At 37.0% G+C, this 72089-nt stretch overlaps 1 pseudogene; it reads left to right on the forward strand.

Moving 5' to 3' along the window:
- Positions 1-29603: 29603 nt before the first annotated feature.
- LOC100716229 (transformer-2 protein homolog beta-like) lies at positions 29604-57708 on the forward strand (annotated as a pseudogene).
- The last annotated feature ends 14381 nt before the right edge of the window (positions 57709-72089 follow it).

The following is a 72089-nucleotide window of genomic DNA, read 5'->3' on the forward strand; positions in this document are numbered from 1 at the left end:
GAAGAAAATATAAGCCATACACCTGAAATGATAGCAACTGAAATAAAGAAGCAACTCTGGGAAGCTATAAAAGAACTCAAATTAGAAATAATCTTCCAGGTAAAAAAAGAAATGATAAAAGTAGTGGAAGAAATGCTGAACACATCTAAAGAAGACACTGTTAAAAAATCAGAGGAACAATGCAAAAAGATAGAATCGCTGGATGAACAATATAAGAAACAAACAGAATACATAAAGCAGATTCAAAGAGATATACAGGAAATCAAAAATTCCATTGAAAGTTGTCAGAACTGCCTCAATGAAACTGAAGATAGAATTTCAGATCTCAAAGACAAGACTGTAGCTAGTGAACAGAAAAGGAAAGATCTTTTAAAAATAACAAGGAATCAGGAAATAACAATTCAACAGCTGCAAGATGATGCAAAGAAAAACGATATAAGATTGATAGGGATAAATGAAAAAGAAGGGGACAACACAAATAATATCAAAAGTCTATTCACAGAAGTAATAGCTGAAAATTCCTCAAATATGAGAATGGAAACTGACATACAGGTTAATGAACATACCTAACTCCAAATAGTCATAACCAAATAAAACTACACCTAGACATATAATAATCACCATCCCAGAAATCCAACATAAGAACAGAATACTAAGAGCTGTTAGAGCGAAAAGACAGCTCACCTATAAAGGAAAACCTATCAGAATTACAGCAGACTTCTAAGCACAAACAATGAAGTCAAGAAGAGCATAGAGTGAAGTATTTCAGATCCAAAAGGAAAACGACTTCCAAGTCCCAGACTGATGCACCATGCAAAACTGTCCTTCAAAATGGATGGAGAAATAGGATACTTCCATGACAAAGAACAGCTGAAGAAATTCACGATCACCAAACCAACCCTGCAAAGAATACTGAAAGATATTCTAGAGAGACGTAGGAAAAAAACCATTAAGCAAGGCAAACAATTAAATGAAACAAAAAGGTAAAGATACAACAGCAGAAATACAACATGTCAACAATAAACCAATATATAACAGTTATAACCATTAATGTAAATGTCTCAATTCACCAATTAAAAAAAACCAGACTGGCAGAATGGATCAAGAAACAACATCCCACACATACTCTCCACAAGAAACCCATCTAACCCAAAAGAAAACTCATAGACTGAAAGCCAAGGATGGAAAACAATACTTCATGCAACAGGAACCCTCCCCCCCCCAAAAAAAGTGGAAGTAGCTATTCTGTTTCCAGACAATGTGAACTTCAAACCAAGAATGATCCAAAGAGATAAAGAAGGTCACTACATACTAAATAGGGGAAAACTTCAAGAGGAAGAGATAACAATCTTAAATATATATGAACCAAATTTGGGAGCACCCAGCTATACAAAAAAATATTCACAGAACTGAAAAATCAAATAAACAATAACACAATTATAACAGGAGACCTTAACACACTTTTGACACAAAGGGACAGATCAACCAGACAGAAAATCAGCAAATAACAGACCGGAATCACAACTGTGAATAAATGGACTTGGTAAATGTATACAGACTGTTGCATCTAACAATATCAGAATGTACATTCTTCTCAGCAGTACATGGGACATTCTCTAAAATAGACCATATACTAGCCCACATAACATATTTAAGTAAATGCAAAAGAGTTGAAATTTTCCCACGCATGTTATGCGATCATTGTGCCATGAAACTAGAAATTAATGATAAAAGAAACTGGGAAAATCCTACAAATACAAGGAAATTGAATAATACATTCTTGAGCAATCAGTGGGTCACAGAGGAAGTTAAAAGAGAAGTGAAACAATATCTACAAGCAAATAAAAATACAAATATAACTTACTGGAATCTGTGGAATTCAATGAAAGCAGTCCTCAAAGGAAAATTTATTGCACTGAGTTCCCACATCAGGAAAACAGAACGAACACAAATATACAACCAGATGCTACACCTCAAACATCTAGAAAAAGAAGAGCAAGTCAAACCCAAAGCCAAAAGAGGGGAGGAAATTATAAAAATCAGAGCAGAAGTTAATACAATAGAGACTAAGAAAACAATCCAAAGAATCAATGAATCGAAGAGTTGGTTCTTTGAAAGAATAAATAAAATTGATATGCCACTAGCCAACCTTTTTTAAAAAGGAAAGAAAAAACTCAAATTCATATAATAAAGAGTGGAAAAGGTGAAATCACTACTGACTGTGGAACTACAAAAAATCATCAACACCTATTTCAAAAACCTCTAAACTCGTAGGTTCAATAACACAGAAGAAAAGGACAGATTCCTAGAAACATATGAAGTACCAAAGCTGGATCAAGAAAATGTAAAACTGCTAAATAACCCAATTTCTATTAATGAAATTGAAAATGTAATTAAGTCCTTACCTACAAAGAAGAGTCCAGGCCCAGACAGATTCATTGTGGAATTCTACAAGAAATACAAAGAAGACTTAATGTCAACCCTCCTCAGACTCTTCAGTGAAAATGAAAGGGAGGCAATTCTTCCTAAGTCATTCCTGGAACCAAATACTATTCTAGTACTAAAACCTGAGAAAGATCCAACTGAAAAAGAGAACTTCAGGCCAATCTCCCAAATGAACATAGATGCAAAAATTCTCAATAAAATATTGGCAAACAAGATGTAGCAAATCAATAAGAAGATTATACATCACGACCAAGTGAGAATCATCCCAGGCATGCAGGGTTGGTTCAACCTATGCAAATCAATAAATGTAATCTATCATATCAATAGAGCCAAAAGTAAGAATCACATGATCATTTCTATAGATGTAGAAAAAGCTTTTGATAAGGTCCAACACTCATTCATGATAAGAACCTTACAGAAAATTAGAATAGATGGTCTTTATCTCAATATGGTAAAGGCCATCTATAACAAACCAACAGCAAGCATCATATTAAATGTCCAAAACCTGAAAGCCTTTACCTTAAAATCAGGTACAAAACAAGGATATCCCTTATCACCACTCATATTCAACATAGTACTGGAAATAATAGCCAGAACAATTAGACAAGAGAGAGAAACAAAAGGAGTAAAGGTAGGAAAAGAGGAAGTTAAATTATCATTATTTGCAGACATGATACTCTACATAGAAAACCCCATAAAACTCCATTGAAAGACTCCTAGATAAATAAAATCAGCAATGTACCTGGATACAAAGTCAATACTCAAAAATCAATAGCATTCCTATATACTAACAACAAAATGCGAGAGAAATAAGAGAAGCCACAACCTTCACACTAGCATCCAAAAACATGAAATACTTAGTAACTAATCTCACAAAAGAAGTAAAAGATCTATAGAGAGAAAATTATAATACCCTGAAAAAAGAAATCAAAGAGGACCTCAGAAAATGGAAAGACATCCTTTGTTCATGGATAGAAAGAATAAATATTGTGAAAATGGCCATTCTCCCAAAACTGTTACACAGATTCAATGCAATCCCAATGGAAATACCGTAAACATACCTCATAGATTTAGAGAAATCACTCCTAAAATTCATCTGGAACCAGAAGAGACCTAGAATAGCAAAGAGAATTCTAAGCAGCAAAGACAAGGCAGGAGACATCACAATCCCTGACTTGAAGTTATACTATAAAACTACTGTAATAAAACTAACATGGTATTGGAGTAAAAACAGACTTGAAGATCAATGGGATTACATTAGAAGATACAACCACAGCTACAAACACATTCAACTACCTTATCTTTGATAAAGAGACCAAACATGTTCACTGGAAGAATGACAGTCTCTTTAATAAATGGTTCTGGGAAAACTGGCTCTCCATATGCCAAAAACTAAAACTAGATCCATGCCTATCACCATGTACTAAACTAAAATCTAAATGGATAAAAGATCTAAATGTTAAAACAGAAACTCTAAATCTGTTGGAAGACAAATTAGGCAAAAATCTTGAAGACATAAGGTTAGGTGGAAAATTCATGAACAGGAATCAAACCGCATGGAAAATGCTTCCCAGAATCAATAACTGGGATCGGATCACGTCTTATTAAAGAGTTTCTCATGTAAAAAATCTCCAGCAGAGTGAAAATAAAACCCACAAACGGGGTAAAAATCCTTAGTGTACTGTCCCTCATACAAAGAACATCTGCCTAGAACATATAAACCTTTTTTTTAATCAGACCCCCAAAATTCAAAGACCCAATCCAGAAATGGGCATCTGAGATGAATACATAATTCTCAGATGAAGAAATACAAAAGGTAAATAAATACATGAAAAAATGTTCATCATCATTAGTCATTAGATAAATGCAAATTAAAATCACCCTGAGGTTCCATCTCACTCCAGAAAGAATGGCCAGGATCAAGAAAACTACCAACAATAAATGCTGTAAAGGCTGTGAGGAAAAAGGAACTCTTCTGCACTGTTAGTGGGAGTGTAGACTGGTGCAACCACTTTGGAGGTTAGTCTGGAGACTCCTCAAAAAGCTGGGATTGGAAGTCTCATTTGACCCAGCTATTCCACTTTTGAGCATATTCCCAGAAAAACTGAAAACATCATACTACGATGATATATGTGTACATGTTTATAGAAGCACAATTTGTAATAGCCAGGTCTTGAAAACAACCTAAGTGTCCATCAACTGAGGAACAGAAAAAAAGTTGTGATATTTTTATACAATTGAGTACTACTCAGCTTTGAAGAATGATCACATTGAGATATTTATAAGTAAATGGATGCAACTTGAGACCATACTCATATGTGAAATAAATCAAACTCACATGTATAAATATTGTATAGTCTCCCTAGTGTAAGAAATGGTAAGAGTATATAAGATTTTATGGTAATCATGATTCCCCATTACATTGCTTTAAAGTCTTATGTTTCATTCATTAGTTGGAATGGTTTTATTCTGTTTTGTTTGATTTTATTATGTGTGATGGTATGAACAGCTGTTTTGAAGAAAGAAAGACATTATGGCAGTCATTGCTGATTTAATATCATCTTGTTTTGAAATACTACCATGCTTCTGTTCTTCTGTTTCCATTGGTTCTATGTTGTGTCTTATTAGATTTTAATATGTGTAGTAGTAGAAAAAGGTTTTTATGGAAAATGAGATAATGTAGTAGTCATTGTTCATTTTCTGTTATTTGGCTCTGAATGCCCTATAATACCTTCATTTTCTTGAATGGTTTTATACTATTTTGTTATGTTTGATATTATTGTATGTGAAGGTATGCTCAACTATTTCACAAAAAGATACAGCATGGTAGCTACTATTAATATCCAGTTGTCTTGTTGTGAAGTGCTGTGTTGCTTACATTGTTCTGTTCTGATCTGCTTTGTTCTGTCCTCTTTTATCTTAATCTCTTTAAAATAAAATTTAAAAAAATAAGATAATGGCAAAAAAGCAGCAAATTACCAATTATATAAAACGACCAAGTAGAATTTATCCCAGGGATTGAAGGGATAGTTCAACACACACAAATTAATAAATGTAATATGCTGTATGAACAAAGCCAAGAACAAAAACCATATGATAATCTCAATATATGCAGAAAAAATGTTTGAGCAAGTCCAACACTCATTCTAGACAAAAACCCTACAGAAAATTACAATAGGTAGTCTTAATCTCAATCTGATAAAATCCATCTATGACAAACCAACAACCAACATCATACTAAATGATCAAACACTGAAAGCTTTCACTCTAAAAATGGAAAAGTACAATCACTACTTCTATTCAAAATAGTTCTGGAAATACTGGCCAAAGTAATTAGAGAAAAGAAATAAAAACCATAAATAAAGATAGGAAAGCATTAAGTTAAATTATCATTATTTGCAAATGATGTGATACTCTATATAGAAGATTCCAAAACTCTGCCAAAAGACTTCTAGATTTAATAACAAAATGCACTAGTGTAGCTGAATACAAAGCAACACTCAAAAATCAATAGCTTTCCTGTACACAAATAACAAATTCACCGAGAGAGAAATTAGGAATACTGTGCCTTTCATAATAAAACTGAAGAAAAATGAAATACTTCAGAATCAGTCTAACAAAGGAAGTAAAATATCCTTACCTTGAAAATTACATTACTCTGAGAAGGAGACTGAGAAGGATATCGCAAAATGGAAAAGTATCCCTTGCTTGCCAATTTAGTGAAAATGGCCATACTCCCAACACTGTTGTACAGATTTAATGTAATCCCAATCAATATACCAATAGCATACCTCACAGAAACAGAAACAGTATTTCTGAAATTCATTTTTATGCAAATGTAACCTGGAATATAAAAACCAATTCTAGACAAAAAAGGCAAGGCAGGGAGCATCACAATCCCTGACTTGAAATTATACTACCAGAGCTACTGTGACTTAAAAAAAAAAAAAAAAGAACTTTGTACTGGCCAAAAAATATAAATAAAAGTAAACAGACTCAAGGATCAATGAAACAGATTAAAAGATGCAGAAATAACTCCATGTGTAGTTAGTCAACTTATCTTTGACAAAGGGACCAAAGACACTCACTGGGAGAAAGACATCCTATTTAATAATTGGCACTGGAAAAACTGGCTTTCCACGTGCTGAAGACTAAAACTAGACCCATGTCTATCACCAGGTCCTGAACTAAAATCACAGTGGATCAAAGATCTAAACACTAAGTCTGCTGGAAGATAGTAGATAGGATTCTTGAAAATAATGGTGTAGGCAAAGACTTTAATTAAGAACAAAAACTGATAGAATGGGAAATACTACAAAGAATCAATGACTGGGATCTCATCTTATTCAAAAAACTTTTGCATAGCAAAAGAAATCACCAACAGAGCAAAAAGACAACCCAAAGAAGGAATGAAAGATCTTAGCCAATTGTTCCTCATGCAAAGGACCAATATCTAGAACAAATAAAAAATTGAAAAATCAGACCTGCCAAATTTAAAGACCTGATCCAAATATGCACACATCTAAAATGAATAGATACTTAGGATTAGTACAAATAGCAAATAAATACATGAAAAACATCACTGATCATTCAAGAGATGCCAATTAAAACAACACTGAGATTCCATCTCACATCAGAAAGAATTGCTATCATCAAGAAATAAACCAATAACAAATACTGGTGGTGCTGTGGAGAAAAGGAAACATTTCTCCACTGTTGGTGGGGACGGGGACTGATGCAACCATTGTGGAAATCAGTGTGAAGAGTCCTCAAAAACTAGGACTAGTGGTCCATTTCACCTGGCTATTCCCCTTTTTGGTATCCTTCCCAAAGAATTAGAAGCGATATATGCTCTCATGTTTATAGCAGCACAGTTTGTAATAGTTAAATTTTGGAAACAGCCCAAAAGTCCATCAAGTGATGAGTGATAAAAAGATGTTTTATTTATACAATACAGTACTACTCAGCCATAAATATGGACAAATTTGAGACATTTATAGCTAAATGAATGGACCCTGAGAATTTAAACTTAAATAAATTGGAAATGTGTAAATATCACATTGTCTCTCTAATGTGAGAAACTGAAGGTGTAAATAAGAACCAAAAATATGATAGATTTTGTGAAATAGGAAGAAATTATTGAAAAGGGAAAGGAAAACAACAAAATGATAAAATGGCAACAAATCTTTGTAAATGACAGAAAAAGGGGCTGAAGGGAATGGAAGAGAATGGGGAAAAATATATCATACACAGGTACAAGTTCTCTAAGATGAATGTGATCATTATACATATCTATCTTGTACCTATAAGCTTAATTTCAAAATGTTTAAAAAAGTAAATAAAAAAAGAAATCCAATTCCAGTTGTTGCTCTTAACTTTTTAATTTTTTTTTATTTTGAAGAAAATAAAAAAAAAAACAGAACAAGGCAAATCAGAACAGAACAATGCAACCTACACAGGACTTCAAACAAGACAACAGAACATCAATAGAGGCCACCACAATGTCTCTTGTTTTCTTTGAAATAGTCAACCATGTATAATAATATGAAATACAACAAAATAGTACAAAACCTATCAAAAGAATGAAGGCATTACAGGACTTCAAAACCATATAACAGGAAATAAACAATGGCTACTATAATATCTCACTTCCTCAAAAAAGTTGTCCATAACATGTGTGTCCATATCATCACACATAATAAAATCAAATAAAACACATCAGGATAGAACCAGAATAGAACCAATCAAAACAGAAGAAAAAAGAATGATAAGACTTCAAACAAGATGATAGGAAATCAGAAATGACTACCATAACGTCTCATTTTCTTCAAATAGCTGTCCATACCATCATACATAATAAAATCAAACAAAACAAAACAAAATAAAACCAATTAAACAAATGAATGAAACCATTGTAAGACTTCAAAACAGTATAATAGGAAACCAACCATGATCACCATAACATATCCCATTATGTTCAAAATAGCTCATACCATCATCCGACAAAGTAAAACCTAACAAAACAAGACAGAACAAAGCCAAACCTAACAAAACTGAAAATAATACAAGAGTTCAAGACAAGACAATACAAAATGAACAGTACTTACGACCTTTCCCTCCCAGGTGTTTCCTCCCCTATCACTCTTAAAATACCTATTTTGCTTTTGGATCCCTTTAACTCCTTTTGCTTCTTATGCTAGGGTTCACATGTATGAGTTTAAACTGTTTTGCCCATGAACAAGACCTCCAGTTGCATCCATTTACCTACAAGAGCCTCGGGATTATACTGTATCTTTCTTATCAATTTTGCTGATGAGGGCCAAGTTACTCTTGCTTTTTTTCTGGTCTCCTGTCACATGGAGCAATTGTTTCCTCTCCTTTGATTCTCAGTCTGTGAATTTCCTTTCCCGTTATATATGTTTCTTGTGTACAGTGTATCAATGGATCTTGTGTCTTGATTCACTCTCTCTGTGTTTCTTTTTATTGTTAATCTGAGGCCATCTACATTAATGGTTACAATCAGCATACACTGGTTTGTCTCTGCCCTGCTATCCTCCTGTTGTTAGCCCTCCACTTTTCCTCTTCATTCAATTGCCTGTCTTGTTTGGTGATCTTCCTCTGCTGCTGTTCCTGGAACCATGGCCATCTTTATCTCTCTCTAGAATATTCTTAGCACTCTCTGTAGGGTTGGTTTGGTAGTCATGAATTCCTTCAGTTGTTCTTTATCATGGAAGTATCTCATTTTTCCATCAATTCTGAAATATAGTTTTTGAGGGTATATCAGTCTGGGTTGGAAGTTGTTTTCTTTCAGGACTTGAAACACTTCACTCCAAGCTCTTCTTGACTTGATGGTTTGTGTTGATAAGTCTGCCATAATTCTGAATGGTTTTTCTTTATAGGTGATCTGTTTTTCTCTAACAGTTTTTAATATTCTGATCTTATGTTGAATTTCTGGGACCTTAATTATTATATATCTGGGTGTAGATTTACTTTGGTTATGACTAATTGGGAGTTCTGTATGTTTCACTTATCTGCATGCCAGATCCATTTCCCATGTTTGGGAAGTTTTCTGCCATTACTTCTGTAAATAGACTTTTAATTTCATTTGGGTTGACCTCTGCTTCTTCACAAAAACTTATCACTCTTAAATAATAAATAATGCTTTTTACATCATCTTGCAGCTATTGAATTATTTCCTGATTCCTTGCTATCTTTAAAGAGACCTTTCTTTTCACAATCATTAGCTGTAATCCTATCTTCAAGATTTGAAAGTCTGTCTTCAGTCTCTTTCAAGCAGTTTTGCTAGCTTCTGATCAACTTTTTAATTGCCTGGGTATCTCTTCGAATGTTTCATGCATTGTAATTTCTTTCTATATTCATTCAAGGTTTCCATCATTTTCCTATGCTCTTCTTTTTTTATCTATGTCTTCTTTAGATATGCTGAGCAATTCTCTCAGTACGATTGTGATTTCTTCTTTTACCTGAGACATTATTTCTGATTTGATTGCTTTTACAGTCTCATGAAGTTTCTTTACTTTAGTTGCTATCCTCATAAAGATTTCAGGTGTGTGACTCCCATTTTCTTCCATAACTGTATCTACCACACTTGTTCTGTGTGGCCTGGAGATCTGAGAGTGTTTTTTGCTCCTTTGTCTTGACATTCTCCTGGGTTCCTCCCAAAAAGCTGGTTGTGGTACCCCAGACACTTCCCACTTTGGATGCCTCTCCCTGGTGCAGAGGAATTGGACAGGCACCTAGGTGCCTCTGACCCCAGATTTACAGGGAGGTAATAGGGCATGAGGCAGGCTTCTCCAGACCTGTGCAGCTATCCTGGGGCCTCCCAAATGATCAGAGGTGTGGCTACTTCTCTCAGCCTGTGTGTCTACACTGGAACTCCTGTGATGGTGGCAGGTGCACAGGGGTGTGTTTGATTCTCCTGGTGGGTGATAGCTGCCCAAAGGAACCAAGAGCCTCTATTGTTGGCCTACAGGTACATGGGGCTTACCTGGCTGCATATCCTGCTCCTGATGGCTGCCCACAGGAAGGAGTATTCCAATAGCAGCACTCAACAGGCAGAGGCAGCACTGTCTAGCTCTCTCTGCCCACATTGGTTGTCCACAGGAAGGAGCTTTCTGGTGGCAGCACCCAGCAGGCGAGGCAAATCTTCAGGTTCTCTCTGCCCCTGCTGGCTGCATAGTGGCTGAAAAATCATCCAAGAGAAAGTCATACTTCATTAAAATTTTTCTTGTAGGAAGCTGAATACATGGAGGATCTTTACTTTGGCTTGACCTTATTCACTTTTGGCAACAACTTGCACACCCACTAGTGGGAGTGGTGACAGAGTGTATCTGCTGCATGCCATGCCTCTTGTGGCGTAGCCCCAATGCCAAACCTTGGAGCACCTCACCTGGGCAAGAGCCATGTTCCATTCACCTCAGATGCTCAGGGTGTGGAGTTCATGGAACTGAAGCTCCCAAACACCCCATGTCAGCTCACCCATGTTCGTGTCCTGACACCAAAAGCCCTGAACCTCGCAGGGGCCAAATTTTCACTTCATAGAACCTTTAGCCTAACCATAATCTTTTCACACTACCCTCATTTAAAGGAACACTAACTGTTCTATTAGCTAAGTAGTTCATTCCATGCAATTTAGTGAGATTTTTGCCCTAGTGACAAAATAGTCATTTCAAAAAGTACACTTAAACTGAAAAACAAAATCTGTCTGTCATTCTTAAATAGCTATAAGTACTTATTTGGATGTATGAGATTATTCTATCCTGCACACCTTTTCAAACTTTGGCATCAGATTGGATATGGCCATTTCATTTTCTTTTTCACTTTTCCTTCAGTGTGGTAATTGCTATTTATCACAGTATCTGTTAAGTGTAGCTTCAAAAACACCTGACAACATTGAAAGAAACATAGTACAATCTATTGAAGAACCTGACCTATCTCAGGCTAGTAATTTATGTGGTGTTCAAGAAATATTGGCTATCTCTGTGCTTCCCTCAAAAATTGTGTATTCTATGAGGCACCCCAAGGTACCTTGGCCCATCTTGGGAACTGCAGAATCATATCCTTTTCAGAGCACTAATGGTGTGTGACCAAGAGCAAAATAGGAATTGCAAAAGAAAATAGAAACTTTTGCAAGGAATAGCCACAGATAACACAACAAAATTTTCCCCAGATATTAAAAAGAAATGAATTATTCTCAGGAAAAAAGCATAGCCTTATTAAATTTATATTAAGATTCTTCAAATAAAATTACAATTTTTGTAAGGACAAGTATGTTTCAATAATAATATATCACTTACCCATCAGGAAAAAAAAACAGAGCATTTAATTAGCATTGTACTTTCACTTTCTTTGATTCAGTTTCTATTTCCCCAACACTAGATTTCAAATTAAACATAAGGAATAATTTTGAACATTCAAGTCTTACCGAAAAAAAGGAAAGATTGATTCAAAGTTTTACTTTATGTTTCTACAATTTCCCAGTAGTCCTATTTCTCAATCAGAATTTGAGTAATCTTTACAACATGTATTCCCCTAAACTCAGATTTAATGACTCAGTGGGTTCAGAGAGAGAAATAACAGCTGCAGCTCATCCCACTGTGCTATTCAGTAATGACAATGTTATACCACATTAGCAATTGTGACATTAATAAAAAGAAGCCCATAGGATTAACCAAAGACAGCTGACTTTAGACAAATGTAGGTCAGGGTTTGTTTGCTCAGAAGTCAGTAATAAATTCCCAGGTAAGTGCTCTCATGTGTCACACATATATGTCAGGAACATAATTTCAGCCTCACTAAGTGATTCACATTTTTTAAGTTTCTGTAAGCGATGTTTGAATTATTGTTAAGCGTTTAATTCCAGTGCCAGGCCTAGAGGCTTCTTAAAGTTATTAACTTACGTGACATTACAGCATGTCTTTCCTTTAGGCAACACTTAAGAATACCTCAGAGGGTTTGATATTCACCTTCTAGATACTGAAATTCTGACTGAAAGAGGCTCAGGGGTCATCCCAAATTTACAGCATAATTATGCAGGAAATAGTGTTGATGCTAAAATAGCCATCTACAATCACAAAGTTGTTATCATCACAGCGATATCAGTGTTATCATCACATCATTGCAAGCCTAATGTAAGTATTACAATCTTAATTCAGTCTTATCATAAGCTTTCTACAAACAAAAAATCCAGAACTATACAATCTTAAAATATATTTAAAATATTAACACTTTGAAAAACAATTTGCAGTTTCAGAAAATGTTAAACGTACCTACAAATATGATCCAGCCATTGTTCTCCCAGGTATTCATCTAAGAAATGAAACAGATCTGCACCAAAACTGAAATCAACAGGAAATGAATAAACAAATGGTGACATATTTATACATTGGAACCATTCTCAGCAATAAGATGGGAGGAACCACAGCTCCCTACAGAATCATGGAGGAGTCTCTAGAACATTTAACCAGTGAAAGTACCAGACCCCAAACAGTACAAATGAGTACATGTAACTCATTTAAGCAACATTCCAAGATAGATGAAACCAATCTATAGTGATACAAAATCAGAGCAGGGAAAAGATTATCTAGAAAGGGCAGAGAGCACTTGTGGAGCTGATGAAATGTTTTATGTCATATGGGGCAGAGTTGTGTACACGTATTTAACAAAACCATCAAATTGTACATTTAAAGTATATTGATATCCACATCTAAATCATACCTCAATAAATAAAACATGTGAGTGTTTTTGTAAGTTGTTCAACTTTATACTTAAACTACATTGCAACAACTACGTGTATTAAATACTTAATCATTACACATCATTAAGTCTTTTTAATATGCACAAAAAAACCCCAATACAACATACCAGAACCTATGGGACACAATGAAAGCAATCCTAAAAGGTAAATTCATTGCTGTGACTTTTTACCTCAGAAAAACACAGCAAACTCAAATTACAAAATCTGATCATTTCAAGAAACTAAAAGAAGGAACAGTCTAAACCCAGTACATGGAGGAAATTTATAAATATCAAAGCAGAAATTAATGAAACTTAAGTTACAGAGACAATATGAAGAATCAATGAATGAAAGAGCTGTTTTTTGAAAGAATAAAGTATGCAGTGCCCAAGAAGACAAAAGTCAGATAGCGCCTTCTGGGAACTGGCCATGCCGGGACTGGGGGAAACCTATCAAGAAGCCAACTAAATAGCCTTTCTGGTAAACCGTGCAAGCCATGTAGGACTCAGGAAGAGAGAAGTCAGACAGCACCTTATGAGAGCCTGCTAGCATGCAGGCTGAAGATCAAGATCTCTCCATCTCTGTTAAGTAACCAGCTAGTTCAGAGGACAGGATGACTTGATAGCAACTGAGGTACAAAAAGCTTGTATTCAGTCTGAGCATCTATAGGGAGAATAACAATATGCTATATAGCAAATATGGGGGATTTCTTTCTATTTTGTTCTTTAAATCCAATATTGTTCTCACTGTTTTGTTTTGTTCTGATTGTTTTTCTTCGTTCAGTGTTCTGTTTTGATTGGTTTGATTTTGCTATGTCCAATGGAATGGACAACTATTTTGAAGACAAGATACACCATGCAGCCATTGTTGTTTTCCTGTTATCCTGCTTCAAAGTTCTGTCCCAATTTCACTGCTTTATTTGACTGGCTTTATTTTGTTTCTTTTTGTTATCTTTAAAATACAAAAATTTAGAAATAAATAAAGTAAATAAACCCTTAGCCAGAAGGAAAGAACAGACCCATATCAATGCATTTAGAAATCAAAAAGGTGAGGTCACAATGGGCACTACCAAAATCCAGAATATCATTAATAACTACTATGAAAACAGGAGAATCTTCAAGAAATAGGTAAATTCCAAGAAACATATGAATTACCAAAACTGAACTAAGATGACATAGAAGCACAAAACAAATCATGAAGTGAAGCAGTCACAAATCAACCTACATTCACAGGTGAGTTGAACAAAGCCTTAAAAGAGGACAAAACAGTAACATTGTTCAAGGTCTTCAATGAAATTTAAAGAGAAGGAGTACTTCCAAACTCCTAGAAGCTAGAATGACTGATTTCAAAAACTGACAAGGAAGAACCCAGATGAAAAGAAACTACAAGCCAATTTACTTGATAAAATTAATGCAAAAATCCTCAGCAAGACCCTGGCAAGCAAAATGTAACGAATCATCCAAAAGGTCACATATCATGACGAAGTGGACTTCATCTCATGGATGCAGGGCTGGTCCAACATTTATAAGTCAGTAAATGTAATGCACCACATTAACAGAAGCAAACACAAAACTCACATTATCATCTCAATAGACACATTTTTTTAAAAAGCCTTTGACAAAATCCAACATCCATTCATAGTAAAAATTGAAAATAGACATAAATTGATCTTATGTCAAGTCAACATCTGATTAAGTGGGAAAAAGCTGAAAATTTTTTGAAATATTAACTAGAGTAAGTAGGCAAGATAAAGAAATAAAAGAGATGCATATAGGAAATGAAGCAGTCCAATTAGCACTGTTTGTGAATGATAATGTTTTATATAGGAGACCCAAAAAATTCTACCAAAAGACACCTAGAATTAATAACCAAATTCAGAAGTGTTTCAGGATACAAAGTAAACACATAAAAATCAGTAGCATTCCTGTATACCAAAAATAAGCTCACTAAGAAATAAATTAGGGAAACAATACCTTTTACAACACCATCAATAAAAATGAAATAATTTGGAATTAATCTAACCAAGGAAGTGAAAGACCTCTACAATGAAAATTAAGTAATTTGTAAAAAGCAAGTCAAAGAGGACATAAGAAAATGGAGACATAGCTCCTGTTCTTGGATTGGTAGAACCAATATTGTTAAAATAGCCAAACTCCAAAACTGATATACAGAATCCCAATCAAAATACCAATAGAATTCCTCACAGAACTAGACAAAACAACTCTAAATGCTTATGGAACCAAGAGACCAAGAACAGCTGAAGCAATCCTGGGTCACAAGAGCAAGGCAAGAGGCATCGTAGTCTCAAAACTACAGTGATAAAAATAGCATGATGTTGGCAAAAAGTAAAAAGGACTCATGAATAAATGGAACAGAATGAAGGATGCAGAAACAACTCCAGGAACACTCAGCTGTCTGATCTTTGACAAGACAGCCAAAAACTTTCTTGGGAGGACAGCCTCTTTAGCAAATGGTGCTGGAAAAAAAAATGGTTACCAAAATGCAGAAGATAGACCTGTATCTCCCACCATATATTTAAGTAAAATTAAAATGTTTCAAGGATCTAAATACAGTATTAAAACAGAAAATTTTAACCTGCTAGAAGACAAGGTAGTAGAACTCCTGAAGTCACAAACATCAGCAAGACTTCCTGAACAAAACCCCAGTTGCTCAAGAAAGGGACCAAGAGATGTTGGGAGGGAGGAGATGGAGGAAGGCTGAGGGATGTAAAAGAATGAAGGTGTGTCACGTACACGTACCAACTACCCAAAAAAGATGTGTTCAGTATGTGCCGCAAACATGTATTACAAAAACGTGCACCTGAAAGTTATTAACCCAATATTTCCCAATTAAGGATAATAAGCAACATATTTAATGAGTGAAGTAAACAGATGATTTCAAATGACTCGTACTTTAATTCCTTCTACATGTAGATGACATATAAATTGAGAGCTTTGTATTTATAAATTGGAAAGATTAGAAAATGTTAATGGGTATAAACGCAACTAAATATTTAAAGCTAATTTATGTTAATGAGGAATAACAGTGATAATATGAGCCAAACCAGTAGATGACTCAAAATTCACTTGAATTTATAATACTCTACAAGTGCAACTGATTCCTTCATTACACATCTTGGCTCTCTTGCCACTAGGATTTTAGGACCGTGCCAAGTCAGCAGACCCCTCACTGCTTTCCTAACTTTACTGTCCTCCCTTGTTAAAGTACTGTGGTAATCTTAAAGCACACTGAACACGGCATTCATCACAATAAGTCAGGGTCAGCCTTGAACATCCAACTGGGTAATCAGACAGGCGCTCAGGTGGCCACAGTTTGCCCTGTCTCAGGACCCTTTGCCCAAGCCTCCCACCAGTACACAGAGCTCTTCAATGAGCAGCTGAAGGCTCTCCCATTCCTACTTTTGGGCCTTGGCTTGTGCTGCCTCTCCATTTCTACCTTATACCAGTCCAATTCATCCCAGCTTTCAAAGTTCAGTTTAGCTCTCATCTCTTTGCAAGGAAATTATTCGTTTTCCTGACTCAGAGTAATTCTTTTGTCATAAAAAATTTCATTACATTACGTGCCCAATTTTCTGACTGTACAGCACTGTTTAACCTATATTGTGAAATGGTCTGAATCTAGCTTCTGAAAGAAACACATAGCTTAAAAACTTAGCTCCCTAGCTGTAAATTACTTTTTCGGATTCTATTTCATCTATTAAAAAAATAAATCTCTCACTTATATGCTTGTTCTTTGTAGGAAAATAATAGACACAAATTACTTAATCTGACACACATTTTAAGATCTTAATAATATTTACTTCCAAACCTGCTGGCTAAAATAAAATAAATTATCTATGTGAATGAACCATATTCTATAAATTGAGATATGTTGTAAACACAAAATTTTGAGGAATATCAAGCTATACCATAAAGTTAGAGATGGATAATTTTATTACTATTTTCAAAATATTACATAAATTAGATTTTAGAATCTACAAAATGGTGAGATTGAATCTTAATTTGAAGTAGGGAGGTTCTAGTACAAAGGGAAATAAAAAGAAGTAGTCCAGGTACCAAACAAAAATAAAAACATATATCCACACCAAGATGTGCACAGAAATAATCATATCAGTTTTATTCATAACAGTCAGAGACTAAAAACAAATGTTCACTGACAGGGAATTGAATAAACAAAACATGTTATATTCCTACAACAGAATACCACTCAACAATAAAGAGGAACGTACTCTCAAGAGAGCAACAACATGGATTAATTTCAAAATCCTCATATTGATTGAAGAAAAATGAATACAAAAAAGCACCCAAAGTGTAATTCCACTTAGATGAAATCTTAGGAAATGCAACTCACCTGTCATGACAGAGGGAAGTCAGTGCTCCCTGGGGACTGGGGTGGAGGGCAGACAGGACTGCAGCTGTGCAAACAAGGCTCATGAGGTGATGCTGATGCTCTGTATCTTGTTACAGTGGTAGCTTCAAGGGTGTATATATAATCCTGTCAAAATCCATCAAATTGCGTACTTTCAATAGGCAAGATTTGTTCTCTAAGCCAGTAAAAACCTAAAAGATGAAATAGAACTGATTAAGACACAGTACATTGTCAGTAAGCAATTGTCACATCCATCTGATCCTTTTTCTTTCTTCACCAGGGACCCTGGGTTGCAATATCCAGGAAATGCAGCAGACACAGTGTCTGGGCCTCAGGGGTATTGTAAGAGATTCTTCATGATGTGCTGCCGGATTCAATAGTGTGTGATGGCAGAAACTGAAGATTCCTGTGTCATTCTAGATTTTGCAGGCAGGTCATGGGTTCTATACTCAGCCTGTTTAACTTTTTTGTCAGTTATGTTCTGAACACCTAAGGCTCAGGCATCGACTTCATACTGACAGACATTAGTATGTTGGATGAGAGATGAGCATTTAAATCATCTTGACAGTTTAAACCAATAGTTTTACAAGGACAACCAAGCACTAAATTGAATCCAAATTTTAGCTTTCCAAATACATGATGCAGATAGCGTGCCATACCAGCTGGACGTCAGAAACACCTGCCTCCATGCTATAATCAACAATAAGTGTCAAGCAACAGTGAAGTGTAACCCTTCAATAAATTAACATGGCTGTGACTTGTGTTAAGAAGGGTATAAGCTTTAATAGACAACAGGAAAAATCTTGTTCATAATAAGCTTATGTTTTGAAATATTGCATTAAGTCCTTAGTGAGGTACTTAGTGAGTGGTAAAGATTAGAATTAAATAAGAGAAGGGAAAAAAGAATATTTTTAATAGGTAAGCTCCTTAAGGAAAGGACCTGTGTGTTAGTTGTCTCAGCATCACTAATACCTAGCTCAATCCTGGAAAGACCACAATTGTTGTTTTCAAAGTAACTGAATTGCATATTGATGAAACTTGAATTCATATCATATTAGTAGTGGAAAACTAACATGGGCTTTTTACCCTGGAGAATGGAAGATAAAGGTGTATCGTAGATTTTCATATAGAGATCTTTTACTTCATTCATTAGATTGAGACGTAGGTATTACATTTGCAGGGGCACTATTGCAAAAGATATTCTTTCCCTAATTTCTCTCTTAGTGAGTTTGTTAGTCATATACAGGAAAGCTATTGATTACTGAGTGTTGCTTTATATTTGGCTACAATAGCGAATTTAGTTATTAAATCTAGAAGTTTTTTGATGGAGTTTTGGGGGTCTTCTATATAGAGTATCATGCCAACTGCAAATATTGGTAATTTAAATTCCTCCTTGCCTAACCTTATTTCTTTTGTTTCTCTCTCTTGTCTAATTCCTCTGGTTAATGTTTCCAGAACTATATTGAATAGAAGTGTTGATAGTGGACATCATCGTCTTGTTCTTGATTTTGGAGTTAAAGCTTTTAGTTTTTGTCCAGTTAGTATGATGTTGGCTATTGGTTTGTCATAGATGGATTTTATCAACTTGAGATAAAGACAATCTATTCCAATTTTCTGTAAGGTTTTATCTAGAATGAGTGTTGGACTTTATCAAAAGCTTTTTCTGCATCTTTTGAGATGATCATATGGTTTTTGTCCTCGGCTTTGTTAATACAGCATATTACATTCATTGATTTACATATGTTGGACCATTTCGGTACCCATGGGATGAATTCTACTTGGTCATGATGTATAACCTTCTTGATAATCTGATGCATTCTGTTTGCCAGTATCTTATTGAGGCTTCTTACATCTGTGTTTGTTATGGAGATTGGCCTGTAGGCCTCTTTTATAGTTAGGTCCTTTTCCAGTTTTAGTATCACATTAATGCTTATTTCCAGGAATGAATTTGGAATATTGCTTCCTTTTCAGTTTCATTAAAGAATTTGAGAAGTAGCAGCAAGGGTCTTCTCTAAATTTCTTGTAGAATTCACTGTTGGTAGGTTTCTAATGACATCTTCACTTTCATTGTCTGATGCTGGGTTATTTATAGTCTTCGTATCTTTTTGATTCAGCTTTGGTAATTCTTTCCTTTCTTTTGCAGTTTCCATCTTATTGGAATACAAGATCTTGAAGTAGGCTAGATGATCTTTCAGATTTCTGCAGGATCTGTTGTGATTTCATCCTTTTTATTCCTAATTGCATGGGTTTTAGTCCTTTCCTTTTTGATAAGGTTGGCTAAGGGTTTGTTGATTTTATCTAATCTTTAAAAGAACCAACTCTTCAATTGATTGATTTTTTATTTTTGTTTTGCTTAGTCTCCATTGCATTAATTTCTGCTCAAATCTTAATAATATCCTTTCAATGAGTTTTGGGTTGACTTGTTCTTCTTTTTCTAGAAGATTGAGGTTCAACATTAAGTTGTTTATTTGAGCTGGCTGTTTTTCTGATGAGCATTCACTGCTATAAATTTCCCTTGTAGGACTACTTTCACTGTGTCCCATAATTCTGGTAGGTGGTATTGGCATTATCATTTAATCCTGTCCCATAGGGTCTGGTATGTTGCTGTAGTAGCATATGTAAATTATGATTTAATTGCAAAGACTGTCTAATTTCTTGTTTAATTTCCTCTGTGACCAAGAGGATGTTTTTTAATTTCCATGTGTTTATAAAGTTCTTGTGATGTCTTTTGCCCTTTATTTATAATTTCTTTGTACTATAGTCTGATAATATGTGCAAGATAAATGCAATTCTCTTGCATTTACTTAGGCATGTTCTATTTTGGAGAACATCTCATGTGTAACTGAGAGGAATGTGTGGAAACAGCCCAAATTCCCATCAACCAATGAATGGATAGAGAAAATGTATTTTTAATACAATGGGGTACTGCTTTTCCACAAAGAAGAATAAGCTTGGAACATTTCTAGCTAAATAGATAGACATTGGGGCCACACTCTTAAATGAAATTAATTGGACACACATGTATAAATATCACATTGCTTCTCTTGTGTAAGAATACTGAAGTGTAAATAAGACTCAGAAATTATAATAGATACTGTGAAATAGGAAAAAAAATGTTCAAATAGGGAAATTAGGGAGGCAGAAGGGAGAATGGAAGAAAGGGAAAAGAAAAAATGATGAGAAAAGAAGGAAAAATAGAAAAAAAGCTTTTGTAAATAGGATGGGGAATAGGAATCTGAAGGGAGGATAGAGGAACGGAATGAAAGAATCATTATATTAAGTATAGGTACAAATTCCCTATAATGAATGTGATCCTTATGTATACCTAAAATGTACCAGTAAACAATTAATAAAAAATTATAAAAAACAAGATGAAAGGGTGGAAAGCTGGTATGACAGAGGGAGGAAAGCACAGACTATGCATGTGGTCACTGTAGTGGATTAAGAGAGAGCCACAAAATATTAGTCCCTTCCTTCCACCAAGAAGTGGGATTGTTTCGTCTTGATCTAAGCAAATCTGTGAACACTTTGACTGATAACCTGAAGAAAAATTGTACTATGTCTGTTCCAGGTCCAGTCTTTAAAAACACTGGCAAATTCTACTTCCTCTTTCTAGGAACCACCCTCAGTGTGGTACCAGCAGCTGCAAGGCACCAGCAGCTGCAAGGACAGACATGTCAACACCAACCAACAGAACTAATTGATAGCTCCCAGCCACAGTAATACCATTTTGCCAGCCCATGTAAACTAGCCACTTGGAAGTGAATCCTTACCTCATCAAGCCACCCAGATGATGACACATGAAGAAAACTTTGCCTTCCCCACTGATTTCTGTGCAAAAAGAGTTGTTGGTATTATATTAAGCTGCAAGTATCAGGGTGTTTATTATGCAGCAGGAGATGAGCTCTCACAGGCATGGCCCCATGGGTTAGATTTAGAACCAATATTCAGAATCAGGACCAGCACATATAACATGGTGCCTTTCACTGTGAAGTCTGCAACATTAAAGATAAGACCAGACAGAGAAATCTAAAGAAAGAGCTAGAATTGTGGAACTTCATCTCACCTCAAAGAAATATGCTAAGACTCTATTTTACAGTGCTCAAAGGTTAAATGATTATGACAGATCCAAGGTCATTGACATCAGTTCCCAGATGGCAGTTGTGGCAATGCAGTGGCAAAAGGAGAGCCATTCAGGTTGAACAAGAGCCCATCCATCCAATGCCTTGCAATAGAGAAGCATGGAAAGTAAAAGGCTTCCCATTCCCCAGTTAAGGTGAGACTAAGAGTAGCTACTCAAACCAGAAGGATCCTGGGGATCCTGGAATAACCCTCAAACCCAGAAGACAGAAAATGCAAAAGGGCCACACATAGAGGTAGGGTTGGGTTGTAAACAGTGTAGTTTGCAGTGGGGATACAACTTGGACCCACCAAACAGCACATGGTTTGGACTCCACCTTTTGGTAAGAACGCAAATCCTAATGTATGACTAGGTTGGGTTAGGGTGGGCTCCTAACCCAGCCAGGTGAGGAAATGTCTAAGAAATTAGGATGAGCAAGTAGGCAGTAGGCAACTATTCTGCACAGTTAACTGGATGAGGCCAAGACAAGAGATTTCTGAGGGGAGTCGGAGAAATCAGGTTTCAGCTTAACGCAAGAATTGCCTGTTAAATCAGTGGGGTGTGAGCCTATGACTGCAGAATTATAACATGACAGAGTCTATGGTAAAGATACATTCATTTGATAAGAATGACATGAAATAATCTTTAAATTATCTTCCAAACTGATATTTGCTAACAAATACACAATCTGAGGGCAAACTGCTTGCATGTAGTGCACAGTACTCAGCAGAGATAGATGGTGGATAGATGGGCAAACAGAAAGATGGATGGATGGATGGATAGATGGATGATTCAACCTGCCATTTCCAAATATCCAGCACCACTATGTCTATGGACATAGTCACTGCAGAAAATAAACCAGACGACAAAGAAAATAACGCGTATATGTGTCTCTGGGGTTTGCCAAACACTTACCTTTGAAGGGCCAAAACATGCTGCATTCTTATGCTTATGAAAGCAATTGCCTAAGATTGCCTAATTTGTTCTGACTGGCTGACTATGAGCAGGATGACTACAGACTGGTCTGACATGACAGTACATTCAGTAAAGCTCTGCTCTGACCACCAAGAAGCCAAGCTTCAACACGAAGGGAAAACATAAACAACAGAGAAGCAGTAACCAGCCAGAGCTCACAGCCCCTACTCTCCTCTCCCAGAAGATTTATCTTCCCACAGTTAGCTTCACTTGCTTTGCATTTATTTTCTAACCGCTGCTCCCTTCATATGCTCCCCAGTGTGAGGTTTTACAGGCTCCACAACAATGCATTCTCTCCTCTCAGTAATGGTACTCTTCACGGCCAAGGTTTTAATTCAGCAGACTTTTTAATACTTCCAAACATGGCATCTTGCTGTCTGAGGTAGACAGGGAAGCTCTGAGTTCTAGATAGTAGTTTGCCAAGTTTTGTAGCCATGACCTACAATAAAGAAGTTAACACCATAAACTTACACACAGAATACATACAAAATAATATGCACCTTGCTATGTGCCATACATTCCAACATTTTCTATTCTGTTTCATTTCATGAGCTTCTGGTGAGAACATCTTATCTCAATGATCTTATGATGTACTAATGCAAGTGCCCCAAACCCAGGTCACCACTACTAGAAACATATCCTGGAACCCCTAACAAATAATACTGTCACTGTGTGAGAATGAAACTAGTAATAGTGAATATATTATAGGTAAGATTAAATGTAGCCATGAAATCAAGGAAGGGTAGAGTTGCAGGGATTTGAAATTCAGGTCTAGGTTGTACAATAACTTTACTATATTGTAATTGTGCTATGAAAATCTGAGACCTGGCAGTTTCATTTTTCCTTGTCTGAAGAAATACTGTTAACAGCTGTGTTCTGTGGGCTACATCTGCCCTGAGGGTGGAGGCAGCCTGCATACAATATAAGGGAAGAAAAGAGGTTTGCTATGCCCTTCCTTTTGCTCTGGCTGTTTTGCTGGTTGCTATTTTGAAGTGCTCCTCCCATTCCATGCCACCTGCCTTGGAGCCAGCTGATTATGGACTGAAACCTCCATAAATAGTAAGCTAAGTAAACCTTTCCTACCTTCATTTCAGGTGTTAGGTATTTTGACCCAGTAATGAGAGAAAAGTAACCAAGATGAGGGCTATCAGACTCTATGACATGAACTGTTTCATCTTTCTTTAAAAATATTAACTTTGGACTATATAAGGTCAAACTATACCCAGCCTTGGCATGTGTAAACAAATTTGACAGGGTCTCAATAATACTACTTCATCCAGTTGGCTAAAGGAATGCTAAGTCAGTGTTTTTCTCTACAGAACAAATACATTTTCATTTGGTTTACCACCTATCAACTTCTAAATAACTTGTTACAGGTCAAGTGATAGAGTTGAAGAAGGGATTCATTGAGACAGCCTGGCTGGCTGGCTGCCCAGGCAGGCTCTTGTGAGTGCCATCATCCCAGGAGTGCTGCCTTATTCTAGGTCTGGTTCTTTGCTTCCCAAAATCTTATTCAGTACACAAATCATCAGGTAACCAACTAAATGAGACTAATATATATTAGTCAAAATCTTGATCTATGAATTTACAATGAGAAATATAACTGTCAAGCAGATGAGAAGTTCATGTTAGCTGAATAAATGTGTTCTTATCTCCTTAGGAAAACATATATGGGGAAACTAATGTTTAAACCATAAGTTGTGGCCATGCCCAGTGAACTCCAAGCAGCTGGCAGAGGCCTGAATTCAGCCCCGGACTCTGAGCATGTGTGGGGTGAAACCCAGCACACAAGGAAGCCTTGAAACTTTGCTCCCAGGAGGTAAGACCATGCCCCTGCATCTGAAATCACAGGAGGATGCAAAGGGGGTCCGAGCAGGCCTAACTGGACCATGCCCAGTGAACTCCAAGCAGGAGCAAAATTCCGTCCTGGGTCCTGAGGGTGCATGGGTTGAAATCCAGCACACAGGGAAGCCTTGGAACATCACTCACAGGCGGAAAGTCCATGCCCCGTGTCTGAAATCACAAGAGGACACACGAGAGTCACCATGGGCCTAACTGGCCCACACCCAGTGAACACCATGCAGCTAGCTGTTGCCTGCTGTTGGTCCTGAGAACCAAAAGTGGGTCAGGTGATTCTCAGTGCACAGGGTAAGCCTTGAAACATCGCTCAAAACCCAGGAATATAGGAAAATGACAAAATGAAAGAGCAAAATGCAATCTCAAACTTCCAGACTAACCAAAGCAAGCTTAGGAAACATGGACACAGAAGAAAATATAAGCTATACACCTGAAATTCCTGAAGTGATATCAACTGAAGTAAAGAAACAACTCCAGGAAGCTATAAAAGAACTCAAATCAGAAATAGTCTCCCGGGTAAAAGAAGAAATGACAAAGGTAATGAAAGAAACGCTGAACACATCTAAAGAAGACATAGTTAGAAAATTAGAGGAACAAGCAAAAAGATGGAAACACAGAATGAAGAATATAAGAAGCAAACAGAATGCATGAAGGAGATTCAAAGAGATACACAGGAAATCAAAAATTCAACCCAAAGTTGCAAAACTGCCTCAATGAAAGTAAAGATAGAATTTCAGACCTGGAAGACAAGATTGAAGCTAGTGAACAGGAAACAAAAGGTGGTTTAAAAATAGCAAGAAACCAGGAAATAACAATTCACCAACTGCAAGATGACGCAAAGAAAAACAGTACGAGATTGATGTGTATAAATGAAGAGGAAGATGACAACACAAACAGTATCAAGAGACTATGTGCACATGTAATAGCTGAAAAATTCCTAAACATGAGAATGGAAACTGACATACAGATCAGTGAAGCATATAGAACTCGAAATAACCATAGCCAAAATAAAACTACGCCCAGACATATAATAATCAACATCCCAGATAAACAACATAACAACAGAATACTAAAAGCTGCTAGAGTGAAGAGACAGATCACCTATAAAGGAAGGTCTATCAGAATCACAGCAAACTTCTCAACACAAACAATGACGTCAAGAAGAGCATGAAGTGAAATATTTCAGATCCTAAAGCAAAACAACTTCCAACTCAGACTGATGTACCCCGCAAAACTGTCCTTCAAAATGGATGGAGAAATAAGATACTTCCACAACAAAGAACAGCTGAAGAACTTCATGATCACCAAGCCAACCCTGCAAAGAATACTAAAAAACATTCTAGACAGACATGGGAAAACCCCACTAAGCAAGGAAAAAAATTAAACAGATTGGAAAGGTAAAGAATCAACAGCAGAAAGATAATATGTCAAAAGTAAACCAACATGTATCAGTTATAACCATTAATATAAATGGCCTCAATTCACCAATTAAAAGAAATAGACTGGCAGAGTGGATCAAGAACAACATCCAATCATATGGTATATACAGGAAACTCATCTAACACAAAAGGAAGCTCATAGACTCAAAGTCAAAGAATGGAAAACAATACTCCGGGCAACAGGATTCCCTCCCCCCCCCCCACCAAAAAAAAAAAAAAAAGCTGGGGTAGCTATTCTCTTTGCAGACAATGTGAATTTCAAACCAAGAATGATCCAAAGAGATAAAGAAGGCTACTACATACTCTTTAGGGGAAAACTTCAAGAGGAATAGATAACTTAAATATCTATGCACCAAATTTGGGAGAACCTAGCTATACAAAACAAATATTGACAGAAATCAAAAATCAAATAAGTAATAACACAATTATAACAGGAGACCTTAATGCACCATTGACACAAAGAAACAGATCAATTAGACAGAAAATAAGCAAAGAAATAACAGAACTGAATCACACCTATGAACAAATGGACTTAGTAAATGTATACAGAGTGTTCCACCCAACAACATCACAATATACATCCTTCTCAGGAGCACATGGAATGTTCTCTTAAATAGACTGTATACTAGCTGACAGAACATACTTAAGTAAATGTAAAAGAATTGAAATTATCCCATACATGTTATCAGATCATAGCACCATAAAACTAGAAATTAATGACAAAAGAAACTGTAAAACCCCCACAAACACATGGAAATTGAATAATACATTTCTGAGCAATCAGTGAGTCACAGAGGAAATTAAAAAAGAAATTAAACAATATCTACAAGCAAACAAAAATCTTACTGGAACCTGTGGGATGCAATGAAAGCAGTCCTCAGAGAAAAATTTATTGTGGTGAACTCCCACATCAGGAAAACAGAACAAACACAAATAAACACCTGATGCTACACTTCAAACATTTAGAAAAAAGAAGAGCAAGTCAAGCCCAAAGCCAAAAGAAGGGAGGAAATTATAAAAATCAGAGCAGAAATTGATGCAATAGAGCCTAAGAAAACAATCCAAAGAATCAATGAATTAAAAAGTCGGTTCTTTGAAAGGATAAATAAAATTGACAGACCTCTAGCCAACCTTACTTAAAAAAGGAAAGAAAAAATTCAAATTCATGCAATAAGGAATGAAAAGAGTGAAATCACTACGGCAGGTCATCAATGCCTATTTTGAAAACCTCTAGTCTGATAGGCTTGATAACACAGAAAAAACAGACAGATTCTTAGAAACATATGAATTTCCAAAACTGGGTCAAGAAGATGTAAAACTACTGAATAACCCAATTTCAACTAACAAAATTGAAAATGTAACTAAACTCCTACAAACAAAGAAAAGCCCAGGTTCAAACGGATTGACGGTGGAATTCTACAAGAAATTCAAAGAAGACTTAATGCTGACACTCCTCAAACTCTTCAATGAAGTTGAAAGGGAAACAATTCCTCCTAACTCATTCCTGGAAGCAGACCCTCAGACAAAGGACTTCTGTCCAGAACATATAAAGAATTTAAAAAATCAGATGCCCAAAATTCAAAGACCCAATCCAAAAATGGACATTTGAGATGAATACACAGTTCTCAAATGAAGAAATACAAATGGCAAATAAATACATGAAAAAATGTTCAGCATCATTGGTCATTAGAGAAATGCAAAGTAAAACAAACCTGAGATTCCATCTCACTCCAGAAAGAATGGCCAGGATCAAGAAAACTACCAACAACAAATACTAGAAAGGCTACAGGAAAAAAGAAACTCCCCTGCACTGTTGGTGAGAGTGTAGACTAGTGCAACCACTATGAAGGTCAGTCTGGAGATTCCTCAAAAAGCTGGGATTGGAAGTTCCATTTGACCCAGCTACTCCACTTCTGAGCATATTCCCAGAAGAACTGAAAACATCATACCACAGTGATATATGTGCACCCACGTTTATAGCAGCACAATTTGTAATAGCCAGATCTTGGAAACAACTTAAATGCCCATTGTCTGAGGAATGGATAAAAAGCTGTGGTATTTCTATACAATGGAGTACTACTCTACTACAAACAATGATCACTTTGAGATACTTATAAGTAAATGGATGCAACTCGAGACCACACTCCTAAGTAAAATAAATCAAACTCACATGTGTAAATACCATCTTGTCTCCCTACTGTAAGAAATAGTAAGAATACATAAGATACAAAAAAATCAATAAATACAATGTAAGGATAAGAATCTGCTGAAAGGAAAAAAATAATAATCTCAGGAAAATGAGGAAAAAGAAAAGGAAAGCAAAAGAAAAAAATGTCTAAAATTATAGACACATGTTGGGAGCCGCAGCCCCGAGCCCGGTCGCCTCACTTGGCGGACGTGAGGCCTGTAGTAAAGAGTAAAGCCTGAGGTAGATTACCCCTCCCATCGAGCACGTTAGTTTCCTGCTTACCGCGTAAGCAACCCGCTCAACAATATAGTCTGCCTGGCAACTGATGATGTTAGCCAATCAGCTTGCCTTGCTTACTTTAACATGATTGGACACTGTATCCGTATATATACTGGTGCCACCCCTGGGGGAGAAGAAGAAGCCCGGAAGTAGAAGCCCAAAAGGAGCCGCGGGGAGCGGACCAAAGGAGGCTTCGGCTGGGAGCGATCCCAGGGCAGGCTGTACGGAGAAGGAAAATAAAAGAAAAGGTTGTCCACTGCCAGACTTTGTCGTGTGTCCTTCCTGCCGGCCGGGAGCGACATCGACAGACACACAGTATAGCTAAGATGATTGTGCTACATACTCTTATGTAGAACTCAAGTTCTTGGAACAAAACAGTTAACATTCATAGAACTGGAACTATTGTGCATATTATTGTATCACTATACAATCTGAGGAACTCTTGAAGATCGTTATGTAAAATAACAACCCTAGTTATGCTCATACCACGTTGTTTTGAAAGCCTATATTGCCAGTGTCTTTTTCATTTCTTGTTTTTCTAGGAATTTGTTTTGTTTTGTTTTTCCCTCGAATACAAAAGGGATAAGTATACATGTAAAGACTCATGCATGCGTAGAACTGTTAAACAGTTTATGAGAATTGATAATACAATGCACAATAAAATGAAAAGCTACTTTGAATAAAAAGAGACACCAAGGTACCCAGTACTGATTCCATAGCGTCATGATGTGAAATCCAGCAATACTATTATATATGCGTGTGAGACTACCATGCTGGTTTGTTTTGGTCTTGTCCTTTCTTGTTTTATTTTCTAACACAAATGGAATTAAAGCTAACATAAATTGTTAGCACGAGAAACACAAACAGCTTTGATGATGACCTGTTTTGTTTTCTTTTTTCCAAAGACACCTAAACTGATGGGGAATGTTTTTCAGTTGGAAAACCCTAAATTTATAGCTAATTTTAAAAACAAATTATTTGCCTCTTTATATAATCTGAAAACATGTAATTGTGTGAAAGGCTGCTCATTAGAAGTGCCAATGTGTAGCAACTTTCTACTCGTTCCTGAATGATACATTGGAGCCACAATTTCAGCAGATGTCTGATGCCCACTTTTACACCTGTGAGGGCCACAAGCATTGGGGACCCAGAAAGACGATGGCTGCCAGACGCCCACACCAGCATCACGGATTAGTGATGAGCACTAAAGATCTCAGGAAGGACTACTCAGTGATGGCTAGGATGGCCGTCCAGGCCAAGGCACACAACAGCAGGGAAAGGTATAACCATACCAGCACCAAGTCAAAGGCAAGGCTGATGGTTCCAAGCAACAACAAATGAACAGTGGCAGAAACTTTATAAGGCATAAAGGTTAAAGATGCATTCAAGGAGGGGTTTGCATTGAAAAGGTTTTCTCCCCTCATGGCTGAAAACAGTTATATTTCTGCCAAAGGCAAGTGTTGTATATTATTTTATAAAAAATTCCTTGAGAATGGCCATGTAGCTCAGTGGTGAGATGCTTGCTTAGCATGCACGAGGCCCTAGTTTCAAGTACTGAAAAAATAAAAAAGATTCCATGATGCCATAAAAATATAGTCATGTAGATTTATTTCTAAAATCAAAATTTGAGAGAATTCAAAGGCGGGGGGAATCACATTTTTCCTAAGTATTGTAAGTTTAAGAATTTCTTGTAATTTCTATAAGCAATTGATACACATAAAAATAAACAAAAATACTATTTATTCTCTTATGATATCAGGGCCTGACCAAATTGCCAATTATTGTTATTTAGCTATTTATTTCTTTGCTTATATGTTTATTTAGGCATATCTTATTCCAGGAAGAATTAGAAGTAGTTTGTTCAAATGACTCAATACAGAAGTGTTTGCATACTACTTTTCTGAGCTACCTACATACAGGCTGAGCAGCCCTCATTCAAAATGCTTGGAACAAGTGTTTCAGATCTAGGATTTTTCCCCAGTTTTGGAATACCATACAAATAATGATATCTCTTAGAGATGGATACCCACGTCTAAACATGAAATTCATTTACGTTTCACATATACCTGATATATGTATTCTGAAGGCAATCACACAATTTTTAGTGTACTTCCATCTCAACTTGAAATGGGACGTGAGGTCAGTGTGGTATTTTCCTTTTGTACTATCAAAAATTTCAGATTTTGAAGTATTTGGGAATTCAGATTTTCAGGATAGAGATGGTCAGCCTTAGCTCTGATGTAGCTTTAATGTATGTAAAATATTAATTAAATAAAAATGCTTATATTACAAAAATATTTTATATAGCCTGTATTTTTAAATAATAGGGAGGTAGTCGCCTAACCCAATGTTTTTGTGGATACTACATCTAATTCATGAGATATTACTTTCCCATTGGTACATTTAAAATGAAAATCATATAGCATCAAGCATCAAAGAGTAGATTTCATTAGCATGCTTAAACATTAAATAACATCAACAGAAATGAAAGTCCTTGGAGTTCCGAGATTAACACACAATACAAAACTAAATTAAGAGATATAAATTATTTTTTGTTCTGTAGGAATTTTAAATAAAAGCATCAGTGCTAATGTGTCATAAACTGTTTTTCATTTCAATTTATTTACATTTTTCCTTTATGCTGTGCTTCCTTTTCATGTCTATAGCACTACACATTCAACTAGTAGCTAAGCATGTGGTGTTAATGGGAAATATTACAGCCAGCTTGAAACTTCTAGGATTGAGTTGGGTGTGGTGGCACACACCTGTTGCAGCTCTTAGAGGCTGAAGCAGGAGGATTGCCTTGAGTTTGTAGCTTGTCTAGGCTACATGATGATTTAAAGGACAGCCTGGACTACGTAATAAGACCCTGTCTCAAAAAAAAAAACACCAAAAAAAGATAAGAAAGAAAAGAAAAAAGCAAAGTAATAAAGCTTCAGTGGTTTCAAATTTCATTCAGAGAAGCAGCCTTGAGGCAAGTAAATTTTTAAAAATGATGAAAAGCAATGGATGAGCTTTTAAAATCACAGAAATAACAAGATGCTTCACTACCGTGCATATTCCCATGGACATCTGAATCTATCCCCACAGGTACTATTTGAAAACTACACTCAGTTTTCTCAGTTTAATGTAAAAACTCCTCCTCATTTCTGTCAAAAGTGTCCATAAAAAGTTGAGACTTCACTTTTTAATACCACAATGGGTTTTGTTTTTGTTTTTGTTTTTGTTTTCCCTGTATGGCTTCTGCAAGAAGGAAAAGTTTACAAATATCTCCCTTGCCCCAATACTTGTGCGATTGCTAGAAGTTATTGTAACTGGATTTGTAAGCTTAGCCAGTTAGCAGCTTGTTGTTAGAAAGCTGAGAAGCAAAGTCACCTTCTTTAGAAGACAAATAACTTTTAATAAGATACTTCTTTCTAACCAAAAAATTCTAGCATATGTAGCTGCTATAAGAAACATTAATATTCTTAAGGTTTCAGATCAATAGTCCTTGAATCTATTACAGAAACACTGTCAAGATTACAAAAAGTATTTTACCATTCCTAGTGAAGATACTTCAGATAAAAACTCAACTTTATGATGACAAGTAAAGAATTAAATTAACTGAAGTATTATGACAAATAATATACAAATATTTTCTACCCTTTCTAATCTTCTCTCAAAGAAGGGCAATGACTAAATCAATGTTTTCTATTTTCTAAAGTCCTTGTGCTAATGGCTTCTTAAAGTTTTCATCAAGTAACAATGAAATCATTTCAACTGTAATTTTAACCAAAACAGAGTGAGAGAATCTATTTCTGCATTAGCAAAGCTCTTTCTTTTATCATGAAACTCAATTGAAAAGGGCATAGTAAAACAACTATTTTTATCTATTTCTGACGAGTGAATAAATTTGTATAACCTTTGAAAAAGAAGTCTGAATATATCAAGAGGCTTATATTAGCCTTCTATTGTTACATTAAACGTTATCCCAAAGCATTACACTGTTTTTAATCACAGTTTTGGCAGGTCAGGTATTTGGAAGAATTTTAACTAAATGGTTTCAGAGTCTCTTGTAAGGTTGTACTGAATACATTGGTCAGGGCTGAATTCATCTGAAGTCTTGTCCGGGAGCCACAGGAACTGCTTCCAAAGAGACTCACTTACCTGAGGTGTGGGCAGCAACCTGGGCAGCTGCCACAAGAGGTCACCACAAGGATCACTCCACAAGGACCTGGAGCAACCATCCAATATGTCAACTGGCCTCCCCAGGACAAGGGTGCCAAAGGAAGGCAAGGAATTGATTGCATGTTTTTTAAGATCCAGTCTCCCAAATCATATACCATTACCCTGCTATCATCTAGTCATTAGGAGTGAGTCAGTAAACCCAACTCACACTCAAGAGGAGGAACATTAAGAGCTATATTTTGAAAACACTAACAAGCTCCTATTATAGCAATCTGTGAAAAAGTGTTACATGAAAAACACACATGGAAAAACATTAAAATGTTAAAAATAACAATCATTAAATGCTAAAACAGGTTGCCATTATCTGTAAATATTAAAAGTTTATATTCTTCACTCTGCTTTAAATATTTCCACAGAAGGGAACATTCACTTTCTGTTGCTCAGCTTGAAGGATATGCACATGCAGCCTGTAGGTAATGTTCTTTTTAAACTTATAAATATGATTATCTTTTATTTAAGATTTCCAGGTACTTAACAGCATAAATTATTTTATTTTAGAATGATTAAATATGGAATTTTTTACATTTATAAAAACTCAGTTCAAAAGGCACAGCTACATAGACATTCCTGTTCATTTCTAGTAACAGGAGAACTCCTACACCCTGCTCTATGCTACGTCTTGCTACGTTACTAAGAATCTTATTTCCTTGCTGAAAGAAGACAAGACACATAATGTGAAGGGCATTTGCAAGCCTGGTCTCTGAGTACAAGCAGGTTCACAGCTGATCCCAGAAAATACTATTTGCAGGCCTCTATACAAACACAGCCTCTATGCCATCACATTGTGACTCCTGCAGATGCCTATTCCTAGCCACTTGCTGAAGACTTGCCAAGTAACAGATCTGTAAGGAACCACTCTCATGAAAACTGTGTGGGAGTCAGCTCAGTTAGTACTCACTTCCCTTGTCCTCCTCCCTCCACCAACTCTGTTCCACCAGGTCCCCACTTAGACACTTGTTACAGGCACTGTCTGTGCTACCCCATGGCATCTGGAATCCTCATTACTAGTTCTGGCATCGTGCCCCAGTTTATAACTGCAACCTTCAAAGAGTCTTTTCAAATTACCAAACCACTTTGGCTACAAGCATGGATAGCTGAGTTCATATCTTACCTGCTCACACCAAACACTCTCACCCTCACAAATGCACCCATACACACACACACACACACACACACACACACACACACACACACACACACAGAGTGGTCTTCAGACAATGACTGATGGAAGTGGGAATATGAAGCTCCAGTTCCTTTTCCTAAGTGAGGTCCAACACTGAAATACTACCTTCTTGGTATCCCTATCCTGTCCTACCTCCTTCTTACCCTTTCCAATTTTCTTGGGAAATCTTGCTTAATAAGCTCTCTGTACAAATTTCTTCTCTCAGCATTTACTTCTGAGAAACTGATGGACACTAAATGGAATTTAGTTGTTGGGAGACCAAAGAATTGCCATGCTGGAAATGCCATAGCCCTATGACCAAGAAATAGTAGAAAATAAAACCCAAAAATACAATATTCATTTAGAACAAAAACAAAAGTAGATCCAAACTTTGCATCTGGTTGAGAAGCCAACTAATTATTTGGAGAGGAAGTAAGCAGAACAAAAGAGGAAGAAATCAGGAGAGTGTAATGAACAGAAATGAAGGTAAGTGTATCAGAAAAAAAAGAGAGTGTCAGCCCTGACTTATACTGCTCAGTCACATGAAAAGAACAGCAGCTGGCTACTGGGTTTGCCCACTGGCATCCTCAGAAAATGGTGAGGAATCGTGAGAGTAAAGCCAGGTTAAAGTGGATTGAAGAATGAGTGGGTATGAAGGAAGAAGAAACAGCTTGGTGTTTGCCCTTAAAGAAGTGCAGAGAAAGAGCAGGAGTATTGATCAGGAATGAGAGACCAGAGAAAATATTTAAGGACCTATTAATATAATGATCAGAACGATTCAGCAGAGAAGGAGAACTAGATGGTGCATAAAAGAGGAAAGAGTACCAAGAAAGAACCAAGGGGGAAGGCAAGAAGGAATGGGATTCAGACGTCTTTTTTTTAGAGGAAAAAAAAAAAACAGGAAAAAAGCATAGAAATAGCACAGAACTTTAAAAAAAAAAGTACGAAATCACTAGTTGATAAATTACATATTGTTATCTTAGAAGTAAGTTGTTCAAGTCACAAAACCAAAGCATAAAAAGTGGGTGATCAGTACAAACCATTCTGTCTGATGAACTAACAAAAACAATATGGTTATCTATCTTACACACTTCAAAATGCATACAGTTAAGTCGGGTTATTTGGTGGTGAAGCACTAGGTTGCTGAAACAGTCATGCTTTGACCTGTATTGTTATATTGTTATGTCCTGTTTTATCTCAATCTCTCCCTTATTCTTTAAAAAAATTATTTAAGTTATTTCTTATGTTTGTTTTAATTAAGGGGAAAAATTTAAAAAATTAGCAGGATATATAATAGTAACTTTTTTTGATTTCCTATTAACTTGTTTTGAAGTCCTGTAATACTCCCACGATCTTGTTTTGACTGATTAGACTCTGTTCCATTCTGTATGATAGTATCAAGTTTGAGGGTATAGGCAACTACTTTGAAGGCAATAAGATTCACTAAGATGCCCATTCTGGTTTGACTATTGTCTTCTTTGGAAGTCCTGTAATGTTTACAATGCCTAAGTTTTATTGGTCTTGTTCTCTACTGTTTTGTCCAACTTTATAATATCTAATGAGATAGACAATTCCTTTTAAGGAAACAAGAGACAACGTTGATAACCATTGTTGATAACCTTGTACTCTGTTCTACACCATGTGCTATGTCTATCCTTAGTTTTGACTGACAGCTTTATTTTGCCATATTTGACTGTATTCTCTCCCCCCGCCCAAAAAAAGTAATAAGCACTAAGGAGTAATAAAATCCAAAATGTGTAAATTTTGTTGTAAAAAAGAGAGGGAAAAAAAAGAGCTCTAAAGGATACAACAGCAAGTGTGTTTAGGGGTGTTAAATAGCTGACCATATTAATATTTTTGGTTGGATCATTGAACACAACTGTTTGCAGCCTCACTGTTTGAATGTCCACTTTGTATTCTTTGATACTGTGATTTGAGCAACTATTTCTAAGATGATAATATGTAATCTATTAACTGGTGATTTCTTACTGTTTTTTTTTTTGTAGTTCTGTATTACTTGTACCCTTACACCGCTTTGTTTTGTTTTGTGTTTTTCTCTTTTTCCTTTTAAATAAAATTTTTTTTAAAATGCATACAGTTATACCCTTTAGAGCACTTTTCTTCCCTTTCATTATTAGAATTTTGGATCTTATTACTCTTTCAGTTATTATTATTATCTTTTATACTAGAGAGATGATATGATATTTACAAATGTGAGCCTGATTTATTTCTCTTATGAGGATAGCCTCAAGTTGCTTTCATTTACATACAAAAGCCTCAATATCGTCATTTTTATAGCTTAATAATATTCCATTGTATAAAAATACCACATCTTTTTCATCCACTCTGCGGGTGATGGGCATTTAGCTTGTTTCCAAGATTTAGATATTACAAATTGTTCTGCTATAAGCATGAGTGCACATATATCATTGAGACATGACCTTTTCAATTTTTCTGGGAAAATACCCAAGAAAGGAATGCCTGGATTGAATGTAACTTCCAATCCTACTTTGCTGAGGAATCTCCATACTGATTTCCACAATGGCATTCATTTTTAAAGATGCTATTGTGAAAGGCGATATTTTGATAATTTCTCTCTCAGTGAATTTTTTGTTTCTGTACAGGAATGTTATTGAATTTTGAGTGTTGACTCTGTATCCAGCTACACAGCTGAATTTGTTTATTACCTCCAGTAGTGTTTTAATGGGGTTTAATGTTTCTGGGCTTTTAATAGTGTTTAATGTTTCTGGGGTATTCTAAATAGAGTATCATGTCATATGCAAATAGTGATAATTTAGCTTCTTCCTTTCCTATCTTTATTCCTTTTATTCCTTTCTCTTGTCTAATTGCTCTGGCTATATTTCCAGAACTATACTGAATAGGAATGGTAATAGTGGACATCCTTGTCTTGTTCCTGATTTTAGAGTGAAGGGTTTCACTTTTTGTCCATTTAGTAAAATGTTGGCTGTTGGTTTGTCATAAATGGCCTTTATGAGATTGAGGGAGATACCATCTATTCCAAGTTTCTGTAGGGTTTTTATCATGAACTGGTGTTGGACTTTATCAAAAGCCTTTTCTGTGTCTATTGAGATGATCAGGTGATTTTTATTTTTAACTCTGTTTATGTGGTGTATTACATTTATTGATTTGCATATTTTAAACTATCCCTGCATTCCTAGAATGAATTCCACTTGGTCATGATGTATAGTTTTCTTGATGATTTGTTGCATTCTATTTGGCAGTATTTTATTGAGAATCTTTGCATCAATGTTCATCAATGAAATTGGCCTATGGTTCTCCTTTTTGGTTGGGTCTTTCTCTGGTTTTGGTATCAGAGTAATACTTGCCTCCAGGAATGAGTTAGGGAGGATTGCTTCCCTTTCAGTTTCATTGAAGAGATTCAGGAGTATTGGCATTAAATCTTCTCTAAATTTTTTGTAGAATTCAGCTATGAATCCATCAAGACCTGGGCTTTTTTTGTTGGAAAGTTTTTAATTATGTTTTCAATTTTAATAGCTGATATTGGGTTATTCAAGTTGTTATAACTTCTTGCTTGAGCTTTGGTAGTTTATACATTTCTAAAAATCTGTCCATTTCCTCTGTGTTTCCACCTTATGTGAGTAGAGATTTTCAAAGTAGGTGTTCGTGATCTTTTGAATTTCCTCTGGATCTGTGGTAATTTCACTCTTCTCAGTCCTTATTGTGTGAATTGGAGTGTTTTCTTTCTTTTTCTTAATAAGTTTGGCTAAAGGTTTATCAATTTTGTTTATTCTCTCAAAAAACCAGCTCTTTGATTCATTAATTCTTTGTATTTTTTTTTTAGTCTCTATTGCATTAATTTCTGCTCTGATCTTTACAGTTTCCTCTCTTCTATAAGCTTTGGGCTTTATTTGCTCTTCTTTTTCTAGAAGCTTGAGATGTAACATTAGTTTGTTTATTTTTGCTCATTCCGCTTTCTTGATATGACAATTTATTTCTATATATTTCCCTCTTAAGACTGCTTTTATTGCATCCCATAGGTTTTGGTATGTTATATCTGCATTTTCATTGAATTGTAGGTATGGCTTAATTTCTTCTTTAATTTCATCTGTAACCCATTGATTGTTCAGGCGGTTGTTATTTAATTTCCATGTATTTATGCAGATTTTGGAAATTCTTTTGCCATTAATTTCCAGTTTCAGTGCACTATTGTCTGATAATATGCATAGGATAATTTCAGTCCCTTTACATTTACTTAAGAATATTTTATGGGCTAATATATGGTCTATTTGGAAAATGTCCCATGCACAGCTGAGAAGAATGTGTATTCTGATGTGGTTGGGTGGAGCACTGTAATTAAACAGCAAATTTCCCAAACATGGAGAAAGATTCCAATATGCAGATAAGTGAGGCATTACTAAGCCCATTTGCTCACAGGTTTGATTCGGTTTTGCTATTGCTTTGCTGACTTTTTGTCTAGTTGATCTATCTCTTTCTGACAATGGTGTATTAAGGTCTCCTATTACAATTGTGTTGTTGCTTATTTGGTTTTTCATATGTATTAGTATTTGTCTTACACAGTTGTCTTCCACAGCGCTCCTATATTTGGTGCATATATGTTTATGATTGTTAGCTCTTCTTCTTGAATTATTCATTTGAAAAGTATGTAGTGACCTTCTTTACCTCTTTTGATCATTTTTGGTTTGAAGTTCACATTGTCTGCAAATAGAATAGCTACCCTTGCCTTTTTCTGGGTTCCTGTTGCATGGAATATTTTCTTGCATCTTTTGACTTTTAATCTATGGGTTTCTCTTTTGAGTCAGATGTGTTTCTTGTATACAGCATATAGTGAGATTCTGTTTCTTGATCCTTTCTTTCAATCTATTTCTTTTAATAGGTGAATTGAGACCATTTACATTGAAGGATATAAGTGATATGTACTGGCTCAACTTTGTCATGATATTTTTCCTACCATTGGTTTTCGGCTTTTCTCCCTTATTTAATTGCTTTCCCTGCCTGGTGGTTTCTTTCTGTTGCTGTTCTAGAAATTGTAGTCATTTTTATCTCTATAGTATGTCTTTCAGTACTCCTTCTAGGGTTGGTTAGGTAGACATGAATTTCTTCAGATATTGTTTGTCATGGAAGTATCTTATTTCTCCATTAAATTTCAAAGGAAGTTTTTCAGGATACATCAGTCTGGGTTGAAAGTTGTTTTCTTTCAGGGCTTTAAATACCTTACTTCAAGCTCATCTTAACTTGAGTTTTGGGCTAAAAAGTCTGCTCTGATTCTATTGGGCTTTGCCTGATAGATGAGTTGTGTCTTTTCTGTAACAGCTTTTAGTATTCTGCTTTTATGCTGTATATCTGGGATCTCAATTATGACATGTCTGGGTGTAGATTTCTGTTGGTTGTGATCATTTGGCATTCTATATGCCTCACTTATCTGCATATCAGAATCTTTCTCCATGTTTGGGAAATTTTCTGCTATTATTTCTGTAAATAGTTTACCAGTGTCATTTGCTTTGACTCCTGCATGTTCATTGACGCCTATTAGTCTTATATAGTTTATCTTGGCATCATCTTGAAGCCGCTGGATTGTCATTTCATGCTGCTTTGCTATTTTTAAAAGTTCTATACTTTCATGATCCCTATCTGAGATCCTATCTTCAAAGGCCAAAATTCTATTCTCAGCTTCATTTAAATGGTTTTTACAGCTTTCAATAGAATTTTTTACTTCTTGGATGTGTCTTTGAATTTGTTTCCTGAATTCTGCTCATTTTCTATATCATTCATTCAAGGTTTCAATCAGTTTCCCATTCTCTTGTACTTTTCTATCTATTTCTTCTCTAGCTATGTTGAGCAACTCCTTTACTCCTAAGGTTGTCATTTCTGTCTTTACATGAGAAACTATTTCTAATTTTATTTCCTCTGTAGCCTCATGGATTTGTTTCGTATTTCACTTGCTATCTTTTCAGAGATTTCAGGTGTATGACTTTTAAAGTCCTCTGTTTCAATGTTATCTGTACTTGCTCCTGATGGACTAGATGTTTGAGCTTGCATTTTGCTTTTTCATTTGTCATTTTCACCTTTCAGGCTAATATTTGGTTTTCCAATCCCACTAGTCTCAACTAGTCTCAACGCTTGGTAGTGCACATCCTACTGTGTGATTGATGTTTGTCCAGTTGCTGGATACCACAATGAAGAGAAGAGCCAGTCACCTGAATTCCTCCTGCAGGGCCTGTTGGGTGAGTCCTATATTCTTACTGGGCTGACTAGCCTAGGAGTTTTAATGTAAATCAGCCTTTAGTTTCCACTGTTACTATGTCTTCAGGTTGTTCCAGGCCAACAGATCTCCCTGTTTATAGTATTTGTCTCAGCCTGGACCCTACTGTGTCACTGGGCATCTCATAAATCCTTTTAATCTTCTCCAGGTTTGGGAAGGCCTTATTGGCACATTCCTAAACCCACCTGATGTTCTGTGTATGGAGGAAGGACTCACTCACACTCTTGCCAAGCTGCCAAGGACCTACAGCTGGAGAGGACTCTGCTACTCCTCCTGTTTACCCCCTGAAGACTTCTATTTTAGGGGTATACTTACCACATGACAGAAGCCTACTGAATGAGGGACAGAAGCCTGTTTGAATGAGGGATTACTAAATCTCCCATCAATCCAGCAAGGTTAATCCACTGCAATTCAATGTTCAGGGAGAAGTGGCAGCTGAAGATTAACAGCAATACTAGGTCCAGGAGGTTGAGGTCTGGTCTGAGGGTGGTAGGAGAGCGGGAGGGAAAGCAGCCTGTCCTCCTAGAGGGAGATCTTGTCTGAGGGTGGTGGGAGGATGGGTCAGGAAGTGGTCTGCCCTCTAAGGTGGAGGTCCAGGGTCCAATGTTTGTGTGAGGGCAGGTGGAAGTGGCCTGCCTTCCCAGACAAATGTCTTAAACTTTATTTTTCCCTCCCCAAGAATCTAGTTCCTAGAACGGTAATGTTTGTCCTCTCCAACAGCCCACCTCTAACCCTTCCCTTGGGATAGGAAAATGAACAAATTTTTCACAAATTACTGAAACTCACATTCCCCAAACAACAAACTGAAAGACCCTCATAAGCCATACAAAAAATCATGATAGTACACACACACACACACACACACACACACACACACACACACACAGAGCGAGTTTTCATGCCCTGTGTGGTCCTGAATAATGGACACAGCAGGTGGGGGAAGGGAAGCTTGATATTTACAAAGCAAATTCCTCTTTTGCTGTATGGCCTTCTGTGGGTTCCACACTAGTACACTGCTCAAACATTTCAAAGAGAACTTGCTGTAAAGAATGTAGTGAGCCGACCAGTAATCCACCCCAGAATATACAGAAGCTACTCTCTGACCAGGCTACTCCCAGACAAGACAACTTATAGAGCCACTAGCCCTGGGGGGTTTCTCCACAACATATGAGTCTTCTAACTGGTGATTTCTCTAAGCTCTCCGTAAGTCTGACCTAGAGTTTTTCTTGGAGCCACGCTGCCATCTGAATTTCTTCTAAAATCCTTCTTAGTGCCTCCTCTTCTGTTTAAACTTGTAGCATGGCCTGATGCTTTCTCTAACTGCTTCTGAAAGTTTTTCCTTTATCTTTCCCACATATATCTTGCAATGAATTTCTTTAACTTGTAACTGTCCTGAAATTTGTTTTCTGGAGAATGCAAACTGATACAAAGTGCTCTCCCTCTGGAGATACAGAACATGCCCCAAGACTGAGGCCTTGTTAGTTTTCCAGTTTCCAGTTTCCAGTTTTGATTTTACATGTATAGCACTTTTTCAGCCAGAGACTTGGCATTTTTAGAGATGTAAATCAAATTTTTGTACTTTTGAGCAGTAGATGATTAATCCTTTGTTATTACTGATAGCTTTACTAGTTTCATAAGTGATTATTATAACCTCTGAAAGTTCTGGCACCAGCTCACATCTATCTGCTCCTGATTGAATAAGTGTATTCAATAGATTGTTATTCTTCATGTTTGCTCTTCTTCAACAAAGAAATCACAGTGCACAGTTGCCAAATGAATAGACTGAAATAATGTCATGATACGAATACAGAAAAGAATGCCACCCAGGCATTCTGTATCAATTGGTTTCTTGATTACAAGCTGTAGCTACCGTTAAGCAGTAGGAAATTTATCAACATCAAATGGAGAAAAGTGAAATGACAGAATCAACAGGAGTTCAGTACCAAGCTTGCAAATGGATTGAAAAGACCAAAAGCATCTTCTGAGGGCCAAGAAGCAGGAAATAGGACTCAGCAGTCATTTCATGGTGAGAAAATTCTGGGCAGAACTATAGCACAATTGCTGCAAAAAGTCCTTGTCACCAAGGCTGATATTTGTGTGCTGGTTGTCCTCAAGACCAGCCTCTGCCATCTATCTTCCCAAGAGCAAAGAGGAAAAAAGATCCAGGAACATCACCTTTAAGTGGTAAGAGGCCGGCTGTCTCTACCACCAATGTCATGAACAAAGAGAGAAGAAATTCCTTCAAAGGAAATAAAAAAGATATTATGTAGGTGGTAAGAACTAGGAAAATGTGAGATTTTAAAATATAAATTCCACCACATATTTCTAGATCTAAAACCAACCCCTCCAATTATTTGAAAACTCTGGGAAGTTTGTTGAAAGGAAGTATTGGAGCAGAGGTTCTCAATCACGGCTGATACAAGAGCCACCTGTGGAGTTTCTATGAATTGTAACACTCACAGCAAAATACAGTTGGATGTGAGAAGAATTTAGTTGGCAGGAATCAGTAATCAACACCTTTTAAAGGTCCCCATTAATGCTGATGTCTAGCCAAAACTGAGCACAGCTGTAGTAGCAGACAGTCCCATATATAAAATGGACAAACCAGAGATCTCCATTTGGGTAGGAACATACATTGGTACCTCTTCCATTCCTGACAGTCCCTAAGGCATCTCTAAGGAATTTTACTATACTAGCATTTAAAATGATTGTACTTATATATTTGCTGACTCCTCTGTTTTTCTCTTGCTCCAAATCCAACCTGTCAGGTTGTCTCCTTTTACAAAAGATAATCAGAATCTCATCACCTCTTTCCACCTCTTCTGATGCCATTCTGGTCCAATTCATCATCACCTTTTACTTAGTTTGTTTCAATAGTTTCAATAACTGATCTTCCTGCTTCTGTGCTCACCTCCTACAATCAGTTCTTGACAAAGCATCAAGAATGAGACTAAGCAGGCTGTGTTACTCCTCTGCTATGAATGAATGAAAGAAGAAAAGAACAAATAAACTAATGGATGAATGAAGTTAAACACTTCTGCCCTAAATCACAGTCTTGCAATGCACAAACTATTTACTAACAACAAAACCAAACCCATGCAAGTGATAAATTAAGTCCCTTTAGGTATAAAGTTACAGAATCAAACCAGACATTTCAGATAGATAGATATAGATAGTTATAAATGTACATTTATATCAGTTAGAATATTGTGAAAACTCATAAATCATAATCACATGACAAATATAATAAGGATTATTGAGAAAATTGCAGATACTAGCAGATATGAATTTGCCATTTATAGTCTGTTTCAAAGATACTATGTTTCACATCACTGTTATCTTAGTGATTAAACAATAGTACTATAAAGTCAAAATTATTCACTTGATAAAGGTAGTGACAATAAGGAAATGAATAACAAAACATTTTACCCGGCTTTGAAATACATTATATAACTTTTTTGCAGCCATTCTTAGTTCTACTGACTTTAAACCAGTATTGAAGGAAGTTTGCATGTACCTGTTTATGGAAGGGAAATATGTTCTAGAATTTGTCCCTGCTTATTCACAAAGTAGATAATCACAGGGGAAAAATTCAGCCTTAGCCTTCTTCAAACAGTAACTCAAATGTTCTGTGGATACAATTGATAATAGAGGACAAAGAACAGGGCTGTGGTGCTCTGACACATTTAAAGCCGGGCAAAGAAATTCCCAGGAAATTCCTAACCCACTGCTACACTTATTCTGAATCAAGGTCAAATCCAGGAAGGAGTAAACACTTCAAAAACTCTTAATACTTCCTCAAATTTATTTCTGAGGGGAAAAAAATTGAACTTTATCTAGACTTCACCCTCAAATCTAAGAACAACCTCTTATTATGTAAAAGATGGTCCAGTATGTGTGAGTTCTGATCAGGTCCATGGTAAGAACTGCTGCAGCCAGCATTGTTTGTGATGAACTGATTTGGGAATCAGTCAAAACTAGGATAAGTCTCTGTGTCTGGAATGTTTCTGGGCCTGTCCTGGTCTCAATCCCTAATCTAAACAGTCCCATTCATTTAATAGCTTTGGTGGATCTGCCTTTGCTAATTTTCCACTCTCTCTAACATGGCTAGAGGCAGACAACTGAATGTTGTTTGTAAGAATCTGGGTGATGGGACACAGAATCCATCTCTATTGACTCAGTTAAACCTCTCAAAATCTTAAAGCAGACTTGCTCTAATGGGGCAAAAGCTCTCCTCAGCAGCAAGCTTTCAGATACAGATCTCTCTGAAAGTCAAAAGAGTGACTCATATCAAGTAGTCATCTTAAAGGAATCAAGTCATGAATCAATTTGCAATCAATTTTCTATGAATCAGACATCTGCCTTGTTTAATGCAATGAATCATGTGGATCCAGGAAAATAAAATGGAAAATTAAAAAAGAGTAAATCACACTACCATAAAAGCATGGGGAAAACGATCATCACTGAGTTAGATTTTGTAATTGAAATGAGCAAGTTTGTTGCCATGGAGGTGTTATGTGGGAAAGAAACTCACCTGAACCCAGTGTCCCCGTCATTGCCTGAACACATCACCCAAGGGTTACCTGCTCAGCAGAGCTAACCAAGCCCTCTTGTGCTTATAATAATGCATGGGAATAATAAAACTGACCTATACCTTATAATAACAAAAAATATGTTTCTTAAGCATAAAGGAAACAGAAATCTCAACCTTATTCTCCTAAATTTTCTGTTTTACCCAGTGGGATAAGAAAATAACGTAACGCCCTCTAAATTGGGCCATCCCAATTTCTCCGACTTACTTTTACATACATGGTAAAAACTCTGTACTCCTTCAGCAAATATTTATAAGCATATACAATGTACCATGTACTTTGAGCAAATTTATAATTAGAGATGTTTCTTTGAAATTTGTTTTTGCCATGTTCCTTTGGTTTAAAAACATATTTGCAACAATTCTTTAAACTTACGTTTAGTGTTTTGTAAAATAATTTTCCCATGGCTGAATTCTCTATCTTTAGGTCAGCTAGAGTTCACCTTTGAGCCTTTTTTTTTCAGGGAAATTTTCCTTGAATAAAGTTTTTATACCAAATATTTGTCCCATCTGTCCCTACGATCTATGCCCTTCAAAATTGTAGTATTGTTGAAAGCTATCAGAGGAAAATACGATTCCCCCTCCCTTAACATTTATAGGCCACCTGATTTTCTTCCTGGATGCTTTTGGATAATATTGAACTTTTAAAATATGGCAGGATATAGTGTACCTGAATGTTTTCATTAACATATATAAGTGCTGCACAGTTTCTGTATGCAGTCTCACGTCTCCCACACCTAAGGTAAGTTCCTGCTGTTATATATTTGAATGTCACTGTCATGTTTTTGCTCTGCTTTTCTTTTTTAGAAGCCTCAATTAACTGTTTAATCACTACTCACAGCTCCTAAACTGTTTGCGATTATTTTTAACTTCATCCTTTTTTCTCTTCGTCCCGAAGAGTATGTGTTCTCCATTTTCCTGCTTCAGAATCTTTTCATCAGCTCCTCTGGTTTTCCTCCTGTTCATCCTAGAATAACGCAAGACTTATACTTCCTTATTGTTTCCTCCACAAACTGAAAGGCTGGGTTCACTTATTTCTGACTGTCCCTGGAATACTCCTCCTGGATTGTGACACAGAGGCTGGTTGATGTAAATGTCTATTTCCTATTCAGCCCGAAGTAAACGGTGTGCCAAGGGCATTCCTAGCAGAAAAATGACTTTACACAGCCTCTCCCCAGTGTCAGCAAAGCCACACATGAGAAGCTTTCTGCTTCTGCTTGCTCTCTGCCAAGCCTCCGTGCCACATCACAGCTGTACTGCTGCCCACTGTTTCGTGGTCCTCTGCCAGCCAAATCAGGCGCAAGTCTTACTGCTCTGTTGAATGCCGTCCATGGAGCTGCTTGCTGTTTGGGGCTAGCTGCCTGCCAGTGGTGCTAACTTCAGCTGTCTAGGATGCTGCAGTGGGTCCGAAACCCATCACGTGTTCTATCTGATCTGCTACCCACCTTCTACATTTTTAAGCATTTTAAACAGACTACGGTATTAACAAGGTCTCTCAAGCCTCCTCCATTGACTGCATACAAATGCAGCTTCCCTTGTCAGGCCTTTGATTTTAACCCTTAAGGAACCTCCCCAAACCCTGGAGGTTCCCTTTGTCACCAACCAATTCCAATACACCGCTGCAAAATGAAATCCTGCATTATGCACCTTAATCTTCTATCCACTGTATTTAAAAACCACCTATCACCTTGAGACCATTGCCTCATCTTGCAATCGTATTGGTACACTCTTTTGGTACACTTGGATGGTCTCACTTCAGAACATGTGATGAAGCTAGAAAGTAGCCATGTCTCTTTTTTTTAACCCAGTCTTCTCTCTTCCTCTTTACTCCTAAACCTCATGAGATGTCCTCATTTAGGCAGCCATGAAACAGATGCTCAGGTTTACCTCTCCCAGGGTGCACAGACACAGACAATCCTTTGAAATAAGATTTTCACCTTAGAGCTTGCCAAGGGCCTGACACAAAGACTAATTCATGATATCTGTGTGTGAGAGAGATCGCTGAGAGAACTACACGGCACCTATGCAGCTGCCTTCCCACCAGCATCCTCTGCCTACCTAGAACATCCTCTAATACATTCCCAGTGCTTGAGTCTCCCCACCCCACCACACTTTGGCAATTTTTCGAGTCTTGCAGGCTCCCCACTTGCTTGCCCAGTCTTGCAAGCTCTCTGCTGCTGATCTTTCACTTTGGATCACTGGACAAGGACTGGGCACGTCAGATCTTCCCTGCTTCCCACCCTGCCCTCCTATGGCCTGCAGCCAGGCTCCAGTCATGCTTTGCTCTATTTCCTCTGCTATGAGCCAGCACCTCTCACTCCTAAGCCCAGTCTGGAAACATGCAGAGCTCTGGCATCCCCAGTTTCCTAGGAGAGGAAGAAAAATACAGATGGAAAAATGAGGCCCTAGAAAAAGCAGGATGTACCATGAATATGGGATGTGCCAGGCCATGGCAGCTCAAGTCTAAAATACAGCAAAGTCATCTAAGGGTGTGACCTTGTGGATGACATTTTTAAGTCTCCATTTCTAAACTATAAAAATGCTATGATTTGGCCGGAGATTTAGCTCAGCAGTGTAAGCACCTGCTTGGCAAGCGTGAGGTCATAAGTTCAATCCCTGGCACAAAAAAAAATTTTAAAAAGTGAATATAAAATAAAAATACATTTCCCTGGCAAAGGTCTTTTGCAAATATTGAATGAGGTAAGTATAAGTTAGATGCTAAGCACAATGCTTAGGACTTTGTAAGCTGTCATAAACATTAACTACACTAGTATTATAAAAGTGGGAGAGCTAAGAATTGGATTCTTCTTTTTCTCTTTATTTCACTTTTAATAGCACATAATTATAGAAAGGGTATGATGGTAGGAAGAAATGGTCACTAGTTTTTGACTAAATATAGAAAAGATTGATTAAGAGCTAACTAGAATTCAGAAAAATGCTATTTGCCCTAGAGAGTAATAACAATAGTTAGCAATTTATATCAGACTCTGTTTTATTAGCTTTCACTGACAAGGGGCTCTAACAAAAATACTACTAACCATAGGTGAGCTGAAACGTACTATATTGGCCTTTGTTGTAATAAACAAATATGGCTTAAAATAAACCCAGTGACTTTCTCTGTGGATTCACGATAGTACTTGGCTAAAAGTATTCTGGGTAGGATTTTCCCCTCTTGCAGGTAAGTTCTGGAATCATAGCACAGAGTCCATTGTGCAATTTCTCAAGGGCTTTCTAGGAAGCTGAATGTGAGCTAAATAGCCAATAGCATTTGTGATAATAGTCTCCACAAGGGTTAGTTCAGGATCTTTCTTACAGTAACTAACTGCTTTAGAGAGCATGGTCCAGAGACAGACTTGCAAAGCAGCCCACTGCACACAGGCCGAGGTCCATCAGCTAATTAATTATGTGTGCTTCAGTGGAACTGTCTTAGCACTTCCAGTTCTTCTCAGTGACATATCTGGAGTGTTCAATTTCATTTGATGGGTAAATTGGCCAAAGTATTTACTCTAAGCCATGATCTTCATGGATTTTGACAGACTGTCTTTTGAGAGTTTCCAGCAGATGCTTACACAGGAGAGGAGATGTGTTTTTGCTCTGATGATATGTTTATCTCACATTTTGCAAGATTTTAAGGCATGCTTCCAGATTTTCTGACAAAGACATAAACTCAGAGAGCAGCTAGAGCTCTGAACGAATCCAGATAATCTATTTAAAAAGAAAGAGAGATGAAATAAAGAGAGATACACAGGGAGAGAGAGAGACTGGGAGAGACAGAGAGAGAGGAAGGAAGAAAGGGAGGGAAGGAGAGAGGGAAATCGTACTTATGGCTCCTCTGGGTTTACCAGTGGTAGTTTGCACTTCACTGTTGCAAGGTTCAGCTGGGTATAATTTTATCCTGCTCATCCTGACAATGTCCCTGAAAAGACGTAAAATCCATGGCAAATTGAACATTAGGCAAACAAACCTAATCTGGATGAGAAAATAACTGCTCTGGACCAGGGACTGTGATAAATACTTCACATTCATGATTTCATTTGATTCGCATTACAGTCATGTCACATGGGTACTATTCTACCCATTTAAAGATGAGAAAACTAAGACTCCAAAGGAATAAATAATTTGCTCAAGCCCAAACTGCAAGCTTGAGGAGAAAAAGGACTTTCCCACATTCCCTGATTCTACAACCCAAGCTGCCTGCTAACCAGAGCACAATGTTTGCCTCCCTCACGCCGCCACCCTCCCACCCCCACCCCACCCCACCTTTCTTTTTTCCTGATTCACGAACATGCCAAAACAAATCCCATGCTAGGATCTTTGCCAGCCTTCTACTTCAGCTGTGAGCATTCTTCCCATGGGTGACTTCTTATCAGTCACAGCTTAATATGAAGGTTCGCTAGTTGGAGAGGGCTTCTCTGTCACAGTCACTGTCAGAGTCATCTCAATCAAAAGACAAGAAAACTGGCTAAGAATATCCCTTAAGGCTTTCCAGCCTGCTCCGTGCATGAGTGGAAACTGCTGCCTGTACAAGAATGATAAACACCCAAGAGCAGGCTTTCAAGATCTATTAGTGTAAGGTTTCACTGGTATCCTCAAGAACCTGGTAAGTGCCCTCTTTACACCATGCTAGCCACAAGGTAAACACAGCATGAAATCCAGGGCCTTTCTCCATGGGCTCACAATAACACACTGCCAAAAGTATTTGGGGTGGGATTTTTTCCACTTGCAAGTAAGTTCTGGAATCTCTATGCAATTAATATGCAATATTGCAGTGGCTTCCAGGAAAGCTGAGTGCAGGCTGAAGAGGTGGTATTTTTGTGATGGCCTCTATGTAAGGGCTACTCCAGGTTCTTTCCCAGAGTAGCAAATTTCATTAGAGTGCTTAGTCCAGAGACAGACTTGCAAGGCAGCCCACAGCACACGTGTCAAGGTTCATCAGGTAATTAATTATGTGTGCTCCAGTGGAACTGTCTTAGCACTTTGAGACTGAATTCCTCTCCCATGTTTTTTTTCCCCCTCCTGGCCCAGGGCCAGCTGCTAGAAATACCTGGAGCAGCTTGCTGCCTTGTACACACCTGATGTGATAAACCAGCTCTACCAAGAACAGAACACTTCACAGATTTCACAGATATTTCCAGAAAACATCTTCGTATCCCATTGGCTGAAAATAGACCAAGTGCTCATTCCTGAACCAATCACTATTGACAAGAAAATATGATGCACTGATTGGATTAGGCTCAGATTTTTTTTAGACCAATCACTGATGATAAAGATAGTGTTACTAGGACTGGCTTGACATTAACCAAAGTCAGTATAAAAGCCAGTCACTCACCTTTCCCTGAGACATATACACACTTCAAAAGTGCTTTTTTAAGATAGAAACAATGGAAGAGTAAATGCCTTTATGCCATGAAGCCTCTGCTGAACTTAAGGATGTTGAAGATTTTCCTAGATCTTTGATATTCTTATTTCTTTTCTTTTCTATTTTTTTATTTTATTGAAAAAAGATAAAACAATTACATGACAAACTATTATACGAATAACAATAGTTCATAAACTACATATTGTCATCTTCAAAGTAGTTACTCAGAGTAGAATATATGAGCATAAAAATTTCCAATTCATATTAGGATGAACTTTCTTGACAATGAACTAAGAGACACTAATAGAACAATAACCTTGCATTTTTCTCTCTTCTCCCTACTTTCCCGTCCACTCACCCAACTCCCAGTTCCTTTTTCCTTTTAAACAATTGCATCCCATTTCATTGTATCTACTGCAGACCTTATCTACTCTTTCAATTTCTTACAGCAGGGAGACAATACTGTGTTTACACATTTGAGTCTGATTTATTTCACTAATGAGTATGATCTCAAGTTGTACCCATTTACCTATAAAAGTCTCAGGTTTATGTTCCTTTATGGCTGAGAATTATTCCATTGTATAAAATGCCACATTTTTCTAATCTATTCCTTGGCTGATGGGCATTTGGGTAGTTTCCAAGATTTAGCTGTTTACATAATGAGTGTCTAAAAATATGAGTGCACATATATTGCTGTGGTATCAGGTTTTTAATTCTTCTGGGAAGATACTCAGAAGGGGAACAGCTGTGTTCAATGAGACTTTTATACCTAGATACTTGTTTTGCTTTGTTTTGGTACCTTATGCCGCTAAGATAAAACCCTGGCCCTAAACCTGGAGTTTTGAGATATCTCCATATTGATTTTCACAGCGCTTGCATCAGTCTTCATTTTTACCAACAGTGAAGGATTCCTTTTTCCCACCACAATTGGTTATTGGTTGGTTACTTGGTAATAGCCATTCTTTCTGGGGTGAGAAAGAATCTCAGTGTTGTTTTAATTTGCATCTCTCAAATGACCAATGGCACTGAACATTTTTAATATATTGATTTGTCATTTGTATTTCTTCATGTGAGAAGTGTGTATTTATCTCAGATGCCCATTTGTGGGTTGAGTCTTTGAATCTGGAGATCTGAGTTTTTTTTCAATTCTATGTAAGTTTTAGATAAAAATCTTTTGTTGAAGAGACAATTGACTAAAATTTTTTCCCACTCTATGGGTTGTCTATTCACTCTGTTGGTGATTTCTTGGGATGTGCAAAAGCTTTTAGTAAGATGAGATTCCTATGGTTGATTATTTGAAGTATTTCCCATGCACTTCGGGTTTTGTTAATGAACTTTCTGCCTTCATATATGTCCTCAAGATTTCAACCTACTTTCTCTTTCAATAAACTAAGCATTTCAATTTTAATATTTAGATCTTTGATCCATTTTGACTTTAGTTTAATGGATGGAGATAGACATGGGTCAAGCTTTAGTCTTCAGCATATAGAGAACCAGTTTTTCCAGCACCATTTATTAAAAAGGCTATCTTTCTTCCAGTGAATGTGTTTGGCCCTTTTGTAAAGAGAAAATGACTAAGTGTGTCTGGAGTTGAGTCTGTATCTTCTAATCAGTTCCACTGATCCTCTGGTCTGCTTTTGTGCCATATTATGCTGATTTTATCACAGTAGCTTTGTAGTATGATTTCAGGTCAGGAATTGTGGTGCCTCCTGTTTGCTTCTGTTGCTCAGGATTATCTTTGCTATTCTAGGTCACTTCTGGTTCCAAATGAATTTTAAGAATGTTTTCTGTAGTTCTGTGAAATACTTCACATACGTTAATGGTATTTTGATAGGGATTGCATTAAATCTGTATAACAATTTTGATAGTATAGCCATTTTCACAAAATTGGTTCTTCCTATCTACAAGCAAGGAATATCTTTCCATTTTCTGATATCCTTTTATATTTCCTTTTACAAAGTACAGCAATTTTCCACATACAGATGTTTTACCTCCTTTATTTGATTCCAAGTATTTCAATTTTTGAGGCTATTGTAAAAGGTATTTTCTGTGTTGATATTTGTAAGTTTTTGCAGTAGGTAGCTGTATCACGTGTATCAAGGCCTTTCTAGGAAAACTCTTCTGTGTGTGGGAAGTTCTTGGTTTGTGTCTGTGTCAAGATTCTACTTTACCAATTAATTAAGAATGGAATGTTGGTATTTGTTTGGCTCAGTCTCCAGTCCTTTAGTGCTGGGCTGTGGTTGAGGTTATTATACTAGTGCTTCCCAGTATTGTTAAGGAAGGGAGAACGACTGATTGCAACCTATATGAAATCCACCTAAAGTAGTATAATTAGCAATAACAACAGTTTCAAACACAATTTAGAAACTGATGGACTGTGGTAACTATTAATTTTGTAAAGCAAATCTACACTTACATAACAAACTAATCATAAATTAGGAACTTGCATGCAAAGTGTTTTCTTTTGGTAGAGTGGTTTTACCATGTGGTGGGAAAATTTAAGAAGCACAGTATATAAAACAAAGATAACTGAAAAGAAAGTAAATGCAAGGCTGGAAGACAAAAGATGATCACACAAGCTCTAGGAAACTAGAGAAAAGGGCAGGAAAAAAAGAATGAAGAAGTAAACAAGGAATTATCTGAATTTGGTCTCTGGGTTTGGAGGAAAGGATTATTTTTCTGTGGCTAGAGTTCTCCCAGGTCATTTTAAAAAGAAGGAAAAAAGATAAGGAGAAAAGAAAAGAAAAAAGTAAAAGAAAGAAAGAATAAAAACAAAAAGAAAAGGGAGTGGCCCCACCCACTTGCTTCTTTTCTGTGTGTCTTTGTCCTTAAGCCCAATGCTGGCTCACCCAATTGACTACCTGTTGGTTTATATTATTGCTTTGGCCTTTTCCATCCCACTAGTCCTGCTTGTCTATCATGTGTGCTCCAGTTGGGGTTCTACTGTGTGGCTAGCATTCCCCCAGTTGCTTGGTCCTACTGACTGGGGAGGCAGCCAGCCACTTAGATTCTTCCCAAGCAGGATGCCAGGTCCTGCAATGTAGAGGGAGAGGCCAATCACCTGGATTCCTCTAGCTGAGCCGGTTGTTGGGCCCTAAATTCTTCCCAGGCTTGATGATCTGATTTCTAATAGCAAACACTACAACTTCTCAGGACCTCTTACCTCCACCTTACTCAGTGTCTCCATGTCTTGGTTTTATGTACCTAATGGCATTTTTCACTTATACAATTTTTGATTATTTATTAGTTTGTTTTCTCCACTAGGAAATAATTCCAAAAGAAGATTGTCTGTTTTTTCTGTCTCATGTGCCACTGTAACCCTCATCTACAAACTAATACCTAGAATACAGCAGATGACAAAAGAACATTTGTTGAGAGGATGTGTGAAGGAGTAACTCAAAGAATAATGACTTTTGCTACCCAAAGCCAGAACATGAGAAAGAGAACGTTGAGAACACTGATAAGGGTGGAGGTAGAGGTGTTCATTTGGTCCCTGGCAGTTCTGGCTGAGAGGGAGAGACTAAAAGAGGATGAAACCAAATGTTGTTGCCCAGGTCCTCTGGGTCCCACTAAAGTCTGGGCAAGATACAAACAGTCAGTCTCATTCCTGTTGGAGTTCCTAGGGGAGTATGAATGGGACAAAGACATGGCAGGTCAGAAATGGTCCCCTCTTCTTTAGGAAAAGAGGTATACACTTAATAGGCTGGGCAGCTAAATCAGGGGAGCAATTCTGGGGCAGTAAGAACTCATGTGCAAGACTGGCATGCAAAAATCTCAGACACAGAATCTGACCATTTTTCTTCCTTAAAATACTAGTTTTTATCTAGGTGTAGATGAGGTACCAGAAAAATACAAATAGTGTGCCCTAGCCAAGTTGAACATCGCAGAGACACAGAAGATTTAACAGACTAATTACACTCAACACACTTAACTAGATATAATGGCCACTCTAGACAGCATGGTCTCATGCAAAGATGAGCTAGCTGGGACTTGTGAGCTGGTCCAGATGCACTGACACACTCTGGGGATCCTGGTGCTCTAGACAGCAGCATGACTTGCAGATCTCTACACAGAGAGCATTAGGAGTGAAAACCTGGTTAGTACGAGGGAATAGAAGTGTCATGAAATAAAGTATGCACTCCATTGGGTTTTTTTAAATTTTATTTTGAAAGTAGTAAAAAGGCAACAGCACAAGACAGAACAAAACCAATCGAGACAATGCAGTGAAATTGGTACAGAGTTTCACAATAGGACAGTGGGATGGTAGTAATAGGTACTATGGTATATCTCATTAACTTCACAATAGTTGTCCAGTCAATTAGGTATAACGAAATCAAACCAAAAACAGAACATTATAAAACCTATTGAAAGTATTGAATACAGCAAAAGAAACATAAAACAAAACAGTGAAAACAACCTTTGCCTTCAAACAGAATATAGAAAGAAATCCCCCATATTTGCTATACTGCATGTGGTCATCCTCCCAAGAGCTGCTGAGACATCTATCCCCAGTAGCTACGAGGGGGAGAAGAGCAAGGGGAAGGGTGTTTGAATTTCAGCTAGCGTGGCAGTAGGTAGGCTTATAGGAACCAATGGTTCTCCTGGCCCACTCCGGGGCACTTACCAAGCGGGCGGGCAAATAAGCTGCCTGAGTCCCACCATGGCTGGATCTTGGGCTGTACTCCATTGTTAAACAAATGGCACAATAGTAGGTGCCAAATCTTCCCTATGTAGCCACCACTCTAGAATTCTGACTGTTTTACAGAATTTTCAAGCCTAACTCAAGGCACACATTCTGCTTGCAGTTGTTACTCTGAAAACGATGCTTTTCTTGTGTGTCCTTAATTCCTCCAAAGCAATGACCAACTGCTACCCTCTCTCACTCTCCCCTGGTCCTAGAGTTTTCTAGAATACAGCTCTCTAGCTTTAGAAGTAAAAGAATTGGTGTCACCAGGGATGTGAGAAGTAGAGAATTCTCTGCCTTAAGAAATATGATAGTGCAGCTGAAGAAGAGCCACAAAGAATATTGATTAGTACAACCCTGATAATATAGGAGGTCGGTAAGCGCTAGGCTGGAATTTCTTCTCTCCAGCTTCCTAGCAGACCTGTGCAGTCTGTCTCTACTGACAGAGCTTAGATGAGCCATCTATCTTTTGCATTTTTCAAGCAGATCCATTACCTTTGTAGTTTGCTAATACTTATCCAAAACTTGACGTGCTGTGTTGCATAGTTTCCCAATCTGTTGCCAGTTTAAGTCTTTTTTTATGTATCTTTTCAAGATACTACAATGGAATTTGGGAAAAAGGATATCAGACATGGGCTGGAGGTTTAGCTCAGCGGCATAAGCACCTGCCTTGGAAGCAGGCAGTCGTGAGTTCGATCCCTGGTACCAATAAAAAGGAAAAAGACAAAAAAAAAAAAAGGATATCAGACACAGCTAGTCTGCTATGATATGATCCATCAGTGCCTATATATAACTTTTGTATTAAAAATGCAATGAACATCAACATTATTATTATAAATGAAATACTTTTGTGACTATTTTATGTGATAGGAATTACAGGAGAGTAGATGGAATTGAACAAATTGTTTTCTTCACTGTCAACTTCAGCTTTTCCTAAAGAAAGGCTGTTAGCAAGGTCTTTTTAACAGTATGTGATTGATCAATTCCCAGTGAAATTTGCTACCTATGCAATGTAGGTCAGACTCAGCATTTATAAGTGATCCCTGATGCTTTTTCCCTCTAAAATAACAAATGTTACAGACAAGGGCCATGCATTCTAATTTTCCCTCCTAGATTTCAAGAACATCTCTTAATGACTTTTTATTAAAATAAGAAATTTATAAGAGCATGAGAAACACAATTAGAAAGAAAAAGTTTGGAGTCCATGACAGTCTTATTTTAGGTCCATTTAGTTTAGTCAAATATTTAAAAATTTAAAAGAAAATATTTCTATTGTCTTTCATCTCCCTCTACTCCATAGTAAATTCCTAATAAAGCACATATTCATTGTCAGCCTTTAACAAGAAATGAAGTGTTTAAAATAAACAAACTTTCCATACAGATTAACTAGATCTTTTAAACAAGAAAAACATTATTAATTTTTTGAAAGCACTGCATTTTCTCCTGTCTCTGCCAGTACAAATTCTACTCATGTGTTAAGACTCTCTTTCTTCATAGAAGTTTCTCATACTGACCTAGTATTAAAGAATCATTTTTTACTTGGGATTCCTTCTTTTTAAAATCATCTTTCTCTCAGTGAGATATGTGCACCCATGTTTATAGAAGTAAACTTTGTAATAGCTAAATCTTGGATACAACCCAAATACCCATCAATCAAAGAATAGATTAAAAAAAGATGTGGTCTTTTTAAACAATGGAGTACTACTCAATCATAAATAAGGATAGGCTTGAGATATTTCTAGCTAAAGAGATGCAACTTGAAACCATATTCATAAGTGAAATAAACCAAATTCTCATGTGTAAACATAGTGTTGTCTCTCTGGTAGAAGAACCTGAAAGAGTAAATAAGGTACAAAAGGCACAATAGAGAAAACCAGTTCAGCAACAGTGAGTAGCCCTACAACAAGTGGGTTGCTGTTGAAGAGGAAAATACAGAAATTATCATATAACAAGTTTTATAAATGAGTATTTGAAGCTCAAGAAAAGTGAAGCTGAAATTTGAAAAAATAAAAGAAAGAATGCATGCTAATTCTCAGACCAGAATTCCCACTTATAGAATATTGAGCAATTTATGTAAAGTGGAGAAGGTGAAAGAAGTCAAAAACTGAAACAAAAGAATGAAGAAAAGAAATAAAAATGAAGTTAAGAAGACTCCCGTTTTGCTTCCAGAAGTGGAAGTGTTCACAAATGGAGGAAATCTGCAAGGCATACCCTGTAAGGTCTCGCTCCGAGGAAGATTCCAGGCATTCCAGATCAAAGTGCAGGTCCAGATGTGAATCTAGGTCTAGATTTAGAAGTTCTCGCAAGCATTATACAAGGTCACAATCTTGATCTTGTGCTCGTTGATGTTCCAGGAGCAGACCTCATAGTTGAGATTATCACAGACACCACAGCCACAGCCACTCTCCCATGTCCACTCCAATGCATCATGTTGGAAATCAGGTAAATCCTGACCCAAACTGTTGCCTTGGAATGTTTAGGTTGAGCTCATCCACCACAGGAAGAGATTTAAGAGAAGGGTTCTCTAAATATGGCTCAATTGCCAACATGTCTACTGTATGTGACCAGCAATCTAGGTGTTCAAGAGGGTTTGCCTTTGTGGATTTTGAAAATGTAGATGATGCCAAGGAAGCCGAAGAGCATGCCAATTGAATGGAACTTGATGGGCGTAGGATCAGAGTTGATTTCTCTATAACAAAAAGACCACATACCCCAACACCAGGAATTTACATGGGGAGACTGACCTATTGCAGTTATACCATCAGGATTGCTATGACAGAGGATACTACTGTAGCTACGACGATCAGGACTACTATAGCTGGTCCTATAGAGGAGGCGGTGGAGGAGGCAGTGGATGGAGAGCTGTCAAGACAGATCAGATTTACAAAAAACAGTCACCTTCTCCTTGTTACAGTTGTGGAGGATACAGATCATGCTCAGATCTTGACCCTACTCACCTTGTCTCTATTAAAACATGAGATGAAGACTTTCTGGAACCTGCCATAGAGCTGGGATATGGTTTGTGGACAATATTTTTATTATCTGTTTAAAAAGTGGACAGTGTCTACTGAAGTTAGGTGACTTTTGCACCTTTTATGATGAGTACTTTTGGTGGAGTTGAAATGCTGTTTTCATTCTGCATTTGTGTAGTTCGGTGTTTTGTCCCAAGTTGAGTGTTTTCAGAGATATGTTTTGCATGTATTTTTTTTACAGTCTAAATTTGACTGTTGTGAAGTTTCTATTGAACAAAACTTTATCTAAAAGGTTTTTCTACTGAATCCACCATAATCTGAAGATCAAAACCTGTATGCAAAATGCTACCAAATGGCAAAAAGCAACAATCCACAGTTTTATTTTTTAAAAAAAATGTACAATGGGAAGAAATTGTTCAAAAGGAAAGAGGGATTAGGGTGATGCAAAGGGGAAAGAAAGCAAAAAAAAGAAAAAAAACAGTTATACTACTAGTGTCTCTTAGTTCATTGAAAATAAAATTTGTGCTAATATCATCTGGAGAATTTTTTATGCCCGTATCTTGTACTCTGGATAACTATTTTAAAGATAAGAATACACAGTCTATTTACTACTGCTATTTTCTTATTTTGTTTTGAAATTTTGTTTTATCTTTCCATAAAATAAAAATAAAATAAAATCATCTTTCTATATGTTATGCCTCACACTTCAAAATGTGTAAAGAAAATAAATGAATTCAGTGTCAAACCAATACACAATGGATAAAAATGGTGACAGAGAAATACTTTAAAGGGGATTAAATGAGACAATGAATTTAAAATACTTGGAACAGTGCCTGCCACATCATCAGACCTAAATAAACATTATTGACAGCAATTATTTGATTGTATTACTGGAATTAAATAACATATATTACTCCTGCAGAATAATACTTCATTGTATTGGAAAATAATGAACCCATCAGATGGAGGTTTGTCCATTCTTGAAAGTGCAGAAGAGAGAGAATGCTAGAGCTGTCAGCTGGATCCTTCCCAGCAATGTGGGAGAGAGGCTGTCTTTGCCTAGGACACACGCAATCTGACCACAGGCAGGTTTACCTCATTTTGTGAAGAAGTTGACACTTGTAACTCCATTCTTTCCCCTCTCTCTTATGCCATGTTCATTGATCAGAATTATATATAAATTGGTCTTCTCATTTGGGAAGCTTCACAGAGATATGTGCAAAGTGGGCTACTAGGTGGATACATTTTCTTAAAATACTGTATTAGTTATATATAAATGATAACTTGCCTTTCAGTGTGGGATATACAAGGATAGAAAGTAACCTGGAAGACCCCTTGGGACTCTAAAACATATTATCTCCTATACAAGTGATGGTGAACCTTTTAGAACTGTCAGTGATACAAACAGCCCGCTGTGGCACATGTGCTGTAGGTTCACACCACTGCCCCATACACTAATAAATAAGTGTTACACTTTAGGCTCTACAAGTTTGGTTGTTTGAGTTTATGCTCAGAAAGTGAATCCACTTTGCAACAACACATTATGTTTATAAGCCTGCTCTTTTGACTGGGAAGACTTCACCAGTGTGTATTGGAGATAGGGCAACACTTCTTCCCATTACCAGGCACTACCACCACCCTATAAACCCAGCTGCCTTTAAGGCATTATTTTTGTTGATTTATGTTACAAATACACATTTGATCACATTCAATGTTAAATGCCATGACAGAAGAAGTTATTCATGTTTACCAGTACCCATGGTTTTTTAAGATGTGAAGTATTCATGGATATTTTTATACATATTAACAGGCATGTGAATTTGGAAAAATATTTATAAACAGTGCATATCAAGATATAATGTGTATGTACCCCTTTACAAATTCTACAACTCAAAATCTAATTAGGCAAAAATTTGTAAGTGTGTACAAGTAGATGTGCGTAAGACTATGTGTGGCATTACCTATAATCACAAACAACTTTAAACAACCCAAGAAGACAAACAACTCAAATATACCCAATGTATTGAATGCTGATAGGTAATTTTAAAGGATTAATGTCCCAACACGGAAAAAGTCTTTAGGTCATATTGTTGAGATGGGAAAGCACATGTTTTTTCTGTTCATATATACAAAAAATAATTTTAAAAAATCAAGATGTCATATGTATTCTCCAGCGATAATTTACACACTTATAGATGCATAAAAAAGCTTGGGTCTGTTACACTCCAGATTGATAACTATAGATAGGCCTGTGGATGTAAAAGGGATATATATATAAATTTGTAATTATAGATTTATTTGCAATGCTTGAATTTTAAATTTTGATAGGTTATATATTAATTATGTGTTTATAATTGAGTTCTTAAATGAAAAATCACAATTACTTCATAATAAAAGACAAGAATTAAAATAAATAGACAGATATAATAGGCCTACATTTAAAAAGAACCTCAGTAGGAAAAGATGTCAATGCCACCCAAATTAATTTTTTAAATTACAGTAATCAGAATCTTAGTTCTTTTGAAACTGTATAATGATTATATGAAGAAACAATTAAAATTGTTTCAAAACAAATAAATTATAAGGAAACATCATCACAAATAAATTATTAAAATAACAAAAAGGTTAAAGATATCATAAAGGAAGACAAATACAAAGGCATCTTTAAAAAAATCAAAATATTTAGGGCAAAAATCCTCTATTAATATAAGAAATTTACATGTGAAATTTTGCTAACATGAAAAAGGTTTTTAAATTTTTACCTTCATTCAAGTACAAATCAAAGTTATAAGATAAAATTAATACTTTTCTAAGTTGAATAACTGTCTTTTATTCTTTGTAAAGGCTTAACATACATACACAGAGTTACATAGATAATAATTATCTAGCACTAAAAAATGTAACAAAGTGAAGAAATTCATTTCAAGGAACAGAATATTTCAAGCAATAATTCAAGCAGAATATTTCTAACCACTAGTTCCCTTCACTCTCCTAAATTAACTACTACCTAGATGTTTAACAGCACAACTTAATTTGGTCACTTTAAAACTTTATAAAATAGATATCACATAGCGTATTTGATGTCTGACTTTATCCATTTAATTTTATGTTCACGAGATGTGTGCATGTTGTACATGAATCACACTGCTCACTTTCATTCCAGTGTAGATTCCGCCTTGCGTCCTAATCAGTGTCCTAGGGTCCCACCTTCAAACACTGTCACTTTGGGGGTTAGAATTTCAACATATGATCTTTTAGGGAGCCCAGTTTAGTGGAATTAGTCCCCAGATGACATCACTGAGAAGTCCCTCACCCCTTCAGACACGTGGGGATTCAGTAAGAGCCCTACACTCCAGCAAATGAAGCCTCTTTAAATACAGTTTCATCCTGACCTTGGACTTCACAGCTTCCAGAACTGAGGGAAATAAATGTTGTTTAAGCTACCTAATCTAGGTAACTTTTTACAGCAGCAAGAACCAACTACCGTTTATGCATCCATTTTACTGGTGATGCAGTAAGATTGGTGAAGCAAGAAACAGCCTTAAACAATGGTGGTGAGGTGATTAGATGCTTCAGCCACTCTTGGAAATGGCTTGGCCTTGTCTGTCAAAACTGAACAGAGCATTCCTTCCAATTCTGCAACTGTGTTCCAGACATATACCTTTAAAAAATGCTTACCAAAGCTGCTTCTGACATTGCTGTGCAACTTTTTGTGTAGACATGTGTTTTAACTCTCTTGGGCAGAGACTGCTTTGTAGGGCTGGAATCACTGAGTTGTTGGTGAATCTTTGTTTACATTAATTTTGAAAGCCTTAAAATAAAACCAGAACAACCTGTACCGTAACTTTCTTTGATATATTGCCATCCTCAAATAATTACGAATATTCTGCCAGCAAGTGTAAATTTGTAAAACTAGCCTTTGTGATATATTTGGAGTTTTAGTATATTAAGATAAGGAATGTCCTTATATTTCACACTTCAAATACTGAGAAGAAGAAATTTCTATAGGTACATTGGTTTTTCCTTTATGCTCAATTTTTGATGTGATCAAAAGGGTCTGTAAAATTAAGATGTTCTCTTTAGTATGTGTATCAGATGGAGTTATTTCTGTCTTTAAAATAATCTGTAGAAGAGAAGGTTTGAAAAACAGAGTGAATATCTTTCTTTGTTATTTTAGCTGCTGACATTTTTAATTCAATTTAGCAGTAGCCTTATATTTTTAAAGTTAATGAAGTGAAATTCAAGTTCAGTTAGCAGTAATTTAAGATGACAATTCAATCATTAGTGAAGCTAATTATTAAATGGAAAACTCATTGCAGTACTCAACCTCATAATGAAATAAAACCTTATGTCCAACCAGTATGCAAAGCCTGTGAGCCGAACAGTATGTAGTTGCTAACAACACAGCACAAGGAGGTCTGAGGTGACAGTCTTGCATATGGAACCGTTTCCAGCAGACTCGGATTTAATATTTTGATTCATTCCTAGTCATGATTTTCTTTCACTAAATCACAAACCACATAAAGCACTTCGAATGATAGCCTCTCCAGCAGTGTTTCTAAATATATCTGTTATGTTTATCTCATTCATCAGAAAAATGTATGACAGGTATTGCAATTGCCACGTTTACTATAGTAAAAATAAAAGAAGATTGATGTTATAACTGAGAAAGCTTTATTATAGTAAGCAACTGCATACACTTCTTTTGTGTATACATCTGGAACAGTAGAACTCTTATGCCCATTAATTGATAAATAATAAACAAAATGGATATATTCATACAATGAAATGCTATTCAGCAATAAAAAGCATTGAGGTAGTGATACATACTAAAATGTAAATGAGCCTTAGAAACATTCTATAAATCAGACACATGATTAAATACTGCATTGTTTCTCTTGTGTGAGAAACCAAAGGTGTAAATAAGTATTGAAATGATGATAGCTATCGGGAAGTAGAAAGAAAATGATCAAATGAGAAGGGGAGTAAGGGAGGAAAAGAAGGGGAAATAAAAATTATAAGGAAAACTGATGAAACAAAACTTTTGTAAATAAGGAGGGGAATAAAGATTGAAGGAAGAAAAGGGAAATTGGAGGAAAAGATCAACATACATAATGTACAGGTACAAAGAATGTGATCTTTATGTATATCAAAAGTATACCAATAAAATTAATTTTAAAAGACATTATTCTAAATGAAAGAAACTATCCATAAATGACCACACACCATATAATTCCATATATGTGAAATGCCCAGACAGTGCAAAGTTATAAAAACAGACAGTAAACTAATGTCCTCCTGGGGCTGGAGGTGGGAATGGGAAGTGACTGCTCACAGACACAAGTTTCTTACTGGTGTGATGGGAAAGTACTAAAATTGGAAAGTTGTGATCACTGCAGAAACCTGTAAACATACTCAAAGTCACTGAATTATTCACATAAAGTGGGTGAAGCTTATGATATGCAAATTATGCTTCCAAAAAGCTCTTTAAACAAAGACTGAATTTTGAAAATGAGCAGGACTATGAGGATTAGAGTAGCTTGAAATCAGTGCACATGGCTCCTTTCTGTTTGTCTTCAAAACTTCTAATGTGGCATCATGTGCACTTTCAGAAATTAAAGCTTGCTATGCAAGTAATAAAACATAATATAAAATGTAAAAACATTCCATTAACTGATATAACAGGTAATCCAGAAGGAATTCATAAGCCAGTATAACTTTTTAAAATATATATCCATGAAAAATGGAATTATTCATGAAGGTTTATGTTTTATTTTACCTCCTTCTTCACCTTAAAAAATTCCTTCACCCTTTAGGTTACAGAGAAAATTTGTTTAAACCTAAAACAGGTCATGTCACTACTGTTCAAAGAGTCCAGCAGATCCCTAACCACAGGGCTGGCTGGAAGACAGTGACTTCATGCTCAGTGCCCCTCCATTACACCCTGGACAGTGCAGCTGTCTGGAATGCTAGGGGTAGAGCCAGTCAGAGGAGATTGGCAGGAATTAATGTAGGAGATAATAAAAAAAAGCAGAGAAGGTGGAGAATGGCAAGACACAGAGGTGAGGTGTGGCCTCCAATCCCCTGCCCAACCACACAGGTGTGGAACTCAATGAGATGATGAAATTGAGAGTCAAATACTGGAGACTTCCGAAATGATAACAACAGAAGTGAAAACCCACGTGGAAAAGGCTAAAGAGAAAATGATCTCTCAGGTACAAAAAAGAAATGATGCTTAAAATCAAAGATAATATAAAAGACACCAATAAAAGAATAGATGAGCTTAGAAAAAGATGAAAACAAAAAAAATGCCTAACATAAGAGAGAAGTGAAATCCATAAACAGATCCAAACAGAGATTCAGGAGATTAAAATCTCTATTGAAAATATATGTAACAGACTGAATAAAGGAAAGGATAGAATTTCAGATCTTGAAGACAGAATTTCAGCTAGTGATCATTAAAAGAAAAGTATCTCTAAAATAGCAAGAGACCATGAGAAATCAATCCAACGGCTACAAGACAAAGCAAAGAAGAATAACACGAGATTGATTGGCGTCAATGAGAAAGCTGGAGACAGCATAAATGCTATAACTATAACAAATAATGTGCACCTAATGCAGGAGCACAACTGTAAACCAAAGTTATAGGTAGACACGGAAAATCAAATAAGCAATAACACAATTGTAACAGGAAAGCTCAATAACCCACTGTCACAGAAAGACAGATCAATTAGACAAAAAAATCAACAAAGAAATATCAGAGCTGAACCAAACCTGTGAACAAATGGAGTTAATAGGAAAAAGCCATGCACCAAGAGCCCATGCCAGAGGCCTAGAGAGATCTACTGAATCCCAGCATGTGCCCGGGGAAGAAGTCATGCCCTAGGCCCTACCGCCATTGAGGGAGCAATTGTTGAATCACCACCCCATGCCTCTCGACCATCCCAGAACCCAGGTGCCTCATCCAATCCACTACAGGGAGGGACTGGCAACCAATGCAGGGAAACACTGGGATGCAGCAATGAGCTGATTCAGAGGAACACAGGAAAATGTCAAGACGAAGGAGCAAAATACAATTTTAGACCTTCAGCCCACACAGAACAAGTTCGGAGACACAGACATATAGAAATTAGGAGTCATACACCTGAAATTTCTGAAAAGATAACTTGAGCATTAAGTATTAAGATAACTTAAGTATTGTTTAAGTATTAAGTATTAAGATAACTTAAGTATTGTTTGGTAAATGTTACATGTCTATGTCTGATGGTCTGGACAGTTATTTTAAAGATAACAAGAAGCATTATGGTAGCAATTGTTAGTTTCCTGTTATTATGTTTTGAAGTCATGTATTGTTTTCATTGTTTTGTTTGGTTTGGTTTTATTTTGGCTTGTTCTGTTTGATTTTATTATACCTGATGGTACAGGCAGCTATTTTTAAGACAATGAGCTATATTATGGTAGCCATTGTTGATTTCCTAGTATCTTGTTTTGAACTCCTGTATTGTATGCCTTTCATTGTTTTGTCTTGATTGGTTTTATTCTGTTTTACTTTGCTTGTTTTATTCTCTTTAAAATAAAATTTTTAAAAAAGAAAGAAAGGATACAACAATGAGAATAACCCACACATTCCTCTGCATACCACACTGAAAGTTCACTACACTCTCATCTTTGCTCATTGCTGTGGACATGACTCATATACTTGTCCTCCTTAAATAAGCGCCACACCCACTGGGCTTGTTGCTGTCTTTCCAAAGCTTCAAGTTTGTGCCAGCTTGGGCCTTCACACTGGCTGTGCCTTGCAAGGCAGCAAAGCACAGTCATTAGGATGCAGACTCTGACCCACACTGCCTGGCTTCCTGCCTGAATGCAGAGACTAGCTGGGTACATTAGGTGAGTTACTTGTTTTCCCTGTGCCTCAGCTTCCTCATCTGTATATGAAACTAAGAGCTACACCTATCCTGAAGGGTGTCAGAGGATTCAATGAATCCATGTTAAAAAGTTATTAGAAGAGCTTCTATATAAAAACTTCAAAGTGTCCACCTAAAATGGTTTTCCCTCACATCTCTGCAGAGGAAGCCTCCTGTCATTTAGAACTCTGTTCAACAGTCCTGTCCTCACCGCAGTCTCCTCATTCAGTGGTTCCCAACTCCACTCATTCAACACGTACTTATTCAATTCCTGCTCTGTACCAGGTATTGTGTGGAATACTGTGCACACGTCACAAAGGAAACAAATACTTTCGGCCTAATGGAGTTTGCTTTCTGGTGGGGTATGACAGATGATAAATAGCCCTCACCAAAAATAGAGCATATCAGAAGCCATGATGGTTGTGGAGGGAAGAAAACAGAGAGCACAGAGAGGGAGGGGCATAGTGTCATGTATAGGGGTCAACAAACATGCTTTGCAGAAAGACATGAGGCATTCAGTGACCCTGAGTGTTGAAAGCAGTAACCGAGTTAGTCATGGGTGAGGGGAGGAGCAGCACACTGTGCAGTGCAAACAGGGCAGCCCCTGGGGCCTCCATGAGCTGTGCTATTTATGGACTTCCAGGGACCCTGGGCTGCAGTAGAAAGAAAGGGAAAGGGTGGGGACAGGTTATGTGCGTTCTTACCAAGCCACTTCAGGACTTTGCCACTTTATCTCTGTGATGTGGAGAAGGGAGTAGAAGATGGCTCTTTATGATCCCCAACTCCTGACTGAAATGGTGAGCCAACACGGGTATATTCTTTCCACTACTAGCTTACAATGATTTGTTATCCATCATTAGGTAATGAAGAGGAAGCCATGCAAGGCTTTTGGGCAGAGAAGTGATGTGAGCTGTGCTGCTCTGGAAGGCCTGCTCTGGCTGCTGCATGCATGGACTAGGGGAGGGCAAGCACTGAACATGTAGCACAGTCCAGAAACCATCGCGAGATTCAGCAAAGGAATAATTCGGATTAAGGTATAGAGGCAGAAGAAGAAATTATATTTTCCCTTCTTCACAGAAATTCTATGGAACATTTTCATTCCTTTTATTTACTAAAACTCCCTTTCCTTCTCCAACCCAGCACTGCAAGAATGAAAGTCCTCTGAGGAAAGATGCCTTATCTATCATGTGCACCACTTTAACCCCATATCTAAAGCACAGAGCAGGTGCTAAATACATGTTTGTGGGATGAGTGAATGAAAAAGAAATAATGGAAGAAAATATAAGTTAAAACCCACCTTCTATCCTTTGCGTAGTGTGCATATGACTTTAATATATGATAAATGGAACATCTCAGAATAATAAAATGGCTTTATTTTTAACAGCTGTTTCTGGGACAGCTCACAATTTAGAAAAAATTTTATTAGATATTTATCTTGTAATATATACCAAAATAGACAGTAAATGATTTAATGAGTCCGATGTAAAAAAGAAATCCTCAAAGAACAAGAAAAACTTAATTATTTCAATGTGGAAAAGAATTCCCCCAAGGCAGAAATTACATTTAAAAGATTGATAGGTTTGATAACACAAAAATTCTTGACTTCTCTATAGTCAAATCATTTCAAACAAATCCTCAGCAAAAAACTGAAACAAACATACAAAAATGTTGCCATATAAGGGACAGTGGGATAATAACCTTCACACATAAAAGATATACACACAAAAAAGGAAAAAAATGGGGAACCTGGATAAAAATAATGACATATATATCTTTAAAAAATAGTTGACTATAAACAGTTGATTCAACTTACTATAAATTAAACTTATGCATAATAAAGCACAATGAATAGCTATCAAATAGTTACTGATTTCTTTTAACACTAATACTCAGCTGGACAAGTCCCTGGTAACTGGACATCCTTCAGTTTGGCTCACATGACAGAAACTGATACATCTTAAGAGGTAATTTAGTAGAACATAAAAACACCATTAAAATGTCTGTCATCATTAATTACCCAATTCTACCTTTTCTTAAGGAAATTACCCAAGATGCTCACGTGTCTAGACACCTGGGTCTCCTCAGACTGCTGCCTCAGGCCCACCCTCAGCCAGCATGCCTGGGATGCCTCTGTATGCTGCGGGCCTGCCCCTCAGCCTGGAACACCTGGGACGCCATGAGGACAACTGAGCCACCTCAGACTGCCACCATGGGCCTGCCTCTCAGCCAGGCATGCCTGGGACACCCCAGACTGCTGCTGTGGGCCCACCCCTTGGGGAACCCACCAGCCTCCTGGACCTGGACCTATTACTGCCCTTGATCTCTGGATCCAACCCCTTCTCCCAAGAACCTTAGACTACAGTAGCGGGCTACCATGCTTGCTGGATGGGAGACTCAGGAACCCCTCACCCAAACAGAAGATCTAAGCAGGCTCCAGTGAGTGTGGTGAGTTTGGCCCTAAAATATAGAGGTCTGCAGTGGGTAAATAAGAGCAGAAGTGAAACTCCGTCCAACTGTAAGGCCTTGGCGAACCTGGCGAGAGAGTGCATAAATTCCCTCCTCACACAGAGAACATCAGACAGGTTGAGGAATGAGCCAACATGGCCTCCCCCAACTTGGAGAAAATTAAAAGAGCTTATGAGACCCCCCCCCAGGGATACAGTAGAGCCTAAGCTGATACAAATACTATAGACAGGGAGATCTGGTGACCTGCAACAACCTGAAGACATAGCAACAGCAGGAACTAAGAGTTGACCTGCATCAGTACTTCTAGGTTAGTTAGCCCAAGAAGAATATAGGACTCACAAAACAGGCCCTGTAGGAGGAATTCAGATGACTGGCTCTCTTCGTCATTGTGGTACCCAGCAACTGGACAAACATCAATCACATAATAGGACCCTACAACTAAACACTATGGACAGATGAGACTGTTGGGATTAAAAGACCAACTATTTACCCAAAAGGAAAAAATGACAAAACAACAAGGCAAAATGCAAGCTCAAACATCTAGTCCATCAGGAGCAAGTACAGGCAACATTAAAATAGAGGACTTTAAAAGTCATACACCAGGAAACTCTTAAAAGGTAGGAAATGAAGTAAAGAAACAAATCCATGAGGCTATAGAGGAAATCAAATTAGAAATAATGTCTTAAATAAAGACAGAAATAACAACCTTAGTAAATGAGTTGCTCAACATAGCTAGAGAAGAAATAGTAAATAAAAAAAAGTACAGGACTATGGGAAATTGATTGAAACCTTGAATGAGCAATGTAGAAAACAAGCAGAATCCATGAAACAAATTCAAAGAGACATCCAAAAAAACAAAAGCTGGCAAACCATTTAAATGAAGCTGAGGACAGGATTTTGAACTTTGAGGACAGGACCACAGATAAAGATCATGAAAGGGTGGAACAACAAAGCATCATGAAATGAAAATCCAGCAGCTTCAAGATGATGCCCAGAGAAACAATATAAGAATAATAGGTGGTGCGCTTCCTGCACAAGTAACACCATGCCACCTTGAGACTTTGGCCTGCGCTGCTGCCCACTGTGCAACTGGCACTAGCCCTGAGGAACACGTGCTCCCCTCAGACCTCAGCCCGTGCAGCCGTGCACTTCCTGTGTGACTCCAGCCATCAGTGAGTAACACCAGGCCACCCTGGTACCTTGGCCCGCACCCAGCTGACGCCTGGACCCAGGACATCAATTGGCTCCTTCAGGACACTCCCTGCATTCTGGACCTAATACTGCTGTTGATATTCAGCTGCAACCTTTCTCCCAGAACCTTGAACTACAGCAGATTAACTGTGCTAGCCTGAAGGGAGACTCAGTAACTGCCTCACCCAAACAGAAGATGTCAGCAGGCTCCAGTCAGTGTGGTGAGTATGCTCCTAAAATATAGGTGTACAGTGGATAAATAGGGCCAGTAGTACAACTCCCTCCAACTAACTGTAAGACCTTGGTGAGTCTGGCAAGAGTGTGGGTGACACATTCCTGCACGTAGAAAACATCAGTCAAGGTGAGGTGTGCCAATAAGGACTCCCCCAACTTGGAGAAAATCAAAAGGGCTTATGAGACACACAGGCACACAATAGGGACACAATAGGGCCTCAGCTGACACAAACACTATATAGACAGGGAGATTTGGTGACCTGGAATAACCTGAAGACAAAGTAATAGCAGGAATGAAAAGCTGACCTACATCAACACTACTAGGCTTGTCACCCCAAGAAGAATACAGGACTCACCCAACAGGCCTTGGGGTGGGAAGTGAGTTGACTGGCCCACCTATTCATTGAGGAATCAATCCTCCCTAAATCATTCCTGGAGGCATGTATTACTCTCATACCAAAACCAGAGAAAGACCCAACCAAAAAAGAGAACTATAGGCCAGTCTCACTAATGAATACTGATGCAAAGATTCTCAATAAAATTCTAGCAAATAGAATGCAGCAAATCATCAAGAAGATTATACATCATGACCAAGTGGGATTCATTCCAGGAATGCAGGGATGGTTTAACATACGCAAATCAATAAATGTAACACACCACATCAACAGAGCCAAAAACAAAAACTACATGGTCATCTCAATAGATGCAGAAAAAGCTTTCCATAAAGTCCAATACCTGTTTATGATTTTTTTAAAAAACCTTGAGAAATTCAGAATACATGGTGTCTACGTCAATCTTATAAAGGCCATCTATGACAAACCAACAGTCAACATTATACTAAATGGGCAAAAACGGAAAGCTTTTACTTTAAAATGAGGAACAAAACAATGATGTCCACTATCACCACTCCTATTCAATATAGTTCTGGTAACAGTAGCCAGGGCAATCAGACAAGAGATAAATAAAAGGAATATAGATAGGAAATGAGGAAGTTAAATCATCACTATTTGCAGATTACATGATATTCTATATAGAATACCCAAAAAACTCCAATAAAAGACTACTAGAGGTAATAAACACATTCAGCAGGATAGCTGGATACAAAGTCAACACTCAAAAATGAATAGCATTCTTGTACACAAAAATCTCACCAAGACAGAAATTATAGAAATATTGCCCTTCACAATAGCATCTACAAAAATGAAATACTTAGAAATCAACCTAACTAAGAATGTAAAAGACCCATATGCTGAAAATTATGTTACACTAAAAATGAAGTTTCAAGAGGATATTAGAAAATGGAAGGATAATCCTTGCTCTTGGCTAGGAAGAATCAAAATTGTGAAAATGGCCATACTCCCAAAAATGTCATACAGATTTAATGCAATCCCAATAAAAATACCGGTAACAAACCTTACAGATCTAGAGAAAACACTCCTGAAATTCATTTGGAAGCAGAAGAGACCTAGAATAGCAAAGGCAATTCTGGGAAACAAAGGCAAGGCAGGAGGTATCTAAAGTCCTAACTTGAAACTGTACTACAAAGGCACAGTGATAAAATCAGCATGGCACTGGCAAAGAAAAAAGACCTGAGGATTAATGGAGCACATTACAATATGCAAAAACAACTACCAAGACACTCACCACCTGATGTTTGACAAAGGGGATAAACATGTTCACTGGAAGGATAGCCTCATTAATAAATGGTTTTGGAAAAATTGGCTCTCCACATGCCAAAGACTGAAACTAGATCTATAGGCATAGACCATGCACAAAACTATGGTCTTAATGGATCAAAGACCTAAATATTAAAACAGAAACACTAAATCTACTGGAAGAAAAGGTAGGTAGAAGTCTTGGAGACATAGGGGTAGACTGACAATTCATGAACAAAATACAGACTTCATGGGAAAAACTTCAAAGAGTCAACAACTGGGATCTTATATTATTGAAAAGTTTCTGCACTTCAAAAGAAATCACCAACAGAGTGAAAAGAAAACCCACAGCATGGGAAAGAATTTTAGCCAGTAACCCCTCAGACAAAGGACTTATATCTAGGACATATAAAGAATTGAAAAACATCAAGCCCCCACCCCAAATTCAAAGACCCTCTCCAAAAATGGGCATCTGAGTTGAGCACACAGTTCTCAGATGAAGGTATACAAATGGCAAATAAATACATGAAGAAATGTTCACCATCACTGGTCATTCGAGAAATGCAAATTAAAACAGCATTGAGATTTGATCTCACTCCAGAAAGAATGGCTGCCCTCAAGAAATCAACTGACAATAACTGTTGGCCAGGCTGCAGAGAAAAAGGAACACTGCTCCACTGTTAGTAGGAGTGTAGACTGGTGCAACTACTATGGAAATCAGTATGGAGAATTCTCAGAAGACTAGGATGGGAAGTTCCATTCAGTCCAGCTGTTCCCTTCCTGGGTATTTTCCCAGAAAAATTGAAAATGTCAGAGTGATATATGTGCACCCATGTTCATAGCAACACAGTTTGTAATAGATAAATCTTGTAAACTACCAAGGCACCCATCAACTGCAGAGTGGATAAAAAAGTTGTGTTCTTTTTATACAATG

This window comes from Cavia porcellus, unplaced genomic scaffold (assembly GCF_034190915.1).
Source record: "Cavia porcellus strain 051 isolate PalLab524CR breed Dunkin Hartley unplaced genomic scaffold, mCavPor4.1 scaffold_10, whole genome shotgun sequence".
In the NCBI taxonomy this organism is placed as follows: domain Eukaryota; kingdom Metazoa; phylum Chordata; class Mammalia; order Rodentia; family Caviidae; genus Cavia; species Cavia porcellus.